The following is a 64,253-nucleotide window of genomic DNA, read 5'->3' as shown; positions in this document are numbered from 1 at the left end:
AGAGCAGGAGGCAATTTAGCTAGGGAAATTCCAGGAGCAGGCCACTGATGTTCGGATAAGAGCAGATTCCTAGAGAAGCCGACTTGGAGCCTGGAGCTTGGAGAATGGTGGGCTTTTCTCTGACAGGGATGAGTGGCAAGGGGTAGACAGACTGAGCCACAGAGCAAAGGTCGGGTGTGTTGGAAAACAGCTAGGCCATTGGGTTTTCATAGGAACCCGAGGAAGCCAAGACTGTAGAGGTTTTAAAGCCAGACATTAGAGTCTGTGGTGTCACAGCACAGGAGAGCACTGGATGGCTTAGTTGGGGGAAGGGAGCAGCATTTTAGGATGATGAGTCTGTTTCTTTGGTTTGGTTTGGTTTGGTTTGGTTTGGTTTGGTTTGGTTTGGTTTGGTTTGCAAGACAACTTAGGTGGTGAACATAGAGGTGGCAGAAAACCCATAGGAGGGGTTGAGTGCTTGATCAGACTGGGTGTTCTGTCCCCAGCATGGAGAAATGAGAGACAGAGAGACACAGAGAGACAGAATGACAGAGACAGAGAGATCCCACAAGTGAACCCAGACACCCAGTAACTAAGCTTCCTCAGGCAGCAAGTTGGCATTTCCCTAGAATTTCCCCCCAGGATAGTGCTCAGTTCTTCTTAATATATTCATTTAACAAATAATTAAGAGATAGGAAATACCAGGCACGGTTCGCTTTCTTCACCTTTAGTTATCTGAGACTAGGAGAGAGGACAAAGGCTTTCCACCCACACACACCTGGGGGACTTCAGACGTACTCCACTGCCCACCTTCACCCCCCCCCCAGCTAATCTAGTAGTTCCCCCTTTGAGGTAGGCATGTGGAGGAATCTCAGAGACATGCAGGCAGGAGAGAGGTCTGGGGGCTGGAGACAGTCAGCCAGAGAGTGGGAAAGAAGGTCCCCTTGAATGCAGGGTGAACCTGGGATTGCAGGTCATGGGGGCTGGGGAATAAGGAGAGAGCGGAGATGAGTTGGAGATAGGCCTCTGGGGCTGATGATGGGGGAGGGAGGGAGAGAGGGAGGGACAAATTAGAGAGCTGGAGAAGGAAGCAGAGTCTTAGCAGGTGGGGTGGAGGGAGGGGGACAGGAGGCAAGCTCAGGGGAAACGGGCCCAGGCTCTGGAGACAAGAGTCTGGGTGTCTGAGCTGCCTAGGAGCCAGCTGGAAGGTGTAGGCAGCGGAACATCAAACTTGAGATGGAAGGTTGGCTCCAGGAGCTAGCTGGGGCTGGCTTTAGTGCGAGCTGAAACTCCGGGGACCCAAATCTACCATTAACCCTGGTGGTCTTCAGCTTCCTCAGGCTCCTTCTGCAGGTCCTCCCTTAAGATCGAAAGGGGGCTGAGGGTGAGGGCTGACTCTGAGTATTAATAAAGTATTAATAATGCCGTACTGTTTAGCTCTGAGCCCCATCCTACCTCAAGGGTGGTGGGGAAAGCACATTGTTGGGAGAGAAGGGGAAAGGGAGGAGGGTCTCCTGGCCATCAGGGTCCTGGCTGGGTTCGTAACTCTCCTCCCCACTAGGCTCTTCACACCTCTGCTCCTGTTCTGCTGTCCCCGGGGGAAGACATGCTGGCCCTGCAGGTCCAGGTCCAGAGCTGTAATCCTTATGCCTCTCAAATCCCCCCAGCCCCAGGTTCTCCCATCTTCTGGACAGGACCTGCTACCTAAGCATATGGAACCGATTGAAAGAATTTGTATGCTCACCTTATAATTTATGCAAATCAACTCTGTAATTAACTATAATTTGGAGGCATCCTTTGGTATTTCAGACATTTATCCATGAGGAAATGCCCTGGTGATAATACTCCTGTATTAACTTTATTTACTCCACCTGTGTGGTCTCCTGCACGCCTCCCCCCACCCCACTGGGATTTTCTAGGCTGGAAGGTGGGCAGGGACAGGGAAGCCCCTCCTCAGAGCCTGCTTGGGTCGTGCCACACAATCCCCTCTGTGCTGGTCCTGTCCTCTTAATTTTGCAGAGGGCTGAAGGTGCAGCTTTGCCTCCCAAGTTCCCCCATCACTTTATTATTTCCTGCTTGATGGGTGGCTTTCTATCACCTCAGTTTTCTCATCTCTGAAATGGGGAGAGGAAGAACCTGCTGGGGCCTTTACTCAATAATTACTGAAAAGCTAATGAACAGACTGGGAATCCCCAGTCTGGAGATTGCTGGGAGGAGATGGAGGAGGAGTTAGGGTGGGGGTTCCCTGGCTCACTTCTGAGAGGGAAGTAGCAAGCAAGTCTTGAGATTCTGGGTTCGGTTTGTGTGTGTGTGTGTGTGTGTGCGCGCGCGCGCGCACGAAGGGTGGATGGGTGGCATGCGCTGAAGTACCTGTCCTCCGTGATTAGGGTACCTACAGTTGGGAATGGGACATGTCCTATGGTAAGGCCCCAGGCTGTTCTCCTATGTGGGTCAGAGAGCTTCAGAAAGACAGCCTTCTGTTTAATCTCCTTTCTTCTTCCTGGTCTTGTGTCTCTCACTCTCTGCTCCAGGACATACTCCAGAAGGCCAATGGCACACCCTAAATTAGGCTCCTGTAAACGGGGGGGGGGGGCATCTGGACTCACCCCCAGGCCCTGCTCTCTTGCCAGCCTCTGGTCTCTTCCTGTGGATCCAGGTGGCCGCTGTCTGTAAAAGTCCATGGTGGGCTTCAATTCTACTCTTAAGAGACACTTGGTCCATCCCAAGCCACCTAGTCCCTGCTCAGTGAGAAAGAGGGGCTTCTCATTCACTTGAGAATGAGGTACCAGACTCAAAAAGTTTTACTTTGTTGGCTTCTTCTGGGGGGTTCCAAGTTGGGATTTGAACAAAACAGATATAAATCACTTTGGGGGTGGGAGTGGTGAGAACAGATTCCTGGAAATAAACAAGACCTGTTGGAGTAACCAGAACTGTAGTTGGGAGCTTTTGGGGAAAGACTGGCTTGAAGGGGTGTGTGTGTGTATATAAGTATGTGAGTGTGTTCCTTTGTGTGTGAGTGTGAGTTTGGGTGGATGTGTGTGAGAGAGTATGTGTGTGAGTGTATGAGTGTGTGAATGTGAGAGTGTGTGTGCGCATATGTATTCATGTGTGAGTGTATTTGTGTGTGAGTGTGAGTTTGGGTGAATGTGTGTATGAGTGTGTGTGTGTACGAGTATGTGAGTGTGTTCCTTTGTGTGTGTGAGTTTGGGTGGATGTGTTTTTGTGTGAGAGTTTGGGTGGTTGTGTGTGCGTGTGTGCGTGCGTGCGTGCGTGCGTGTGCGTGTGCGTGTGCGTGTGTGTGTGTGTGTGTGTGTGTTTTGGGTCTTAAACATTAGAACTTCTTTTCTTTCCCACCAAGTTCAAGTCAATGGAAGAAAAACCTCAAAAGCCCAGGGAGGCGGAGGTGGGGTGGGGGTGGGGGGGTAGGGGTGGGAAGGCTGGGATTCAGAGAGTTCCAGCCCTACCAGTGCTCCCCCTTAGCAATGTGCTCATTCCCTACATCCCACGAGAACCACTTGGTCCGTCTCCCACGTCCACCCTGGACCCCGGAGATGGAAGTCCTGTGCAGCACTCTGCCCCCATCCCCAGCTGCCTCTTCCAGCTGAAAGCCTCCTTTCCTGGCAGCCCGGAGAGAGACTCGGTCTCATCCACTGCCACTCCCCCGTGAGAATCAGGCCACTACTTCCTGGATTATCCTAAAAGCTTCTGAGGCCGTGAGGACTTGGCAGCATCCTGCCTGTTCTCCCACCTCCCTCTCTGCCTCTGACTGTCGCCTCCTTTATAAAGCCCGCCTCTCCTGTCACCCCATGTGCGTGCCCCTCACTGCTGCTGCTAGCCCCGGGCTCCATGGACCGGTAAGCAAGGCTATCCCCTGTCTAGCACAGGGACCTCTGCAAAGAAGACCAGGTCTCCACTCTAAAGAGATCATAGAGAGGGGTCTGGAAAGCTTGCCACTTTCTCAGTTTAAGATGGGGATAAAAGGGAGATGGGGGTTGGGGAAGGACCAAAAGGGATCTCTGGGAGGTCTTTGGAGTGGGTTGGGCTTAGATCTGGGCAAAATGTGGAGCAGGGATTCAAGACTCGGGACTTCAATTTGAGAGAAAGTATGAGTGAATATGAATGAACATACAGGGTGTATACACACACACACGCACACGCGCGTGCGCACACACACACACACACACACACGCATGCGCGCACTCGCACACACAGCCATGAAAAACACCAGCAGAGATTATAAGGGAAGAACACTGGACCTGTCTACACCTGGTACACCTGATACACATAAAGGAGAGAAGAGTCACACAGTTGTACACACACATACAATGCTGGTCTAAGAGGGACTCATCCTGGGGTTGGGGATTTAGCTCAGTGGTAGAGCGCTTGCCTAGCAAGTGCAAGGCCCTGGGTTCGGTCCTCAGCTCTGGAAAAAAAAAAAAGAGGGGCTCATCCTTTAGACTGAAATCAGATCATTGCTAATAGCCTTTGGATTCATCAATGAATCAGCCAAGCGCTTGGGCCTAGTAGATGCTCACTGTCTTTTAAATAAATGAAGGATAAATAAAACTGTCCGACCCCATATCTGGACTCTGCCTGGTTTTCCAGGAATCTGGGAGAATCGGCAGTAACAGAAGAAAGAGTTGGTGTCCAGGCTCACCAGGTTGAAGTTTGGGAAACACGAGTAGTAGGAAATAGTGAGGAACTAGGAACCCGGAAACTAAAAGATAGGGTCTAGCCTTCTCTGACTCTAACTAGCTGGATGACTTCGAGCTGCTTGTCTCCCTGTTGAAGGGTTTGGTTTTCCTATCAGTACTTCGATTAGATAATTTTTATTGTTAGAGCAATTTTGTTGTGGTGGTTGTGGTTTGAGACAGGGTTTCCTGTAACCCAGGCTGGCCTTAAATTTACTCTATAGCTGAGGATGACCTTAAGTTCCTGAGCCTCTGCCTCTACCTCCCCAGTGCTGGGATTCCAGTATTTATCACCTCACCCAGTTTTATTTGATGCTGGGGAATTGAACCCAGGGCTTTATACATGCTGAGCAAGTATCATGCCAACTGAGCTGTCTCTCCAGCCCCTCACAGTGTGCAGGCAACTTGAGGTCTGGAAAGGAACATGTGTGTGGAATGTGGTTTGTTCCAGCAATTCAAGGTAGATCAATTCACTCTGTCAGACAAAAGATGTCAGTGCCTTGAACCAAGGAATCTGTTAAGAATGTTGTGCCTTTCACCTTGGAGACCTGGGGGAGCAACCCCAGGTCCATCACTTTTTGTCAGAGTGAAGCCAGACAGAATAACAGGTAGAATGTGGGCTTTGGAGTTGGACTTCTCTGGACTCAGTTTCCTCTTGTGTCTCTTAACATGTCTGTAATCTTGGGCATTTAGCTTCTTTGATCCCTGGCTTCCTCATCTGTACAGTGGGAATGAGAGCGGTAATTACTTCATTGCATGTCATGAGAATTAGAGGTATTTGTGGAGACTAAGTACCCAGATGGAGTGCACATAGTAGGCACTAAATAAATAAATGCTGCTTCTGATGAACATACCAGCCACAGAGGCTGCTATAGGCGCAGCATGAATTGCTTACAATAAAAGGTATTTGAGATGAGGCTGGCAGGTTAGAGGAGACAGAGACTTGGGAAAATCTAAGACTTTAAGAGAATGAAAGGAAGAAATAGAAGTGAACCATGTCCCGAGCACATCTCTGTTCAATTTTGAGTCAGGATGAGAAGAGGGGTTAGGATGACCTTGGTAGTCAAGTCAATATTAGATCACAATCTGTCATTTGGTAGGAAAACATCCAGCAAATGGGGGAATTGAACCAGTTGGAAGTCAAGGAATAAAGTCTAGGATGTCTGAGAGAAAGAGAGACAGGCAGGACAGGGAGATGGAATGGCTAAGCAGTATAGGAGTGACCTCCCTACAGGAATCTCATACCCATGAGCCATGAGCAGTGGCAGGGTCTTTGCTCCAGGATGAGGCAGTGTTAAGGAGAACCTGGGGTGGGGTTTCTGCCATCCTCTTCCCAGGTGCTTTCCAAGAAAAGATAGGCCGGCCTCATGGGGGGAAATGAGGGAGTTAACGCATGGATGTTAGCTCATGCGTTAGCTCATGCCTGCCCGGCCCTTCGCACCAGCTTTGCCTGTCTGGCCCTAAGAGAAGTAGATCAGTGGCAGTGGTTCAATCCCCCTAACGCTGTGACCCTTTAATACAGTTCCTCATGCTGTGGTGATCCCCAACCATAAAACTATTTCCCTGTTGCTTTACAGCTGTAATTTTGCTACTGCTATGAACCGTAATGTAAATATCTGATATGTGGGGTTGGGGATTTAGCTCAGTGGTAGAGCACTTGCCTAGCAAGCTCAAGGCCCTGGGTTCGGTCCTCAGCTCTGATAAAAAAAAAAAAAATCTGATACGCAAGATATCTGATAGGTGACCCCCCCCCAAAGGGGTTGAGACCCACACACACTGGTTACAGTAGATGCAACAGACTACAGACAACTGGGAAGGGAGACTGGGATATAGAGGGGTCTGATTAGTGTTACTCCAGGAGCCAGAGTCATTCAAGTACGGCTCTGCTTCTGACATGATGAACCTCTAACTGGGTGCTGGAGGTAACTATGATCTGAGAACGCAAACCCTACTAGTCAGAATTTGGAGGCTGGGTGGACCAACCCTGTCGATAAAAAGTGTGAAGTTGGAGACAATCAGCCAAAGGGATTCTTAAAAATCTGTTATGTATTCCCAAAGGCAGGGAAGAGAGAACTCCTTGCTGTTTATCAACCTCTCCCTAATATGTCTTCGATTTCCAAATGTCTATCCTTTACTCCCAGGTCAAGTGAGGAAGCTGAGGCACAGAATAATCTAATCCTCGAGGGCCACTGTAATAGATGCAGCACTGGGTTTAGAACTTAGGTTCTTGAATTTCTAGTCCAAAGGGTTTTATGAATGTCCTTTACTCTGTCCTTTACTTTGTACAGGTAACAAATTTATTTTTAAAATGATTAAGGGGTTTATTATGTTTTTAGCAGGGATCTCACAGAATTTGCTCTTTTAGGTACAATTTATTTAAGCCCCAGGAAAATCTCACAGCGTGTGCCCAGGTTATCCAGGCAAAGGGCTCCAGTTTTAGGAAACACAAAGGTGTTCAAATGGCTACAACTCTGACCGCTAGGAACAGCCGCATACTCGGGAAAATCCATACACACACACTGTTCAGAAGCCTCATTGACTCAGTTAAGCTGTTTCAAAGTCGTACTTTGTTTCAAAGTGCAGCTCAAACGCGAACAGAGGGCAGGTAAACTATTCTGAGTAAAATGAGAATCTGTGATCCTAGAATTTGGGAAGTTGAGGCTGGAGGATCTCTGGTTCGAGAGGCCAGCCAGCATGAGCAACTGAGTCATGGGGTGGGAGGGTGGGGGGGAGAAAGAAGAAGGGAGGGAGAGAGATAATGAGATTAAATCAGCCTAAATTCAGAACTCTCGAAAATTGACCGTAAAACGTGCATAGGGAAAGCTAACAGCGATAACAAAACAAACAACGAAAATCGCGTTAAAATCCCGTGTAAAAAAGGGTCAAGTCGGGCTGGAGAGATGGCTCAGCCGTTAAAGGCTAGGCTCATAGCCAAAAATATAAGGGTCAAGTCACCTCTAAGGTCAACGGCTGGCTCGGAAGGAGGCGGGAAAGACCCATGAGCTACTTCCAATCTGGCCATCAGGGCAGAGAGTTAGGGGGACTCTGGCACCCACCTGAGCTGGGGGTGGTGCAGTGCCTCAGGATTTCCACCAATTCGGATCTTGAGAGTTTTGTTTCGGTGAGTGGCTTTGTGGATGTGCTGAAAATGTACCAGAATGTGGCTTTGCATGCGAGCGTTTATTTAAGCCATCCGAGACCTTTCTCTAAACTTATACTCAGCTGAGACTAGGAAAGAGCCAGTGACAAAAAGCCTTGTACAATCCGTTGCTGAAATGTTCCTTCCCAGGGCCATTCAGGTGCCTGCCGAACCCTCCCTCCGATCCCAGTACGCCGATCCCAGTACGCCGCAGCGAGGGTGTTAGGCGCAGCAACCCGGACTGGGAGGAAGGCGGCGGCTTTAGGAGGTGGACTTCTGTGGTACCCGGCTTGCCGGAAACTGAGGAAGACGTTGAGGGCATGGTGATCACTCAGAAAGGCTAGTGACGGGAGAGAGGGAAAGGCTCTCGGGAAACCTTGAGAGAAAGGTTCAACGCATGGTGGTGGTGGAGAGGGACCAACGGTGTAGCCAAGATACCATTCTCATGGCTTAGGCCTGGGGGTGGGCAGGACAGAAACTTAGTCTTCAAACCTGTTTCCTTTTTTTCCACACAATTCTAGCACTGCGGGACGAGGACGGGTGGGTCAAAGGCACTGGTAGCCACGCGTGCCCTAAGAAGGCTCGGTAACTTCCCCAGGATTCTCTGTCCTTCGTCCCATCCAGGATCTGAGTCCCCAGCCTGGACCGGGCTAGCTCCGGGTTAGATTTCCATGGGATCGGACGGGTCCCCGAACTCGGGGGGGGGGGAACCTCCCAGCTCAAGCCCCTAACTCTGGAGTGGTGGGGACCTGGGAGGAGTGAGGGAGAGAGAGGGAGGTGGCCTGACTAGCCATCCCTTTAGTCTGCCCCCTCCTCGCGCGGGGCTGGGCTTCGCCTCCTGCCGAGCCAGCAAGGGTTAAAGGCGGCCGCAGGTGAGGTGGGCGGGGCCGCGGGTTGGGGGGAAAAAGGAGCGCAGGGGAGAGGATGAAGGCAGAGAGCGCGGTGAGTCACGGGCGGAGCTGGCCTCGCTCGCTCGCTCACTCGCTCACCGGCGCCCGCCCGCCCTCCGCCCTCCCGCCGGCTCTCACTGCCTCCACCGTCGCGGATCGCCCAGTCCGGTCGCAGCCCCGGCTTGCCCTCGGCTCCTGTCCCACGCCGCTGAGAGCCGGCCAGCGCGCAGGGCCCATGAGCGCCCGTCTATAGCGCGCCAGCCTGCGGTGCCCCAAGCCCTAGCGCAGCCTCCAGGTAGGAGCCGGGGTCCGCGCGGTCACGGGCGCGCGCTGCGGAAATCTGGGGTCGGGGAGTCGGGGGGGAAGGCGCTCGAAACACACCGCAGCCTGCGCTGGCTTCTTGGGGCTGGGGGCGTCCTAGAGGATCCGAGGGGCTGGGAGCTCCGACGGAGGAAAAACCGGGAGGACGGGAGGGACTGGAGGGACCAAGGGAGTTTGGAAACTGGGGAAACTGGAGCGACTGGGACAACCGGAGGATTGAAACATTGAAAACCTTGTTTGAACGGAAGTCCTCGCCACCTGGGCACCGGGGAAACGGGAGAGGCAGCGGATCCAATGGGACTTAAGGGGGTCTCTACCGTCTTTCTCCAACTGGGGAGCCGATGTGCTCGCTCTTCTTTCTTTTCGTGCAACCTTGATGGCAGGCCATTACGTGCTAGGCCTGGGCTCAGGCTCTCGGTCCAGAGAGGCCCCTTTGCAGCCTGGTCACCTTAGCCTTCCCATCCCCCAGACCCTGGGGCAGTTCCCAGGCGCCAAAAGCTCTTAGGGTCCCAGGCCTCACCGCTCCCGCCCCAACCCATTCTGGGCTGCCCCGCCCCGGCCTGAGGCTCGGTTCCTACTGCTTCACCCTGTCCCTTTCTTGTGGTAAGGCAGCCAGAGCCTGAGTAGGCACCCAAGTCCTCCTCTTCCTTGCCTTTCCCAGACTGCCAATGCTACCTCCCTGGTCCCAGAGTCGGAAGGCAGTAGGGTCAGCTGAGCCCTGCTCGGGGAAGGCCCTAAATCATTGGCCTTCTCCGCTCCAGCCCACACACAGGCAAGGTTTCAAGGCTCTAGGGAGAGATGGAGAAAAGACTGGGACCTTCGGGTCACAGATTTGTAGTAGAGAAAGGGGCAGAGGTTGTAAGGTTTTCCTTTCTTCCCTTTTCTTTCGAAACGGTCTTACTGCGTAGCCCACGCTGCGAAGTCTGGGAATATTTATGACACGGTTCCAGCACGCTTAGCAGCGGCTCCTCTTCGTTTTCTTTTATTCCCCTCTTCCTCCTTCCTCCCTCCTTCCCTCTCTCCCTTCCTTCTTTTGCTTTGTGGCCTAGGCTGGCCTGGAACTCTGCATTCTTCTGCTTCAACTTCCTGATTGGCTGGATTAAAGGCTCGCATCACCACACCCAGGCCAGATCTTTAGGTTTCTGCTGGGCCTTGGGTTTCTAATGTTTTAAGAAAGAGACCTGATTCACAGAGGGACTGCAGAGTGTGTTTGTCGATTGAATGGTTAAATGAACATTTTATTCTAGTCGCCGATCCAAATTCGGCTTTCTTTAAATGAGAGCAGGCTCGGGACAGTAGCTAGCAATACTTGGCTGGACATTATAGGCTTCTATAGGTTTTATTCCGTGCTTGCCCTTGGGTTCTAGGATAAGGGATACCCGGCTCCTTCAAGCTCTGGTGCTGTTTCCTTTAGGGAGCTGCGGTTAGATTTTCTTGAGTGTCTAACAAGCATCTCTGGGTGATCCTTTTCTGTGGTAATCCCACCCCTCCCAGCTTCATATGGAGGGAAAGCAGGTAGGTGAGGGAATGGGTCAACCAAGCTAGTCAGGAAGCAGGGGAGTGTGCGGAGAGATTAGACGCTTTTCCACAGCGTAACAGCGGGACTGGGACTGGCTTTAGCAAAAAAGCTCAGGACTTATTCTGGGCTTTCTGAAGAGCAAGCAAATCACCTCAAACAGTCAGAAGCAGACATATCCTACCCTACCTGATCTGTGTCCTCAGTTAGACTGGGGCTAAGACGTATCTAGCTCGTCCCTATAGGTCGGCAGCAAGTGGGGGTGGGGGGATGCCCAGACGTCTGTGCGGAGATGGCTCCAGTGGCATTGGGACCAGCCCAACTTCGGTAGATTTAAGCAAAGTCTTAAGGGCGGGGTCACTTAGAGGAAAGGCCATCTTGTGCCCTGACCTGGACTTTCACGTTCATTCCTTCCTAGCATTCCCAAGCTCTAACTGATTTGTTGTCTTCATCCAGAGGCACGCCCCTTTTCCTGATAGGGGCTCTGAAGGAGCACTTTGCTGGGAAGGGATCTGGGTCAGAAGGGAAAGTAAGCAGGTTACCTTCCTCACATCTCATCCTCGCCTCTTCCAGGTCCCACCTGAGTTACCCTTGACCGTCCCTGCCCTCATTCCACCCCGGATCCCGGCAATGCTAACCGCTGTCTGTGGCTCTCTGGGCAGCCAGCACACCGACGCGCCTCACGCATCACCACCGCGCCTCGACCTGCAGCCTCTCCAGACATACCAGGGTCACACGAGCCCGGAGGCCGGGGACTACCCCTCCCCGCTGCAGCCTGGGGAGCTGCAGAGCCTCCCGCTGGGCCCGGAGGTAGACTTCTCACAGGGCTATGAGTTACCAGGGGCCTCCTCGCGGGTAACCTGCGAGGACCTGGAAAGTGACAGTCCCTTGGCACCGGGACCCTTTTCCAAGCTCCTGCAGCCGGACATGTCACATCACTATGAATCGTGGTTCCGGCCGACTCACCCAGGCACGGAGGATGGTTCGTGGTGGGACCTTCATCCCGGCACCAGCTGGATGGACCTCCCGCATACTCAGGGAGCGCTGACCTCACCTGGCCACCCGGGGGCGCTTCAGCCGGCTTTGGGAGGATACGTCGGAGACCACCAGCTCTGTGCTCCGCCGCCCCACCCGCACCCGCATCACCTCCTCCCAGCCGCTGGTGGGCAGCACCTCCTGGGGCCACCCGACGGGGCTAAAGCCTTGGAAGCGGCGGCACCAGAGTCCCAAGGGCTGGATTCCAGTCTGGATGCAGCGGCCCGACCCAAAGGCTCCCGGCGATCTGTGCCCCGCAGCTCAGGGCAGACCGTGTGTCGCTGCCCCAACTGCCTGGAGGCGGAGCGACTCGGGGCTCCGTGCGGGCCCGATGGGGGCAAGAAGAAGCATTTGCACAATTGCCACATCCCAGGTTGCGGCAAGGCGTACGCTAAGACGTCGCATCTGAAGGCGCACCTGCGGTGGCACAGCGGCGACCGACCCTTCGTGTGCAACTGGCTTTTCTGCGGCAAGCGCTTCACGCGCTCCGACGAGCTGCAGCGCCACCTTCAGACCCACACGGGGACCAAGAAGTTCCCCTGTGCGGTCTGCAGCCGAGTCTTCATGCGCAGCGACCACCTGGCCAAGCACATGAAAACCCACGAAGGAGCCAAAGAGGAGGCGGCGGCTGCCGCGGCCCAGGGCGAGGGCAAGGCCGGTGGCGTGGTGGAGTCGCCCGGGGGCAAAGGCAAACGTGAGGCCGAAGGCAGCTCGGCGTCCTCCAACTGAGCCCCATGGATGTCGCATCCCTGCCATTCTTTATAGGGGGGCGGCCTGAGTAAGAGGGAAGATGGTTATTTATTGGTGGTGAGGGGACAGGGAAAGGGGCGCTAGGGGTTTTTAGTCTCGGGGTCTGCATGGGAGGCTGCTTGAATATTTAGGCTGCCAGGAGCTGAACACGCCCCTCGCTTCTTCTCTTTCTCACTATTTCACCCTCCCCTGAGTTGCTGAAGAGTTGGGATGGAGCGCCCCTACCATGTGGAAGGGTTCGGACCGTAGAGATGGCATGTCCCAGGAGCTGAGGGAAATCCAGATTGGGTCGGGGCGTTGGGATAACTGTCTAGACACGTCGTTAGCTCCTGGGAACCCGGACATAAAAGCACCTCGGAGCCGCCCTTCAGCCTAGGTCTCTTTTATCCCCCCCTCCCTTCAAGTGCTGCTTCCTCTAAACTTTCCGGAGAGAAAGCGGAGATGAGGTGGCGCAGGGAGCCTGAGGTGGTTCCCCTTAAGGGGCTGTCTACCTAGCTTGGAAGGTTATTACTGTAGGAAGAACTCCTTTCAGTGAACTTCTAAACTCTTCCAGATTCGGTTTGGTAGAGCCGGGAAGGACAACAACTCAGCTCTGCAGCCCGAGCTGTGAGCTGAAGATCAGAGCTGGATGACATAGAGGGATCCAGCAGGGGAATCCTCCTACAAAGTGGAAGAACTAACCCCTTCTTTCAACTCCGATTCCATCCTTAACTCTTACCTTTTAAAAGATCAAACTCAGCAGTTCACATTCCCCCTCCTGTTACCCTAGGTAGTTTTCTGAAGTCAGCCACCAGCATCAGCTCTAGAGTTGACATAAACACCCCCACCCCACTCCCAGGTCCCCATTCCTTGCTTTCCCTTTGGGGATGGAAGGGAGAGGGGTTGTCTTAGCAGAGGGGAAGCATGGAAGACCCTGCTCGGACTCCCCCCCCCTTCTTAGCTTGACCCTTCCTGTGCTCCCTCCATTACTATAGAGTCCTCCCCAGCAGAAAATCTCCTTCCATGTGAAGAAGGGTTGTCCCCACTGGAAGGGATTCTGGGGAGCTGTCTCTCTGTCCCCTTCTTTAGATTCTAGAGATACATTTGGGTTTTGATCATAGGGTGAGAGAGAGTAGACTTCTGCCTGGCAGATGGCAGGACCCTGGGGCTGGGGGCACTCTCAGGTTTGAGGTAGAGGCCTTGAGTCCCTCCGACCTCTCTCTCTTGCTCTCTTCTCTCTACCCAGAACCCTCTGCAGGGAATAGCTGTGTGTTGATTTTTTTAAGTTATAAGCAAAGGGTATTTTATTTAATAATTAGGGTGTGAGTGTGTGTATGCCTGTGTTGTCTGTACCTGTATGTGTGCATGTATGTGTTTCTCTACTGAGCCTGGGGTCTCCTGAGACCCCATCTTGTTCACCCTGTCCAAGGCCTGGGGCCTAGACCCATGGCATTTCTCCCTCCATGGGGGATGCTGGAGCCCAGTCCAAGGACTGGGAACTGTATGGGAGGTAGGGGCTGGGATCTGGGTAGGAATATGTGTTTGTGTAGAAAGGCCTCCTCCTTAAAAGGGACAGGGTGTCTCCCTGTGGGACTTAGGGGCCTGAGGTAGTTTAAGAATAAGGTTCTTTCTGTATTCTCCCTCTTTCCCCACCTCCTGTTAACCTAGCCAGAGGTTCCCTTTCTTACAAAGAGGGCTGAAGGCAAGAGCAAAGTTGGCCATGCCTACAGGTTGCCTGGCTAGGTGTAGAGGGGGAGAAAGAAGGGCACCGTGGGTGTGGGGTGTTTTCTCCTCCACCCATCGAAACCAGCCACCCTCTCCCTGTGCTACCAAGATAGCCTTTTCCAATGACCATGCTTAGGGGAAGTCCTACATGGGGTACTGGGGGGTACGTAGGTCCTCCCTCTTATAGAGGCCTTGAACCCTGAGGTGGGGCTCGGATAGGTTTTTGTCTGGCCTGCTCTTTATCAATCTAGGTTTTTCAGCAGCCTGTCCTTCCAGGCAGCCCATCTAGAGGAAAATGTAGGATTTTTTTTTCTTTAACTGCTGTGAACCCACTTGGGGGTGAGGAGGAGGAGGCAGAAACAGCCTGTGTTTTTTATGCAACAATAAAGTCATCAACCAACCATACTCTTGCTTTATTTGTCTTCCAGCTCAGCCCAGCCTCCTATTTCAACTCCATCCCTCTGCAGTGAGGGCTGGGTAGGGGGATCTGTGGGCAAGCATCAATCACCTCTATTCAATTGGCTGGGTCAGAGCTCAGATCTGATGCTATCCTGGAGGGAATGGCTGCCTCTGGTTGATAGACTATGGTGTTCGTCTGCGGAGATGAGAAGTTTCAAGATGTTTCCTTGCTTTACATATAAGTCTTACCCACCCTAGGATTCCCTCCTTCCCAAGTTATAGCTGGCCTCTGGGTTCCCCCTCCCCCACCCCCCACCCCATGGGAGCATGCATGTCAGCCGTCCCTCTGGCTGTGAGGGAGGTGGGGGTGACTGACAGCGATTTCTTCACCCAGGATGATTCCTATCAGAGACAAGGCGATGAAAGGCAGCCAAGATATCTGATGGGCGGCTGCCCAGCTGGAAAGCGTGAGGGAAAGGTTGCTACTACTACTCAAAGCAAGAAACCTGCCAGGGTTACGCAACCTCGGTGTGCACAGACGCACCCTCACAGAACTCACTATCTTCAGAGACTGGCAATGCCCATCCATTGTTGGTACCTAATGTCAGTGAGAGTCTCATGACTCCAGAGGGCCAGTGTGTGGAAGGTGACAGGGCATTTGTTTTGTTTTCCTGTCTCTGTAGGGTAAGGTTTGTTGCTGTGCTCTTCCGCCAGTCTGTTTTTCTTCGAATATATAGTTTTCTCATCTTGGGATTCCTATCCCTTAATGACCCCTAACCCAATTTCTCCAGCCAAATCTGGCTCTCAGATTGGCCCATCCCGTCACCCGTCTGAGAAATTGTGGGGCCTTAGAGTTTTAAGGGAAACTTGGAAAGCGGCATCAGGATGCTTTAGGGACTGTGGAGAAAACCTAGATTGGTGGGGGTAGCAGTAGGTGGGGGAGCCTGTTTCCATCTGTTACTGGATTTAACAGTTCAGAGTCTTGTTTACCTGTGACCTCCTGCCTGAGGCTTTCCTGCAGGGCACCTCTTTTGTCTTCCTGGTTTTGGGGGGAATTAGACCCCAGAAACCTAGTGAGTCCCCTCCTTTTCCCCATATCTGCCTCCAGGGACAGGAGGGCAGCTGTAGGGCCGGCTGGGCTTGTCTGGGCAGGGCCAGGGCCCTCCCTACTCCCCTTGCAACTCCTCCAGCTGACCTGCATTCTTAGCAGGGGCCTTTGGTGGGGCTCTGATGCATGCTTGATCCTCTGCAATGCTGCCTGGCTGGCCTGGGCCCCTGAAGGAACTCAGGGTCACCTCTGACCCCTCAGAAGTGGAACCCCAGCAGGACCGTATTGTACAGGAGACTCTGGGAAGAAAATCATCATGTTTGGATTGGCCCTCTGGACGACTTCTCTGAGTCCTCTCCTAACCAGAGAAGTAAAGTAGAATGCCTCTAGGGCGAGTGAATGAAGTCAAAAGTGGAAACTTGACGGATAGCAGCCTGGGGTTGCAGCCACCGCCTTCTTCGGCTCCGCCTGCTCTTCCGGCTGCCTCCTTCCTCGGCCTGTCCCGCCCCCCAGCGGACATCTGAGGAAGTGCAGAAGAGGAACCTGCTTTCCCAGCAGGGCGCCTCGAGTGTCCGTGGGTAGCTACAGCTTCAGTTGAGGTTTGAGGTGGGATGACAGCCAATGGGACCTTGCACCCCTCCTTCAAAACGCACCGAAGCAACTCTTACGTGTCCATTAATCCTATACTGCCTTTTGATGATCATACTAGCAATGTAGGTTTTAAAAGAATCTTAAAAACAAAATCCACCAAAGAACCATTAGAACTAATCAAGTAAGTCACAGAACACAGACAACAATAAGACATATTTCTTTAAAAATTTTTAATGTGTTCGAATATTTTGCCTGCATGTATGTATGTACACCACATGTGTGCAGTGTCCTTAGAGACTAGAAGAAGGTATCAATACCCTGGAACTGGAGCTTCAGGTGACTGTGCTGTCTGAAGATTAGGAAGAACGTCAGCTCCATCCTGATTTTAATTCCAAAGATGCAATCCCAGTGAGGTAGAACGGGCAGCCACAAGCCAGGAGCCATATGAATCATTTAGGTTACTTAGCTGTGTTATTTTATTTTTCTAAAGATTTCTTTTTATTTAGTAATATGTGTACAAGGAATATGAACACTTGGCTGCAGGTGCCCACTGAGGCCAGAAGAGGGCACGGATCCCCTGGAGCTGGAGTTACAGGACAATGTGAACTACCTGGTCCAGGAGCTGGGAACCCAACGCTCGGTCTTCTCTGCACATGCACACACACATACACATACTCATGCACATGGATGGACACACGTACACACATGCTTCTGTGTTTATACATCCATGGAATCCCTAGAAGTAATTCCTAGGGGTCATGTAAGTGTGTGAGACGAAGTGTTGACTACAGAGATGATTCATAAAGGAAAAATAAATTGAAAACCAAAAACATATGAAGTCTGAATCCAGTTCCACACCACTGTATGCCCCTCTGAACCCAAATTTTTCCTTTCTGATCTCCTTCTTACTGTACGTAGAAGGTAGAAGTATCACATTTTTTGCAACTAGAATATTCTAAATCTCCTTTCAAAGTTATCTTTCTATACTATTAAGCACCTAGTGGGCAGAACTGAACTTGGAGTTTTGGAGACCGGCGGGTTTTGTGTATGTCTCCTTCTGACATGGGAATACATGGGGGCCAGGGAGATGGCCCAGTCAGTAGGGACCCAAACAATACAAGCATGAAGGCCTGAGTTCTATGTCCAGCACGTGAATTATAACCCTAGCCCTTCGGAGGTGGAGACAGGAGACTCTCTGAGTTTGCCATCCAGCCAGTGAAGCAGAATCAACAAGATCCAGCCTTCACCATGCAATGGTGGCGCATGCCTTTAATCCCAGCACTTGGGAGGCAGAGGCAGGCGGATCTCTGAGTTCAAGAGTTCGAGGCCAGCCTGATCTACAGAGTGAGTTCCAGGACAGCCAGGGCTACACAGAGAAACCCTGTCTCGAAAAAGCCAAAAAAAAACAAAAACAAAAAAAACAAAAAAAGAGTGAATATTGATCTTGCAGAACACCTGAGTTCGGTTCCCACCATCCATACTAGGTGGCTCACAGTCACCTGTGACTCCAGCTTCGGGGGATAGAACACCCTCTTCTGGCTTCCGTGGGTACATGCACCCCCTTACACGTAAACCCCCCCCACATGTTTACAAAATTTAAAAACTTATTTTATGTGTATTGATGTTTTGCCGGCATATGTGCCTGAGCACCACATATGTGCCTGGTGTCCATGGAGGCCAGAGAGAGCATCAGATTCCCTGAATCTGGAATTACAGACAGCTGTGAGCCACTGTCCACGTGCTGGGAATACAACCCATGCTGTCCTTAAGAGCAGTTAGCGCTTTTAATAGCCCAACTATCTCTCTAGCCTCTAAAAATAAATTTAAAAAAATTAGTAAAATAAAGGCAGGTGGTGGCGGCACATGCCTTTAATCCCAGCACTTGTGAGGCAGAGTCAGGCGGATCTCTGTGAGTTCGAGGCTAGCCTGGTCTACAGAGAGAGTTTCAGGTCAGCCAGAGCTACACAGAGAAACCCTGTCTTGAAAACAAAACTAAACAAACAATCAAAACAGTAAAATAAACAATGCCATCCATAACTTAAGGTATCTCTATGCTTCCTTCTTGTGTCTGCCCAGTTTTCCTGGGATTGTGTCTTTGAAATTCAACTCAGGAAGCAGGTAGCGAAAGTTTTTCCTTAATCTCCAGAACCCTCAGAAGTGTTGGCTATTTTATGAATTCTTTCTTTTCACTCCGGTCTTCTTTCCTCCTTCAGCTTCACCTCCTATTAATGACTCTATCTGATAAGCCTGAAGGGAAAACCCAGGCCACTTAAGCAGCATTGGAAAGGCCTCTCCGCTCTATGAAGTGGTGCTAGCTAGCGCGCGCCCTCGTGGAGGACGGTAGTATTGCAGGCGTTCTGTGCCGGCCCCGCCCCCGGGGACAAAGGCCTTCCAGGTCACGCACCAGAGAACCTGGGTGCAGAGGAACAGATCTGACCTGAAGAGGAGGAAGTGGCGCCCGGAACCGAGTCTGAGGGTCTTGGAGGCAGAGAGGGTGAGAGACGGAGGCACTGAGGAAAGGGTCGGACGGAAGAGGAGCGTGAATGTGGGCATGCGCAGGAGCGTGGGCTTCTTGGAGCCTGCGTTTTAGTGCTTGAGACTATCCTACAGCCAGCCTGGAAGGGCTAGGACTCAAAGCGGACGCTCTTGCAGAGTTTGCTCTGTCTCCTGACTCCAAGCCAAGTGCACTGTTAGTGCACACCACGCTTTGAGTGTGCACACAGTGCTGTTGTCCCAGAGCGGCAGGCATTTGACCTTGTCTTCTCAGAGTGTATATGTGAGGAGGGAGTGTTCTAGGTCCCACCGGTGGCCAAGATTGTGGAGACGTGGGAGGGAGGTGAACATCCCTACTTCTTCGCAGATGTCGTCGTCGAGCCCCGATGCCCCTTGTTCCTGTGACTGCTTTGTCTCTGTGCCCCCGGCCTCAGCCATCCCAGCTGTAATCTTTGCAAAAAACTCGGACCGGCCCCGAGATGAGGTTCAGGAGGTGGTGTTTATACCAGCAGGCACTCACACTCCTGGGAGCCCACTTCAGGTGAGTTAGGACTTAGAAGGAACTGGAAGCTTTAGACATTAGTCTAAGACCTTCGTTTTCTTGCCCCTGGGGTGGAAGCAGATGAAGTGGAAAGAGTATGGACTTCGAGTCCACCAGCCTGGACCCTTGAGTCGAGTTAGCTTCTGTTAATTCAGTTTACTCATGTGTGACCTGAGAAGAAGACCTTTCTCAGGGCCATTTAAAATGGCTGACAAAGTGTCCGGGCAATGTAAATTCTGGATCTTTTTCCCCCTAGAGAATTCTTCCTCTCTCTCCTTTGTCTCCAGTGCACCTACATCAAGGTGGAGCAGGTGTGGAAGACACATGCTGTGATTCTGAGCCGCCCTTCTTGGCTGTGGGGGGCTGAGATGGGAGCCAACGAGCTTGGGGTCTGCATTGGCAACGAAGCGGTGTGGACCAAAGAGCCTGTAGGGGAGGGGGAAGCCCTGCTGGGTATGGATCTACTCAGGTACAGTCACATCTGCTCGCTCGCTCTTCAACGCCCCACTCCTTCTCACCTAAGGCTTGCGTCTGTTGGGTTTGTCTCCTTTGGCCTTGCCCTTGTGGCCTTCCTAAGGAGGCTACAGTCTTATATCTTCACAGTCTGATAAAGAGCCTCCCTTGGCCTAGAGTGCTTTTTTTTTTCCAGTACTTTTTGTTTTTTGTTTGTTTTGAGACAAAGTTTCTTAAAGCCTTGGCTGTCCAGGAACTTGCTCTGTAGACCAGGCTGGCCTTGAATTCACAGAGTTCAAGGTGCCTGTGCGCCACCACACACAGCTCAGTACTATTTTTGTTAACTGAAACATTCCATAGTTCTGATTTATAAAAACTGATAAATGCGGGGCAGCTCCGCCTGAGGAGAACTTCAGGCTCTTCTTCCTTGGAGAGAATGTTCCAGACCTTTCCGTGGAATTCTCAGTTCAAAGCTTGGCCACCATATGGCTTATTATTGTTTTTTCATGTTTGCTTTTGTTTTATTTTATGTTTTGAGACAGGGTCTCACTGCATAACCCTGACTGTCTTAGAATTTACTATGTAGACCCGGCTGGCCTCAAACTCACAGAGATCTGCCTCCCTCTGGAGTGCTGGGGTTAAAAGTGTACACCACTACTCCGGCTGATTTTTTCATTTTGCTTTGGTAATTTTGTCTATTTGTTTTAAGATAAGAAATCATGTAGTATGTAACTGGGTGTAGAGATGAACTTCTGACCTTCCTGCCTCCTCCCCTTCGGTGGAATCACAGGCCTGGCCTGCATGACTGTTTAATACCATCATTGCTGCTGGGTTTGCTGTGTTACATGGGCTTCTCATCAAACCTGTGTGGATCACTTCTGTGCTCTGACTTTTTTATTAGGCTGGCTTTGGAACGAAGCAGTACTGCCCAGGAGGCCGTGCATGTGATCGCGGGTTTGCTGGACCGATATGGGCAGGGAGGCAGCTGCCGGGAGGACCCCGAGCCGTTCTGCTATCACAACACCTTTTTACTGGCTGATCGGACAGAGGCGTGGGTGTTGGAGACAGCTGGGAGGCTGTGGGCTGCTCAGCGGATCCAGGGTAGGAGTCTAGCATAGAGCCTGCCTCCAAGAGGGAACCTAGACCTCCCCAGGTACTGCCCTCTGTTTCTGGACGCTACCATTTTTGTTCTCCCTGACAGCCTTGGGCAGTGGGAGAGCTGGTGGGTCATGGAGGGCCAGGGAGGGACACCCTGGGGATTAGAAATGTACGTACTTAGGAACCTTCTCCTTCACCTGGCCAAATGTTCCCGTGCTTCAGCCTGCTCCTTCCTCTGGGAAGCCATCTTGGATCTCCCTGTGTGGTTAGGAGGTCGTATGCAAGGAGCTAACGCTTTGTTGTCACTTCTGTCTCTATGATTTAGTTTTGATTCCTTTGCCAGTCTCCACATTACCACAGGCCCCTTGAGGGCGGGTTGTACCTGTTGAAACTGTCTTCTAAGTACCTCACCCAGGGCCTAGAACATAGTGGGTGCCCCATAATAGATAAACAAGTTCCTCAGCCGGGTGGTGGTGGCGCACACCTCTAATCCCAGCACTTGGGAGGCAGAGGCAGGCGGATTTCTGAGTTCGAGGCCAGCCTGGTGTACAGAGTGAGTTCCAGGACAGCCAGGACTACACAGAGAAACCCTGTCTCGAAAAACAAAAACAAGTTCCTCTTCTTACACAGGAGGTGCCCGAAATATTTCCAACCAGCTGAGCATTGGTACAGACATCTCAGCAGAACATCCGGAGCTCCGCAGCCATGCCCAGGCTCAGGGTTGGTGGACCGGGCAGGGCGTCTTTGACTTCGCGGAGGTCTTCTCCCTGACCCAGCAGCCTGTGCGCATGGAGGCTGCCAAGGCCCGCTTCCGGGCAGGGTGTGAGATGCTGCAGCGGCAACAAGGTCTGTAAGTGGCACCCCAGCTGGAGTCTCTCTCACGCCCATTTGCTGAGCCCTCTTCACTTCCTCCCCGGCAGGGAGCATCACAGCAGAAGTGATGATGGATATCCTCAGGAACAAGGAGAGCGGCATCTGCATGGACTCCGGAGGCTTCCGCACCACAGCCAGTATGGTGTCAGTCCTGCCCCAGGACCCCACAAAGCCCTGTGTCCACTTTCTCACTGCCACACCAGACCCGTCCAGGTGAGGGGTGAAGAGGACATACTGGTCAGGGACTTGACAGCACATGTCCTCTGTTACTTCAGTCCTTAACCTGTGTCTTATTAGGTCGGTATTCAAACCTTTCATCTTTGAAGTGGGGGTGTCCCAGTCCCCCCAGGTGCTGTCTCCCACCTTTGGAGCTCAGGACCCTGTTCGGATCCTCCCGAGATTCCAGACTCAGGTGGACCGTCGACACTCACTCTATCGTGGACACCAGGCAGCCCTGTGGCTGATGGAGGATGAACAGGTAACCCTGGGGACTGTGCTGAGGGCAGGTAGGAAATACCTTTTGGATATTCTGGAACCAGAAAGGGCCTGGGACTGGAGGAGGCTGTAGATCTGGGGAGAGGTGGGACCTTCAGCTGGTTTTGGGTTTCTCCTGCCTGGGGGAGAGGGTCCACATTCTTCACCTCAGACTTTCCCCACAGGAGCAGGCACAACAACTCCGAAAAAAGCAGCAGAGTCTGGAGCAGGAAGGCCTGGAGGCTCTCAGAGGACTGCTTACTGGTGAACAGACCCCACCTCCCCAGGGACTGGGCAGCCTCTTCCAAGCCTTTGTGGAGAGAGAGCAGCAGGCCTACACTTAACCCTGCAGGAGCTCTGAGGCCAGCTCCCCTGAGCTGTGGTGGGTACTGTGGGATCAATCCCAGCCATCCCCTCACCCGCTCAGCCAGGTTCTGAGTAGCTTAATAAATGTTTTATTTCCTTATTCAGTGAACTAGATCTCAAGTCTTTTGAGAAGAGCTGAGCCAGGGCAAAGGGCAGCTCCCAGCAGGCTGGTTGCTAAACCTGTGGTGCCAAGCCATAAACCCCAGTGATGGGTGCGATGGGCCCTAACTGCGTGGTGGGGTGGGGGTGGGTTGTTTGTTTGTTTGTTTGTTTTCATGAAGGCCCCTTATTAGGTAGCTGGCTACTATTTGGGGACAGTCAGGATCACAAGGTTTAGTCCTTAGCTTGGATGTCATGGTGGCATGTCTTTAAAACAATTACTCAGGAGGCAGAGGCAAGTGGATTATCTGTGAGTTTCAGGCTAGCCTGGTCTACATAGTGAGTTCCAGGCCAGCCAGGGCTACACAGTGAGCCACTATCTTTAAAAAAACCACAAAGCTATCTCACCATAAGACAGCAACCTCTGTTAGGTGCTCCTGCTTCTTGCCCACTCGAGGACCAGCAAGCCATCTGGGGGCCCAGAGAGATGTCAGCCCTTTTGGTCATCCCTAAAAGGTTGAGCTTCTTTGATGGACTTTTGCCTTTTGTCTTTTTGCCTTCTGATTTTGACTCCTTGACTTGCCCGTGTAACATGAGAAGCACTCGAAGCCCAGAGACGCTTTATTGGGGGCAGGGTCTGAGAAGGAGGCTCGTGCATAGAGGCGTTACTTTGCACTCTTTTTGTTTGTAGTTTTTGTCGTGCTGGGAGCTGCCGCCAGGGAGGTCTTGGAGGTTGTGGCTGCCAGAGTCCCCTTCCTTGCCTGGACAGAGCTTTTCTGGTTCCTGGGAACCTGCTTCTTGGTAGAAGAGGCAGTCTGGGTTGAGGTGGCTTTAGGGGCTGACTCCTTCCCAGGCTGTTGTTCAGTGACAGTGGGGCTGCAGTCCCCAGCCATGGGCACGGCAGGCAGCTGGGGCAGGTCTGTGAGGACAGGCTGTGTCTCCATCCTTGACAAGTGCTCTGTCAGGGCTGCCTGCTGCCTTCGTTCCTGATGCTGATGCAGTTCCTGCTCCAAGTCCTTGAAGAACCCTGAGGGAGGAGAGGTATGGCCTGGGCTCAGCAGAAGGGCCTGGGCTCAGGGATGTCCCTGGTAAACCTCTTGCCATCCCAGGAACAGGAGCATGGAGCTGGGACTGGGAGGGATGAGCCCTGGCATCCCCTACTTAGATCCTGCCCTGATTCCGTCAGAGGTACATCATTGGCACTCACTCACTTTATTGTGGAGAGCAGGTGGCCCTGAGGCTGATAGAAAGTGAGCGTGTCACCCCAGGGACTATGTGCCATGCTGGGAGGGTGACACACATTCCACCCTCCTTAGTGCCACTCTGGAAACATGAAGGGCCTGGAGTGGAGGCGACTGCAGAGCTGCAGAGAGATCACTCCACAGACCGAGCAGCTGCCTGGGGCAGGGTCAGTGAGCTTCCCCCAGTCTCCTGGGACAGGGTCAGTGAGCTTCCCCCAGTCTCCTGGGACAGGGTCAGTGAGCTTCCCCCAGTCTCCTGGGGCAGGGTGTGCCTGGGGAGACTGCAAGCTGTGGAAATCATCACCTCGCTCTGCGCAGAAGGGGCCATTGAGCTCTGGAAACTCCTCTTCCTCATCTGAGGATTTATCCTCGTCATCTGAAGTCCACCGCTCCAGAATAGGCTGCTTGTCCAGGTCCAAGAGCAGTGGCAAGGCTCCTATCACCATCTTCCTGTAAGGCAGAAGCACCCATGAGGGCATCCCTGGTGTGGGACCTGGGAGGGTACAGTGATGTGTGCTTTAGTGCCCAAACCTCGATGGGAATGACTTTAGGATTTAGGCCTGGGGTCAGCCTCAAAGAGCAATAGGCTGGCTCCTGCAAGGTGCTGGATACCAGACCAGAAGGTGACAGACTCAGTCTAGGGGCAGAAGGCATGATGGCTTGCAGGCTGGAAGTGTCTGCCTAGAGCACAGGTGACACTCACTCAGCTCACCCTTAGTCCCTCCTCACCTGTAGCCATCCTGGTTGGTGCAGGGATTTCCACACAGGTTGAGAATGAGAAGGCTCTGGGGGAGCTCATCTGTACAGCAGAAAGAATGTGGTCTCATGCCTGCTCTGTACCCCACCCCCCAAGAGAGACAAGCATCGAGGACTATAGCAAAAATCACAAGGAGCTTGGAGCCCAGAGGAGGGAGGACCCCACATAGGACACAGTCCATGAGCCAGAGGCAGGTGCCCCTACCTAGCTTCAGTGTTTCTATCAGGTTCTCAGAAAGGTCCAGAAACTGGAGGTACTGGAGGTCAAGGAGGTTTTCCACATGCCTGATTTGGTTTCCTGCCAGCGACAGGAAGCTGTAAGGGAGAAGAGGAGGACAGAGACAAGGCCGAGCTACAGGACTGCTGGGGGGAGGAGGGAAGAGGAGGAGGAGGAGGCTGAGCTACAGGACTGCTGGGGGGAGGAGGGAAGAGGAGAGGGCACCAGGTACTAGGCTTCCTGTGTTGGCAGCTGGTTGACAATGAGGACTTAAAGCTGTGTGGGGTGAGGGAAGCAGAGCCAGGCTTAGAGAGCCCCAAGCCAGTTCTAGGGGGTGTAGCCAGCTTCTCGCCCCCCCCCCACCTCCTCCTGCCTCCTACCCTGCCTTGGTGCCACATACCGCAGGGAGGTGATGCATGCCAGATTCTCAATGCGCCGGATCTTATTCTGCAGGAGGAAACCAGGGTGGGGAAACCAAGTTAAGGCAGCTGGGTGGGACGTCTTTGGAAGGAGATGAAGGGCCAAGACCATGTCTACGCTCAGCTGCAGCCATTACACTTGGAGAATGGCCACTCAACCTGACTGAGTAGCTGGATGTCATTTCCTTGGGGAGAGATGATTTGTTTTCTCTGGTCAATGGTTAATGTGTAAACTTGGGGCTAGTTCAATGAGGTGATCAAAGAGGGACTGGAGACTCTAAGAGGAAACCAAGGGGCCACTAGGGAAATGGAAAAGGCCTCCTTGAGGGTCTGCAAACCTAGAAGGAACGGCTATTGTATACTAATTGATCCACAAGACTTTTATAGGAGAAGTTTAAGGGCTCTGGCTATATTTATCCTAGGAAGGGCTAGAGATCACCTAACCACCACTGCATAGCCTCCAAAGGACCTAAAGGACATAGGGTGTATCAAATGGTAACTGGGTACTTGTTTAAACATTTTTAATGGCTGTGTGTGTGTGTGTGTGTGTTTCAAGAGGACATCTGCGTAGAGGTCAGAAAACAAACAAATGGATAGTTCTCTCCTACTATGTGGGTCCTGGGATTGAACTCAAGTTACCAGTCTTGGCAGCAAGCCCTTTTATGTGCTGAACCATCTTGCCAGCCCTTTGTTTGTTTGTTTGTTTGTTTGTTTGTTTGTTTATAGACACAGTCACTTAATTTGGCCTTGGCTGGCCTCCAACTCAGAGATTTGCCTACCTCTGCTTCCCACGTGATGGGACCAAAAGCATGCACCACCACATTTGGATCTATATTTATTTTAAGAAAGAGTTTTGTGTGGCAGATTGGGACTTCCTGTGTAACCTCGGTAACCCCAATCTTGTGAGTCTTCTGCTTCAGCCTCAGTACTGGGGTTACAGGCATGTGCCACCACCCCCAAACGAAAACAAGCTTGAGCCTGGGAGGACCTTCTCCAGTCTAGAAGGTCTGGAATCTAGACCAAGAGAAGTACCTGAACGATAGCAATTCTAGAGCATGTTCAGGAGCTCTTGATAAGGTGGAGTAGGAAATCAGTCTTTTTGCTTGTTTGTTTTGCTTTGTGTTTTTGAGGCAAGGTTTTTCTATGTAGTCATGTCTGCCCTGGAACTCACTCTGTAGACAAGGCTGGCCTCAAACTCACAGGGATCCACCTAACTCTGCCTCCCAAGTGCTGGAATTAAAAATGTGTGCCACCACTACACAACCAGAAAACAGAGTTTCAAATCAGGAGAATTCCTGATTCATTGGGGAATGTTCTCCTGGCCAAAACACCAGAAATACAAACGAAGATAAGCTGGTCAGCTGTTTTCAGATTAGACAGACTAGGTTCACAGCAGGGAGAGGTCAGGAAGCAGGAGGAAGGGGGCATTACCGATTGCAGATAGAGGCTGTGAATATTCCGGAGGCGCTCTAAATTTCCAATACAAGTGATTCCTTCCCCATCCAGGCGGACAGTCTCCAGTTCATCCAGAGTGTGAAACCTGGAGGAGAGAGAGCAGGGGTTCACACCTGTGGCCTTCAGTAGATATGGGTGGGAGGGAAGAGGGAAGGAAAGGAAGAGGGCTGAGTAGTTTTGAGATGTCAAGGAAGCTTTGTGACACTAGTCTAAGTCATCAGACTGGCTGGTCTCAGACGCATGGCTCTCCAGTGGTGGCACTGAGAAAGCAAAGCACAAGCTGACAGGGGCCCTCTGGATAACTGGTAGATGGCCGTTCATGCTTCCTGGAGATTCAGAACAAGAGATGCTTTCCTTGGATGGCAGAGGCAAGGCTGGAGTCAGAATAGATGCAGAAATACTCTATCTCCTGGCAGAACCTTTCTCCCTTTTGAATGATCCTAGAAGGAAAATCTCTTGTTCTATCCTTATACTTATTATTTCCAAATTTACTGAGTGTCCTACAGACAAATGACCTAGGTCCTTGCCCATCATTATTAGGGAAACCCGAGAGATAGCTATGAAAGTAGACGCCAGAGGCAGGAACGAGAAATGAAAGTGGGTACATGAGTTATGTACCAACTCCAGACTGGGGGCTGCAGGAGCTTCCTAGAGGAGGTGACCAATGCAGGGGGCAATGAGAGAGGAAGGGGGAAGGGGACAAGCCATGTCAAGCAGAATAAACAGTGCATGCATGTGCTAATCCAGCCTATCTTGAACTTGCATGTGCCTGTGAATCCCTTGGGTACTGGAAGACGTGGATTCCAATTCAGTAGGTTTGAGACGGGTATCCTTTTTTCTTTCTCGTAAAGACAAAGAGCTTCCTGTAGCCCTGGGTGGCCTCAGACTTTCTATGTAGCTGAGAAGGACGATCTTGAACTTCAGTTCTTCCTGCCACAACCTCTTGAGTGCCAGGATTACACCACAGCCAGTTTTATGTGGTTCTTAGCAATGTGTCAAGTGAGCTATATCCCCAGTGGAAATTCTTCATTTCTAACAAGCCAAGCTCTCAAGTGATGTCAAGCTGCTCTGACTAACAAGGGCTGGAGATGATGGCTCAGCAGCTAAGAGCACTGACTGCTCTTTCAAAGTTCCTGAGTTCAATTCCCAGCAACCACATAGTGGCTCATAACAACTATCTTTAATGGGATCTGGTGCCCTTTTCTGGCATGGAGGATGTAATGCATTGTATACATAATAAATTAAAAAAAAACATGGGGGCGGGGCTGGAGAGATGGCTCAGTGGTTAAGAGCACTGGCTGCTCTTCCAGAAGTCCTGCATTCAATTCCCAGCAACCACATGGTAGCTCACAGAATATATGTAATGGAAATCCGACGCCTTCTGGTGTGTCTGAAGACAGCTAAAGTGTACTTGTATGCATAAAATAAATAAATCTTTAAAGAAAAAAACATAATTGCACATTTGTAGAATGTGGTTGTAAATAAGGTTGGTTTATGCTATTTGGATTTTATTCTAGCTGTAATAGGTTGTTGAGGAACTTTCTACCAGGGAGTAATTGGATTTATCATTGGTAACAATCAATGGGGCAACAACAGTGTGGGGAGGCCAGACTGGGAACTGGACGGAGAATTTTGGGGTTTGCTAAGAGGCAGTGACCTCCAAGGCAGCTGAGGATGTATGAAAAAAATCTTCCGGAAGTCAAAACCAACTGGAAAGTAATACTGATTGGTGCGTGGCGTAACTAAGGAGACAAACATGAGTTATACAGTCACTATAGCTCATCAACCTGAACTTCATTGTTTCTGTTTTCTATTACCCTTTTCCTTCCCGTCCACTCACATCTTTTCTGACAGGTTTTCATCTTCAGGGAAGGTCAAGTTCCGCTTGGTGATAAGGGCTTCAGTGATGTGGACACCGTCGGTTCTCTGGGCAGCATTCTTAGCTGGGGAAAGATGAGCCTTTTGTCACCTGTGTTCATTGTTTGGAGACCCGACCTTACTGTTGTTCAACTGTTCTGTCAACTCACCTTCTTGCTCGTCTCCTGGCATGATCTAAGATAAACAGCTTGGGGCAGATAGGTGGACGAAGACAAGCAGAGAAGCTTAGCCGGTTGCGATGGTTGAACCCAGGTTGGAGGGAAAACTGAGGAGACAAGGACAGGGGGTTCTGGGAATTGTTGGGGGTGCGGTGGAAGATAAGAGTAAAATGGGAACGAAGGGTCTGGAGATACAGGTGTGTGGCGTGGCTTTACTGGCCTTAAACTGAAAGAACCAGGAGGAGGGGAAAGAACCGTTCTTTAAGTCTCGCGTCGTTGCTAGGAGACTGGACGCCAGAGCGGGCACCACAGGCCCCGCTCTACGCATGCGGGTAGCGGCCTCATCCGGCGGCACGCCCACTGTTTCCGGCCCTGTGTTTTCACTGCTGCCCCACAATCCTTAGCTACTTCCGTCTCTGCGCAACCCTCATGGGAACTTCCTGTGGCGATGGCTGCGGCGGTGGCCGGGATACTTCGAGGAGGTCTCCCGCCCCGGGCGGGTAAGGAGTGGCCCAGAGCCTCACTGCACACAGGCTGGCGCTCTCTAGCCCTCGCCTCCCTCCTTTCCTTCTGACCTTTCCCGTAATCTCTGACCCTCGATAGCTCTCGGAGACTCTGCCACTAGCAGGATCTCTGATTTGACTGGGTCCAGTTATCTGCCTGTGACATCTTCCACAATAATCCCCGCCTCCCTCCCTCCCCCCCCCCCAAAAAAATACTAGGAATCACAGCAACGCTGTCACAAAAACAGTGTTTATTCCTACACCCCAGGACCCCGATTTGGATATTTCTAACCCTTTGCTCAGTTCTTGCCCCTGACCCCGGAGAGTCCTTGCCAGAAATTTTGTGTATTCTTTCTTAAACTCTTAGCCCAAACACAGACTCGAGTCTTCTCTCTAAAGCAGGTGCCTCCGTAATATCTTTTGCCTGTATCCATTCAGTTAGTTTTGCCTATGCATTCGTCTCATCTGTTAAACTTCACAGAGAACAGCACTGTATCCATCTCAGCTAGTAAGTGACATGGTGTCTGACGTTAGTAGGCATGCATTAGGCATTTAATGAGCACTTTTTTTTAAGATTTATTTTATATATAGGAGTACATGGTAGTACAGATACACCAGAAGAGGGCATCGAATCCCATTACAGATGGTTGTGAGCCACCATGTGATTACTGGGAATTGAACTCGGGACCTCTGGAAGAGCAGTCAGTGCTCTTAGCTGCTGAACCATCTCTCCAGCCCCAGGAGGAAGGCATTATTAACCCCTGTTTACAGATAAGTGCACTGAAGTTTGGGCCAGTTAAGTGACTGGGCATGAATAACACTAATAAGTTACAAAGTAGGGCCTAAAATCCAGTTCTATCTCATTCCAAAGGCACTCATAACAAGCTTTGTGGCCCTTAACCATAAAACCTCTCACCCTGGCAATTCTCCATATTCCCTGGAGCCTTCTAGCCGATCCTTTCCCTGTGAAACTACACTGTTGGTCTTTATGTTAGGGATGAGAGAGTCACTGTGGCTCAGAGCTTTGGGTTATTTCCTTGGTTGCTGAGGGGGCCTTCCAAGCTTTTCCTGTCACCAAGATTGTGCCATTGGGCACAGAAAGGTCAGAGAGCAGCTTGCATGCCTCTTCTCCACCATAGGAGGGTTTCAAGGGTTGTGTTCAGACCGTTAGTCTTGGTGGTAAGTGCATTTGTTGTACTGGATGAGTCACCGCCCAGACCCTTAATTTTGCATTTTGAGTTGGGGTCTCACATGACTGAGGTTGATCTTGAACTCAGATTACAAGTGTTGGGAGAGTTGCGAGGATGTTGTAATGTGTTTTTAACCCCCTTCTTGCTTCAAGTCATAGGAGCCTCAGAGCCATGGGATGGATTCATCATTATCATGGGAAGGGTTTATTAAAATATGACTTGCTGGACCCCACTACTGAGTTTCAGATTTCACAGGTCTAGGGCAGGCAGGAAAGTGTGTACGTTCCCAGGCGAAGCTGATGTTGGTGGCTTGATGGAGGTGCTTGTGCTTCCAACAACTGCTGCTTAGAGCGAGGATTGACATTTAAAGTATGGCTGGCCATGGTGGTATTTTCTTCTTTCTTTCCTTTGCTCCTTTTTTCTTGTTTACCCTAGAGATGGAACCTTGGGCTGGGCAGGTAGACCAGTTCTGTACTTCTTAGTTGCAGTCCCAACCCAGATGACTGTTTTATGACTGAAGTTTTACTGGAGCACGGTCCCATTGCTTTACATATTGTTTGTGGCTGCACTGGTTCCTGGTTGGTTGGGTGATTTCTGTACATCTTATTTGTCTCGAGACCTGGTCTCACTGTGTGTCCCCAGCCAGCCTGGAACTCAGAGAGACATACCTGCCTCTGTTCCAAGCCTAAGAGTGAAGACATGCATCACCATGCCCAGCTTGTGTCTTCATTTTAAAGAGCACTATCCCACAGTGTATGTAGCATTGGCTGGCGTGGAACTCAGTGTGTAGACTAGTCTGGCCTTACTCTTGGGGCCACCCTCCTGCCTCTGTTTCTGAGTGGTAAGTTATGTGTATGTTCCACCATACCTAGGCTATTATTATTATTAATTTATTTTGTGTATTTTGATTGCATATGTAATGCATACTACATTTCTGCCTAGTGCCTGCAGGTGTCAGAAGAGGGCTTAGCTCCTCTGGACCTGGAATGACAAGTAGTTTTGCATCATCATATGGGCGCCGAGAAGTGAACCCAGGTTCTCTGTCAGAGCAAACAGTACTCTAACCACAGAGCCATCTCTCCAGCCCCAACCACGCCTAGGCTTTTATGGCTACTTTTTTGGTTTTTTGAGACAGGGTTTCTCTGTGTAGCCCTGGCTGTCCTGGAACTCAGTCTGTAGACCAGGCTGGCCTCAAACTCAGAAATCCACCTGCCTCTGCCTCCCAAGTGCTGGGATTAAAGGCGTACACCACCACCGCCTGGCTTTATGGCTACTTTTAGCAGAGTTGAGTGTTAGACTGTATGAACCCCCAAACTTAAAATATTTATTATTTGGCCATTTAAGGGAAGGTTTTTCTCCAATCCTTTCCTCATATGTTTTATTTGTTTATTAATTTAGGCCTTTTTTTTTTTTTTTGCTTTTTGAGGTGGTTTTGTACCCTGAACAATGGCAATTCTGCTTCGCCTCCTAAGTGAATTACAGTGTGCACACTATTCCTGGTTCTCCATTTCCTTTGTACTTTTAAAATATTTTATCTTGTAAAATAAAAATGTCTTTTAAAATTCTAGGGCTGTACATAGGAGGACCCGTAGAGAGCTAGATCTGTAGTCAGTGTACACGGAGCCCTGTATTTACCCCAACACACTTAAAGCAGGCATAGTGACGTACACCCGCATCGCTAAAGGCAGCACACAGGTGGAGTGGGCACTGAGTTCAAGGCAGCCTGGGCTGTATGAGACCCTGTCTAAAAATAAGCAAAAAGCAGCAATAAATAAAAACCTGGAGAAAAGAGTGTCTTAAGGTATTGAGCCTCTTCACCCACTAAAAGGAGAAGAGAAATTTTTTGTGCCATGTCTAGCTCTGGGAACCATGCCTTTCTCTGGAGGTGGGGGTGTTGTTGTCGGGTTTTTTTTTTTTTTTGTCAGTTGAGGACAAGCGAGGTCCTCCAAGGGGCTGTATCTTATGTTGCCGTCTCCCCTTGTAGCTTGGCTGCCTGTCCTCCAGAATGTGCGCCATGGCTCCAAGGCTGTTACTCGCCACTGGCGAGTCATGCACTTTCAGCGTCAGAAGCTAATGGCTATAACTAAGTATATTCCTCCCAAACCTGCCGTCGACCCGCGATGCCTACCACCTCCTCCCAGCCCCCCCAAAGAGGTAAGGCGGCTCAGTGCACGTTACTTGGTGGTGGGCTGGTGAAGCTGGACTCCAAGCCCTGCGGCTACTCAAATCAACAATTCACTTTCCCATTTCGAACCCAAGGTTCGGGGAGAGGGAGAGAGTGTGGTGTGTGTATGTGTGTGTTTGTGTGTGTGTATGAATGTTTGTGTACACTTGTCACTGCTCATGGTGGAGGACAGAGGACAACTTTCAGGACACAGTTCTCTCTTAACACCCCGTAAAGTCTCTGCATGACCCACACTGGCCCCACAGGCTCCGGTCAGCTCTCTCCTCTCACTGCAGAGCTGGGACTGCAGATGTGGGAAGACATCAGGCTTTTTGCTGTGAGTCCTGGGGGTGGAAGTCAGATTGTCAGGCTCACACAGCAGGCACGTTTACTATGAGCCTCTCACTCGTCCCAGATCCTTTATAGTAAAATACACACTTGGTTCTGCATTGGCATCGCACTCTGCATTTTCTGTAGTTTTTACTTGTCTCCTCAAAAAGAATCTGGAAGCTTTACAAGTCTGTGGGCGGAATTTCATGCCTGCCTCTTTTTTTTTTTTTTTAAGACAGGGAGTTAGGACCCTGCTCTTCTCAGTTCTTGAGTTCAAGTGATTGATCACACCTTAGCCTTCCAGATGCTGAGATTACAGGTGTGAGCTACCACACCCTGCCCTTTTCTGTTTTAAAGGAGCCAACGCTTCCATTTTTCCCCTGAAGGATGGATGATAGACGCTTCTGTCTTTTGAAAGGAACAAGGAAGAAGCTAGGTGTGATGTCACAAGCCTGTAATGTTAGCATACAGGGGATGGAAGCTGGAGGATCAGTCGTTTAGGGCCATCCTTGGCTACATAGGGAGTTCAGGGCCAGTTTGCACTGTATGACAAGCAAAACAACAAACAAACAACTGGGTGGAACAGCACATACCTACGATTCTAGCACCCAGAAGGCTGAAGAAAGAAGATTGCTTATGAGTTGCAGGCTAGCCTTGTCTACATATCATCTAGAACTATAAGGGGACCCTGTCTCAAAAAAAAAAAAAAAAAAAAAAAAAAGCAAGGGCCTGGAGAAATAGCTCAGCAGTTACTTGTTCTTCCAGAAGACCCAGGTTGGATCCTAAACACCCACATACCAGCTCATAGCTGTCCATAATGCCCTCTTCTGGCCTTCTAGGGCACTGCATTCATAGGGTACACACAGGCATGCCGGCAAATACTCAGACACATGATACATTTTTAAAAAAAGAAAAAAGAAAATGGAGTCCTCGGCTGGAGAGGTAAAGGCAGTTACTGTAAGCCTGGGTTCTAGGGACCTAACTCATTTCCACCAGGCTTGATGACAGGTGCCGTTGCCCATGAGCCATCTTCCAATCCCCGTCATCTATGTTAAATTGGTAAAATCATTCCCCATGGCACAGTGTGAGAGTGACAGTTGACGTAGCTTTGTGTGTGTGGTACTGGGCATTGAACCACACGCTGGACAAGTGGCCTGCCGCCAAGTATAGCTGAGCTTTTATTTTAACTTTTATCTTGAGAGAGAGCCTTTTGTTCTGTTTCAAAATTCAGCCTTTTTTTTTAAAAACTCTGTAGCTCAAGCAAGCCTTGAACTTTTGATTTTCCTGCCTCAGCCTCCTGAGTAGCTAGAATTAATTTTACAGGCCTGTATTACTACAGCCTATAATGAAATAACTTTTGTTAAATCTGGTAACACAGGCTGCCTGATGAGGTGTCTGGAGAATGGCAGGTGCTCTCAGGTTTGCAGTCTCTGCTCTGAAACCTGCAGTTCTGTAGAGGAGATGGAACAGTGATGGTGGGGTATTCCACGCTGTAGGAATCAGGTCCAGCTCCCTGACCTGATCTCCAGTTCGTTACACATTCTGGGCATCACTGACCACCCCAGTGCCTGTGCGGGGAAAGGGAGGATACCAGACCACCTTCATAACTCCTCAGCCATTCCCTTCTTGCTGCAGGAGTCAGGCCTCATCCGCCTCCTACGTCAAGATATAGTAGCAGCTTTTCGGGACAACCGAATGATAGCTGTTTGCCAGAATGTGGCCTTGAGTGCAGAGGACAAGCTTCTCCTGAGGCACCGGCTACGGAAACACAAGATCTTCATAAAAGTCTTCCCCAGCCAGGTAGGGTGGCCCTGGCTCGGGCCTGTCTTCCCTCAGGCCTGCTGAATGGGCCTCCCACAGAGTACTTCCAGCATCTGTCTGAGGCAGCCTAGACAAGCTGCCCTAGAGCCTAAACTGTGGGTGGGGGCTGAGCAGATCCTTGAGTTGCACTCCACTTGGTACAGCCTGTGACTAAGGCATGTGGCTTTCCCCTCCTCAAGTCCGCCATTAATTATTCTTTCCTGTGATCCCAGGTCCTAAAGCCTTTTCTAGAAGATTCCAAATACCAAAACCTGCTACCCCTTTTTGTTGGACACAATCTGCTGCTGGTCAGTGAAGAGCCCAAGGTCAAGGAAATGGTGCGGATCTTAAAGAGCGTTCCTTTCCTGCCGCTGCTGGGTGAGTGGGCTGCCCTGCCAGGTAGAGCTGGGCTGAGGTAGGTGGGTGGTGCAGAGCCTGGTACTTAGGCCTGAGTTAGCATGTTTGTTGGGGACCGACTGTGCCACTCAATACCTGTGCTGTGGTGCTGGAAGTGGATGTGCATGCCCTCTAATAGGTAAATAAAAATGATAAGAAAAAAAGTATCTCAGATAATAGGACTGCGGTACAGTGCTGTGACTAGTGTGTGTTGGGGTTCACTCTGTAGAGAAGACTACCTGTGACCCCAGAAAATTGAGACTTCCTAGGAACCTGTATTTAATGCCCCCAGCACACACTTGATTTTCTTTCCCCACTATTTCATTGCTAACCACACAGAGTGTGCAGTGTCCCATCATCCTGGTTTGTAAATGTACAGTGAGCCGTGTCAGCAGACACGTCCACAGTGTTGTGTAGGCCGCACCTCCATCCATCGCTGGCGTTGTACGGCTGTGTTCTTTAGATGGCAGCTCCATTTCTTCCCTCCAGGATCTTGTCTTCAGAGACGTTTGTGAGCCGCTGATGTTAGGGAGTGTGAGACTCTGGTGGATGTTTGTGCATGTGTTCAAGGAGAGAGGAGAGGGGTGCCTTCCCAACAGTGGGCTGGGGCACAAATGTGACCCTGAATTTAAGACAAAGTAGTAGGGAGAAGGCACTGGGAATCAGATTCTTGGGTTTGGATGATGCTTCTTAAGAAGGCCATTTGCAGGGAGCTCACTGACCCTATGCTCTTTCAGGTGGCTGCGTTGATGACACCATCCTCAGCAGACAGGGATTCATAGATTATGCCAAGCTGCCCAATCTGGACCAGCTACAGGGGGAGCTGGTAGGAGGGCTTACTCACCTCACGGCCCAGACCAGCTATCTGCTTCAGCACCAGCCTGTCCAGCTGACTTCCCTGTTGGATCAGTATGTCAAACAGCAACACGAGGGAGATTGTGCCACCTCAGCCAATGGGAAGCCACATCCTCCTGACCCTGCTCCAGATTCCTAGCCGGCCTGTTTTACCCAGCTCTGCCCATAAACACACTCTGTCCCTGTTGTCTGTCTTGTTGTCTGGCAGAGAGCTAAAAGAATTTGGAGTGGGGAGTGGCCTTGTGTGACTTGGCTCTCACTCACAATGACCTCCTTGGGGACAGGCCTCTTGATGAGACAGAGAAATTCCATTCCAGAGTGAGGCTGCCCATTGTCCTCGGTTTCACTGATCGCTGTCTTTAGTTGTTCCAACTAGGGACCTGATAGGCACAGTCTCCTTCGGTTCTCCCGGCAAAAGGCAGAGGATGGAGACTGTCTTGCCCACCTCCTCACCCACTCTCCTCGCTCTGTTTTCCCAGCCCACCGTCTCAGTTGCTCATGTCATGTGGACCCGTTAGAAAGTCTTGTGAATGGCACCTGCTGAGTCTAGTGCCAAGCACTGTACCAAACACGGATGCCAGCACCTTTAGTCCTCACCATTCAGGAAATGGCAGAGAAGTTTGAGTTCTGGATAAGGCTTCTAATTCTCAAAGTAGAACTTCTTCATAAAGTTACCCATGAGTGGGTCCTGGTGGTCTCAGACGTTGGTGTTCCACCTTTCGGGTGTGCTGGGCCAAGCAAAGAATAGGGAAACTGATGATAAAAATAAAATACATTTTATCAACTCTGTTTTTAAGATTTATTTTATGTGTAAAACTGTGCCTACAGGGCTGGAGAGGTGACTCAGTGGTTAAGATCATTGACTGCTCTTTCAAAGGTCCTGAGTTCAGTTCCCAGCAACCACATGGTGGCTCACAACCATCTGTAATGATCTGGTGTCCTCTTCTGGTGTGTCTGAGGACAGCTATAGTGTACTCATATACATAAAATAAATTTTATAAAAAAAAACAAAAACCTGTGCCTACATTTATATCTGTGCACCATGTATGTGCCCAGTGTCCACAAAGGTCAGAAGAGGACATTGGTCTGGAACTAGAGTTCCTGGTGGTGGTGAGCCACCATGTGGATGGGAGATTGAACCTGAGTCCTCTGGGAGAGCAATGCTTACAGCCGAGTCTCCAGCCTTGAACACTTGATCTTACAAAGTTATTCTCTGAGTTATTACAAGTCCTCTCTAAATTCTCACTTTCCTTCCTTAAAAACCATCTTCCCTAGTCACCTGTCCTTACAGATACTTTGCCTTACATGCTTTTCCTTATGAAGACTAGGGGAACTAGAGTTCTCATTCAATATGGGCTCTGGGGGGTTGTGGCAGGAGGCCCTCCCTGAGTTTTGGGGAGCAGCACTTCTAGCCTGTGGCCTGCCTTTGTCCTTGATCCTGAGTGGGTCAGGGGTGAATGTGGAGTGACTCCTTAGCATTCCTTCCTGGATTTGGAGCAGTGCCACAGTGTCTTTAGTCCTGGACAGTTTAGTCCTGCAGCAGCCATCCTCTGGCCTGGGCCACAACCAACTTCCCGCAGTCCCCACCTCTGCAGATGCCCAGAGATACTCAATCATTTAAAAGGCCCTTGAGGCTCTGGATGTCAGAGTAGCTCCTGGTGCCACTTTGTGGCTCTGCCTCCAGAGGCCTGCCTAGTGCTCCCCACAGTTCCCCTCCCTCCTGGGAGGCTAGATCCATGCTGAGGTTTTGAAGGGAACCCAGACAGCAGATATCGACGTGGTGTGTAAGACTTTGAAGTCTGAAAAGATGGAGCAGACAATTGGCCCACATCATCTCTGAGGCCACAGAAGAGCCTTCCATCATATCCAGATCTTGCCAGTGCTACTATTTCTCAGGCACCAAATCTGTGGCTCATCCATTTGGATGAATCGTGGGTCTTTCTCAAGAGGCAATTCTTAATTACTTCAGCAACTGAACATAGTGGGGTAAAGGTGTTCCAGGATCAGGGGAGGGGCCCCCAAATTTGCTTTCTTTTATAACTGCCAGCTCGTGACTGTATAGCTGTTCCCACCTATCTGCTTCTCTGTTCCTAGAGACTTACCACACCCATACTTCCTGATTGCCATGGACTGATCTGGTAGGGCATTGCTCTCGATGAGCCTCTGTGGGGCTTCAGCTGTCCGTCTTGCCTGCTGACTGTGCTCCTGGCACAGATTGTCATGTCCCAGAGTATGTGGGGGTGGGGTGGGAGGGTGTTTCTGTTCCTTCCCAGTCAACCTGATATCTTTGCTGGTCCAAAATGTGCCATCTATTTCAGGTGTAATTGAGAGGGAGGGTGAATAAGGAAACGGCCTTGAGTGTTCACTGAGGTCAAGGCCGTGTTAGTCTGGATAAATCCTTTGCCTCCAATGGCTTGAAGCCAGCAGTTGTCTAGTCCTCTGAAGCATGTGGAACTATGCCCAGTGGGGACTGTGCCCCTCATTTCCAAGTCATTTGGTACCACTCCGTCCTTAGTCCTCCCGAGAGCAGGGGGGCAGAGCTGAGCGGCAACCCGGAGCTTGGCGGGAGGAGGCAACGGGGGAGGGGCAGGTGGGGAGATCCGGCTGGAGGGGAGGCTCCGACGTCTCCTTCCTTCCTGGTTCCTGCAGCAGCTGCTGCCGCTGCTCAGCTCTGTGAAGAGGTAGCCGGTGACTCGGAGACAGCGTCTCAGAGGCACATCGGCGTACGGACCAAGAAGCACTGGCGTCCATGGACCCTGGGGTAAGGGAGCCTTGCTGACATCATCTGACATTCCTGGGAGGGCTTCCTCTCCTCTGGAGCTGGTGGGTCTACTCCTCTGGTAAAGGCGCTGAGAATGGAGGTGGTTGGGGTGGTGGAGGGGCACTCACCTGGCTCACTAGACCTCTCCTTCCTACTGGTAGACACCTCCCACCTCTCCCGGGAGCCAGCAGCAAATGGCCAGGGTCCTAGCAGGCAGGACAAGGGCATAGAAATACCCCAGCACCCGAAGAGTTTTGAAACTTTAAATGGCTAAACGCATGAGTTTCCCCTTGGGCCGGTCTCTTATGCTGTGACCTCCTGGCCACATTTACACTGTCACTTCCTTGCCCCTCTGGGCCTCAACTCCTCAGGTGCTTGCTAGCTGCATGAAGCTCTGAGTTGCTTCCCCAGACACAGGGCAACATCACCTCTCCGGTCCCCTCCCCCTTCACACACACACACACACACACAAACACACACAACCTCATGCATTATTGATCTCCTGGCGGAGCCAGAATGGCCAGAGCCGGTGCCAAAGGCGCCTGTGGGCACTGCTGCGGGACCTGGGTGGACCGAGACATGTTCTTGGCCACCTCTTCTCCCACCCACAGTGTCTCAGCCGGCCAGTGTCCTGCTCCTTCTGGGTGGGAGGTGCTTCTCAGGAACACAGAGGACTAACGTGGTAGCAAGGGGCTGGTGAGGCTGTGCAGGGAAGAGAGTCCAAGGTGGGTATCCTCAGGCACGTCTGGTGAGAGGAGGCATGGGAAAATAGGACTGTCTCAGGCCTCAGTTTCCCCATGCAAAAAATGGGAGTGTGAGAACTGGCAGCAATAGGGGGCCAATTAGGAGAAGTTTGAGGTGCAGTTTGCAGAGCAGCTGTGGCAGAGAGGTGGCGAAGCCACAGATATAGGCAAAGAGATCCTGGAGGAAGAGGCAGCTGAGCTGAGGAGCTCTTGGCCACCTCGTCTCTGAGGCCCTCCATCTTTTCTTGGACCCTCTTCTTTCTTCACTCCCCAGCCTCACAAACACTGGGTTCCTGGAGTGTATGTCCAAGGCGGAGGCACACATTGGGTGCAGTGGCCACAGTGGGGGTTGGATTGGGTGTTGCTGCCCAGGCCCAGGGGTGGTCAGGGCATACTGGGGTGTGGGGCTGGCATGTGAGTGGAGAATGTGTATCTCGGTGTGGGAGGGACCAGCAGTGGGACACATGGCAGTATGGTGGTACTCATGGGTCTCTCTCTTGCTTCAAGGGTTCCCCCAAGACAAGGTGACATTCTCCCCACCCCACCCTCCTCTGCTGTCCTCATCAGGAGTAACTTCTTCCTCATGGACTTCCAGGAAAGGGACACTCCCTCCCTGGCTGAGAGCACTCAGTCTTCAAAGCCCAGCAGTACCCAGCAGGTCTGAGTAGAAGAGCAGCGGAGGGTGGGCTGAGCTTGGGTCTTTGGGGGGTGGACTGAGGTAGTGGGCTCACCAACTGCTGCTCTCCCTCTACCCTGGACTTCAGGCCTCAGAGCTGTGGGAGGTGGTGGAGGAGCCCCGGGGCAGGCTGGGAGCGGACGACATCATGCCTGAGAGACAGGAAGGACACCTGCTCAAGAAGAGGAAGTGGCCTCTTAAGGGCTGGCACAAGGTAGGGTGGCAGGGGGTGGGAGGAGCTACATGCGGGAGGCTGCTGGACAGCCCTGGTATTCCTGTGTGGAAAAGAGAAGAAAAATGTGTGTTTGTTCTCTCCCCACCCTCCACCCCTCCTTCTCCGGGATGCCTGGTCCTGTCCCTCCGGGACAGAGGTACTTTGTGCTCGAGGATGGGATCCTCCACTATGCCACGACTCGGCAAGATGTGAGTCAGGTTCCGGGCTTGGGGTGTGGGGGGAGCCTGCCCCGGGATGTTCTGAGCAGGTAGGGGGAGTCTTGAGTTAGCCAAAGCAGGGTATGACTCTCACTCGTTTCCACCTTTCAGCATCCGCAGTCAAGTTACAGTTGGCTTTCTGTATCCTTAGGTTCCACATCTGCAGATTCAACAATTTAAACACACGTGCACGCGCACACACACACACACACACACATGCACACACACGCGCACACACACACCACACAAACACCACACAAACACCACACAAACACACACTCTTGTGCACAGACACACACACACACATATATGCACGCACACATGCACATGCATACACACACATATACCACACAAAGACACACACATGCACCAGACACACACACATACATGTATACACACGCACATGTGCACACATACATGCTCCTTTTACTATAAGAGATGAGCAGGTTTGCATTTTGGTTTCCTCTGTGGCTCCTAAAACCCAAAACACCACGAGAAAACTGCTTCCCTGAGACTCAGCCTCCTTCCTGCTGACTCGGGGTGGGGGGCACACTCAGCCACCTGTAGAGCTATCTGAATGATGCCCATTGCAAACTAAGTGCCCAAGAAATGGGAGCTTTGTCACCTTAGGCCTTGTCCTCCTCTTGTGCTGGGAACAAGAAACAAAGCTGGACTCTCAGGTTCCTTTGGGAGGGCGGGGGGCAGTCCTTCCTCCACCATGTAGATTCCCGGGGTGGTGGTATTTTTGTGACCTCTCAGACCTGGATGAAGTTGGACATAGCGTAATGTTCTGTACATATGAGATTACAAACAAGCCCCTTTATATATGACTTGAGGTGCTTGACCCTTGAGTCTGGAGTAGCCTCAAGGAGATGGTAACTCTGTGCTCGAGAGATCCTCAAGTCATTCCCCTGTCCCCCCCACCAACCCTCCACTCCAGATCACCAAGGGGAAGGTCCACGGCTCCATCGATGTCCGGCTATCCGTCATGTCCATCAACAAAAAGGCTCAGCGCATTGACCTCGACACAGAAGACAACATTTACCACCTAAAGGTGACATTCCCAAGAACAATGTTGTGAACACTAGCCTGGCAGAGGTGGCCAAGGCAGAAGCATAGGAGCTGAGGGGTCTTCTTAGAGTTTGACAAGAAGAAAATTTCTATTGTGTGAAACAGCCAGGAGCAGGCCCACTCTGATGGTTGGCTGTTAACAGATACAGAACTAAGAGCTCCGATGCTTGGAATGCCATACTCTCTGTCTGCAATAGGGTTTTGTGCAAACTGGGCGCTCTAGGGAAATTCCCTGCTTGCCTGGAGATCAGAGATTTGATATTTTGCTCCTGGGAATCAATCCCTCTCTTCTTATCTCCCTCCATCACTTCCTCAGATCAAATCTCAGGACCTGTTCCATAGCTGGGTGGCTCAGCTACGAGCCCACCGCTTGGCCCAGAGATTGGACATGCCCAGTGCCACTCATCGGAAGGTAAGATGGGTCCTGGAGTGAGAGCAGGTGATAGGAAGATCGGGTGGAGGCTTTCAGAAACTGGGATCTAGAGAGCTGGGTATCTTTCTTAACCCTTGACTTACTCCCCACAGGCTCCTGGTACCCAGATGCTAACGGCAGGTAGTGCCTCAGCCTTACCTGGGGTTGGACCTCGAGAGAAAGTGTCATCCTGGCTGAGGGACAGTGATGGCTTAGACAGATGTTCTCATGGTGAGAGCGCCTGGCCCAGGGCCTCTGTGGGTAGGACCCATGTTCTCAGATCTATGCAGAATCAACAAGAAGGGAGAATGTTACCTTCACCACTTCCTCAGAGGGGCCCTTCTGCCAGGGGAGCCCCTACTCTGCCTTCAAGATGATCAAACCCTCTTGGTCAAATCTTCTTGGCCCTGAGGAGCTTCAACTTAGAGAATAGCAGGCTTGTGCCCTAGGCACGCAGCAGACAACACAGTAAAATTTCTAAATAGCAACAGGAAAAGATTGTGCCCTAGAAATATATTTCTGCAGTAAGAGACCGAGATAGTGACCCAGAGAGGGTAGTGTGTATAAATAAGGAGATAGAATAAGCCACGCATCCTGTACACAGGCAGAAGACGTGAGGGGCGGAATGCAGACAGAGTGGGGATAGACCACTGGCCTCCCAGAAAATCAGAAGCAGCTACACCAGAGAACTGGAAGTGCTGGGGTCCTGAGACAGACAAGCACAGTAACAGTGTTGAAGTCTCCCTGGCTGCCAGTGATGTCTCTGGATGGAAAGAAACTGAAGGGCATGGGGGGACTGGGAACTCTGGTACATCCAGGAGATCAGTGTCCTCTCCTTCCTTCTCCCCCAGCACTCTCAGAATGTCAGGGTAAGCTGCAGGAACTACACAGACTCCTTCAGAGCCTGGAGTCCCTACACCGAATCCCCTCTGCCCCTGTGATCCCCACACACCAGGTAAGGGTCAGGGGAGGGGGCAGGGACTGCTCAGGGCCCCTCACGCCCATCACTTTGTGGGGCAGGCCTGCCTGCCTCATACTTGCCCAGCAGTCTCTGGACCGTTGGTCTGCTCCATTTGCCCGGGATACTGCCAACATGCTGCACCCTATGCCTGGGTGATCTGTGCTCTCCCAGCTCTGTGACTGAAATTATTCTTCAACTTGCCAGGCCTCAGTGACGACTGAGAGACCCAAGAAAGGAAAACGGACCAGCCGCATGTGGTGCACACAGGGCTTTGCCAAGGATGACACCATTGGACGGGTGAGGAGGGGTGTGAGCCCCAAGTTTCAGGGACACAATGCCCTGGAGGAGGCCACCCCTTCACTCTTCGTGTTCACTGTCAGGTTGGCCGTCTCCATGGCTCTGTTCCAAACCTGTCTCGTTACCTGGAATCTCGGGACACTTCTGGGCCCCGTGGCTTGCCACCTCCAGACTATGCCCATCTGCAGCGCAGTTTCTGGGCTCTGGCCCAGAAGGGTGAGTACAGGCTAGGTGGTGGCTAGGAATGGGTTCAAGAGGTCGGGAGGGGAAATGGAGTCTGACTGTCTGGCCTGCCCCCGGCAGTGCACAACTCCCTCAGCAGTGTCCTGGCTGCCCTCACCACAGAACGGGACCGACTGAGAGACCTGCACCAGGGCTCAGAGCTGTCAAGGATGGCGGTGAGACTCAGGGACATGATAGCTGATCAAAGGGAGGGCCTGAGACTGAGGACTGCAGGCCCCATTGGCAAAATCTGTGCCAGGGCTCAAGGGGTGACAGAGGTTGTCCCTGAGTTGGTGCGGGTGGTAGGTGGGAAGGATTTCCCCTTCCCACACCCAGTCCCTCGCCCTCTGCCTCAGGTTTCTGAGGCCCCAGAAGGTCAGAGGCGCCTCCACTCACTCTCCATCTCCTCAGACACTACAGCAGACTCCTTCAGTTCTCTGAACCCGGAGGAGGTGAGGATCTAGGGTGGACAATGGAGTCCTCCCTGTGCTTTTCGTCCCGAGTGTGAGTGCCAGGGTCAGGGGACAGGGTTGGTTTGTTTTTTTTTAAGTCTAGAAATAGGTGAAAGGATGGTGGGCTGGGGGATCCAGCTTTCCTTTCTCTCGCATAATACCACAGTTCCCTTGACTGACCCTGTAGATGGCTTGTGCATCATATTTTGGTTTGGCTTGGTTTGGTTTGGTTGTAGTAGCGAGGCGTGAACCCAGGGCTTTGCCCATGCTAGGCAAGAAGTCTACCTCTGAGCCACACGTCTGCTTCTGAGGACTTTTGCTTTTACTTCCGAGCCCACGAGACATTGGTTCTTACCCTTTAGCAGACCTGTCCAGCCTTTGACATTACAATTCACACCCAAGACCAGCATGATCCACCCCTGTAGTCTCAGCACTTGGGAGGTAGAGGCAGGTGGATCTCTGTGAATCTGAGGCCAGCCTGGGCTACAGAGTGAGTTCTAGGACAGCCAGGGCTACACAGAGAAACCCTGTCTTAAAACAAACAAACAAACAAACAAACAAAATGTATAATCAAGTTAATAACAACAAAGAAAGTTGCAAACAATTTTTCATAATGTTTTAAGGAAGTTTATGATTTTGCATTAGCTTGCCTTCATTTGTCTACAGCTCATGGGCCACAGGCTGGACATGTCTGCATCACAAAACTAAAACCCAAAGAATCTAATGGATGGCCTCAGGGTCCCTCAGCCAGGCTTGATTAGAGTCTGACTGTGACGATCGCATGCCAGCATTGTATTCTGAGCCTCGGTCTTCTAATCTGCAAGGTGGACACAGCTGCACCTGTCCATGGTGTGCGGGTCCAGACTGAGTGGGCCAGCAAGGGGGAAGGGTGGAGCCAGGCTCTGTTGGCTCAGCACTTCTTCTAAGTCCAAGTTTTTTCCTCTCCCTTACGCTCTCTTCTCTCTTCTGCTACTTGGTGGTGGTGGTGTGTGTGCGTGTGTGTGGCAGTTCCCTCTCCAGGAACTGTCACTCCAGTGGCCTCTGAGGTCTCATATCCATCTGGCTCCCACAGCAAGAAGCTCTGTATATGAAAGGCCGAGAGCTGACCCCCCAGCTGTCCCAGAGCAGTGTGCTGTCCCTCGCCGACTCCCACACCGAGTTCTTTGATGCCTGTGAGGTGCTCCTCTCTGCCAGTTCTTCCGAGAATGAGGTGAGGGAGGGAGCTGGCAGCAGGAGAGAAGGGACTTGGGCAGGATGGGGTGGGGCCTGAAGATTCCTGGGTCCTATCTCAACACCTTAGCAGCCATCTCTGAGAGCTTACCCTGCTCTGTTAGATCTGTGTGACTCCAAAAACCTCACCTCCTTGTTGGAGATGCCCTACCTGTCTGCTGTCTGGAGTTATCTTCCCATGACCTCCTTTCAGCTTTCATGGTCCTTTGATCCAGACTATCTCAGCACCATCAACTTCTCTTTCCTCAGTGTCTTACCATTTTCCCAAGCTCTTTTCTACAAGTCGGTACCAGCCACGACAGGACATTACCTTAGGGCTAAAATTCCTCCTGCCCTATCATCCCTCTTCCCACCAAAGGACTAGCACATAGCATTCTTACCAGGCCCTGGGCATTGCCAGTCTATGTACCCCTGCCTACCAGTTCTTCCTGTGCAGGGTTCTGAGGAGGAAGAGTCGTGTGCTAGCGAGATCACCACCAGCCTGTCTGAGGAGGTGCTGGACATCAGGGGAGCTGACCGCTATCAAAAAGGTACCAATTGGAAGAGGGCCACGAGATGGGGGAAACCTGGGTATGCCATGTGGAGAAGCTGTTTGTTCATGGCCTAGGTCATGAAGACTCTGTCTGCTGTGTCTGGTGGGCTATTGGCTTTGAGTACTGAGTCTAGACTTAACCTTGGAACCATGAGTTGGGAAATACTGGAAGGGGGCATTTCCTGGGGTGGGGTGGACCAGGCTTGGGAATGGTGCTGGCCTTCATTCTGTTAGGCTTAGCAGGGTGTGGCAGGGAGACCCATGGTTCCACTTGAGCACGTTAGCAGAGTAGCTTTGGGCTTGACATTTCACTAAAAATGGCCGAGGACAGGGAGTGTGGTTTTGTAGGGCGTTGCCTCCTAGGCACAAAGCCCTGGGTTCAGACCCCAGCACTGCCTTAACTGAGAGTGGTGCAGACGCCTAGGATTCCAGCACTCGGGAGGTGGAGGCAGAAGGATCAGATCAAGGTTATTCTCAGTTCCACAGTAAGCTGGAACTCAAGGGAACCCTGTCCCTCCAGAATACTGGGAGGATAGTGGATGATCTGGATCCTAGCATCTGTTCTGTTCATCAGGGGACAGAGGCAAGGATGGGACTCAGGCCCAGCTTCTGTGCACTTGTGTATAGCAGTGGAACTGTCCTGTCTAGGTGATTCTTAGCCCTGCTGCCCATGCAAATCCCCAGGATATCACAAGCAGTCAGATGCCCCAGTCTCCTCCCATAACGGGCAACGCTGGGATGCCTCAGGAGGTTAGGAGGCAGCCCTGTGCAGTGAGTGGGCCTGGCATGTCTGGAACACCAGTGTTCAGAGGGAGACTAAAATGTCTTCATTGGCCCAGGGGCGTGTGTTCCAGGGATTGCTGTGGGGCCCCCTCGCCGCCGCTGCCTACCAGCTGCCAGTGGGCCTGGGACAGATGTGAGCCTGTGGAATATTCTCCGCAACAACATCGGCAAAGACCTGTCCAAGGTGTCGATGCCCGTGCAGCTCAACGAGCCGCTCAACACGCTGCAGAGGCTCTGTGAAGAGCTGGAGTATAGCAGCCTCCTGGACCAGGCCAGCCGCATGACTGACCCCTGCGAGCGCATGGTACCCACTCAGGGCCGCCTGTTCCTTCCCAGGTTCTGTCTGTCATTCTGTCATCCCAGGTCCCCGCTGGGTGGGTCCCCGATGCTGGAGCACTACATCAAAACCCCAGACTTTGCTGCTGCCCGCATCCCCCGGCTTCTTTACACCTGTGGCACTTGGTTTCCCACAGGTGTACATCGCTGCCTTTGCTGTTTCCGCCTACTCCTCCACGTACCACCGGGCGGGATGCAAGCCCTTCAACCCGGTCCTGGGAGAGACCTACGAGTGCGAGAGGCCTGACCGTGGTTTCCGTTTTATCAGTGAGCAGGTGTGGGCCCAGAGGTGGGAGGACTGTTTCCAGGACTGGGCCAGGGGAAGGCCTGGGCTGTGAGGACCAGAAGGTGGGTCAGTGGAGCCAGTGCATGGAGAAGGACAGGAAGCAGTGGCCCCTGGTCAGGGACATGCTAATGGGGGAGAGTTCTGTCCTTCTTAGGGGAGGCAGAGTGAAGCAGAAGTCAGGAGGTCGTAAAAGCCACACCCCAAGGTGCGCTGTGGGCGGCAGCACTGCTAGCTAGGTCTTGAAGGGTGAATTGGAGAAAGCCTGGGTACGGAGCTGAAGCCTGGTTTGTTTCATGTATGTGTCAGCCAAGGTGAATAAAGTTCAGCAGTTAGAGACGGGGTTGAAGGCAGGGCAGGCTAAACCATGTGCTTAATAGGTGAAGGTGAGGTGCATTCTGGGATTTTATTTACTTCTAAATCTGAAGGCAGTGGGAGGCGTGGGTACTCGGGCACGCTCTGAAGAACACTCAGGCACTGGGGTACAACAGTTGGCAGAGGCCATTATCAGCCCATTAAAGTCATCTGCCTGAGAGCTGAGGGCATCCTGCACTCAGCCCCTGGCACTCTGAATTCAGGAGCTCTTGTATGAGTCACAACTGACAGAACTCAGCAGCCAGGTAGATGGAGAGGGGCCTGGGAAGTGACCGACCCTGTGCCGGGGCACCACGGCCCATGGTGTGGTGAAGGGCTCAGCTCCGGGGAGCTGCCAGCCTGTGTGGGCAGCAGACTGACCAAGTGTAGAGGGGCCTCTTGTGGTACTGGCAAATGAGGTTGGTGGGCTGAGGGAGAAAGCCGGGCGGTCCTGTCTTTCTAGTTAAGGAGACTGTGCGTGAGTGCAGGTGCCACCTAGCAAGACAGAAGGCGGAAGGCAAGAAAGGAGCTGTACCATGTTACCCACTGGGCGGGACTTCCTCAAAGAGATGTCCTGTTGGCTTTGATGCCTGCAGACCTGGGCCTGGGAAGAGGTGACAAATCAGTGGGTTCCCAGCTTAGAAGGTGGGAAAATCAGGACCCCCTGGGGACTGTGTCACCCAGGAGGGGCAGTGGTTCATGGGACTAGGGGCTATCTTTTTGAGTGATGGACAGGGCAGAGATGGAGTTATAGAGTGTATAGCAGGTGTGTCCAGCTTGCAGCCCACTGGCTGAGTGCATCCGTGGACAACCGTGACGGCAGCCCAACACATTTGTTGGTGACATAGTGCCACATCAAAAGGCTGGACAAGGCTAGGTGTGGTGGCACATGCCTTTAACCCCATTACTAGGGAGGTAAAGGGAGGAAGATCTCTGTGAGTTTGAGGCCAGTGGTCCACACAGCGAGTTCTAGGATAGCCAGGGCTGTAGAGAGAGACCCTGCTTCAACCCATCCCCCCAAAAAAGGTTGCCCAACCCTGACAAGAGTGAAAGGTTTTTTGTTTTGTTTTACACTTTATTCTTTTCTCATACATTACATCGAGACTTAGTTTCCCCTCCCTCCCTCCTCTCCTTCTAGTCCCTCCCCCCACCTCTCCTTTTCCCAAGAAGAGTGAAAGTTAAAAAATAAGAATAAATCTAGGAAAAGGGCCAGTGTGATGGCTCAGCAGGTAAGGGTGCCTGCCCCTAAGCCTGATGACCTAAGTTCAATCTCCAGGACCTGCATGGAAGAAAGAAAAAAACTAGCTCTTAGAAACTGCCCTCTGACCTCCACACACATGCTCCCATGTACCTACAAACATAAATAGACATATATAGATATGTATGTTCATACATTAAGTTTTGTGTGTGTGTGTTGCCCAAATGTGTCTGTACAGGACTTGCCTACCTGCTTCTGCAGAGGACAAAAGAGGGCATCAGATTCCTTGGAACTGGAGTGATAGATGTTTGTAAGCTGCCATGTGAATACTAGAAATTGAACTTGGATGTGTTTATGTAGAAAGACCTCTGGAGAAGCAGCCAGTGCTTTTAAGTGGTGTGTGATCTCTCCAGCAGCATCCTCATTTAATTTTTTAAAGTGAGTGAGTGAGTAAGTGAGTGTGTGTGTGACAGAGAAAGAGAGAGAGAGAGAGAGAGAGAGAGAGAGAGAGAGAGAGAGAGAGAGAGAGAGAAATCTTATGAGTGCAGTCCCCATGGAGGACAGAAGAAGGTTAGATTTCTTTTTTCTTTTTTCTTTTGGTTTCTCAAGACAGGGTTTCTCTGTGCAGCCCTAGCTGTCCTGGAACTCACTGTATAGACCAGGCTGGCCTCGAACTAAAAAATCCACCGGCAAGGGTTAGATTTCTTTGGAGCTGTAGTTATGAGATGTTCTGAGGAGGTTCCCAGAATATGCTCTTAACTGCTGATCCATCTTTCCACCCCGAATGCATAAATGCATTTATGTGTATTTATCTGTACACACATGCGTGCACACATACATACATATAATTTGAAACTAGGGATTAGAGAGATGGCTCAGGGGTGAAGAATACCCAGAGGACTCAGGTTCGGTGCCTAGTACCACGATGTGGCTCACAACTGAGGTAACTCCAGTTGCAGGAGACCTGATGTCCTCTTCTGGTCTTTGCAGACACATGGCACATGAACATATACATGGGCACTCACTCATTCACATAGATTTTTTTAAAAAAGATTTATTTATTTTATGTATGTGAATACACTGTTGCTGTCTTCAGACACACCAGAAGAGGGCATCAGATCCCATTACAGATGGTTGTGAGCCACCATGTGGTTGCTGGGAATTGACCTCAGGACCTCTGGAAGAGCAGATGGTGCTCTTAACCACTGAGCCATCTCTCCAGCCCCACATAATCTTTTAAGAAAGATAATTACAGAAATTGCAGACTGTTTTCAAGAAATGTTATCACAAGGAAAGAGAAAACAAAGGTGTGGTCGCCAGAGGGGATGTGAAAGGCTGAGACACTTATGTTTAGTTTTTGCTGGAGGTGGTTTGCTTTGTTTTTTGAGGCAGGGTCTTATAATGTAACCCTGGCTGGCCTTGAACCTGCCTCCGCCTCCTGAGAACAGGGATTAAAAGTGTGCCAGCAAGAGAATGAAAATTTTACACAGCAGAATAAAGCGTAACATCAGGAAGAAGCCTCCCATTCTGACCCACGGGTGGACCTCAGCAACTAGTGTCCTCCCAGAAATGATGGCCACGGATGCCAGCAGAGACATACACATCCAGAAAGGGAAGGCTCACAATACAGTCATAGAATCTGTACTCTTGCTGATGGCTCCTGTCACTCAGTATAAAGCCTTATTCATATGGCTGAGTGTGCCAATAGTTCTGTTCCTTTTATTACTGAATATCCCTTTGTGTGGACACATGGCAATTTGCTTATTTTCTTTTTGATTGGCATTTGAATTGTTTCCTGTTTGGGAGATTATGAATAAAAGTGCTATGAGTGTTTATGTGGGAAAATAAAGGGAAGGCTTGCTGCCTAGGATGGGAGAAACAGGAAATCCTTTTGTTGTGAGAGAAGGGGCCACACAGAGGGAAGGACTGCAGGGAAAGGTGTGGGGGAGCTGAGGAGCAGCGGGGAAGAGCTCACAGGGGAGGAGCAGGGAGCATGGATGAGGCGGAGTGGGAGGAGTTACCTTCTCCTGTTCTCTGTTCTTCCTCCGACTGCAGGAGCGAAGGGCATGACAAGTAGCTTGGGTTTAGGGCCTTAGATGATGGCTGAGCGCCCAGGGCCTAGATGGAACTGGGCCTTCCCTTTGTAGGTCTTGTGTCCAAGGTCGAAGCCAGGGATCAATACACAGAGCGGCTGTCTGGCCAAGTGTTTTTCTTTTCTTTTTTTTTTTTTTATGATTTTTTAAAAAGATTTATTTATTTATTTTATTTATGAGTACACTGTAGCTGTCTTCAGACACACCAGAAGAGGGCATCCAATCTCATTACGGATGGTTGTGAGCCACCATGTGGTTGCTGGGATTTGAACTCAGGACCTCTGGAAGAGCAGTCAGTGCTCTTAACCGCTGAGCCATCTCTCCAGCCCCCAAGTGTTTTTCTTAACATTTATTTCTTTTTATTATACTTGTGTCTATGTTTTGCCTACACGTACGCCTATGTACCATGTTTATAGAGGCCAAAGAGGGTGTCGGAGCTCCTGGAACTTGGAGTTACAATTGTGAACCTCCATGTGGGTGCTAGGAACCAAACCTAAGTTCTCCAAAAGGGCAGCCAGTGTTCTCAACTACTGAGACGACTCTCCAGTTCCCACGATTTTATTTATTATTTTTATTTATTTATGATGTATGTGTCTATGAGTGTATGCCACGTGGGTGCAGGTAGCCACAAAGGCCAGAAGAGATTGCTGAATCCCTTGGAACTAGGGTTACAGGCAGTCGTGAACTGGGTTCTGGGAACTGAATTAAGGTCTTCTGCGATGGCAGCCAGTGCTTTTAACCGCTCAACCATCTCTTCAGCCCTTGTTTTTTAAAAAGTTGGCTATTCCATTTATTTATGTGTGTATGGATATATGAACATATGTTCCATATGCAACACACATATGAAAGTCAGAGGACAGCTTGTGGAGTCTGTCCTCTCCTTCTGCCACATAGGTTCTAGAGATCCAACTCAGGTTATCGGGGCTGGTGACAAGCATGCTTTTTTTGGTTGTTTGTTTTTAAGATTTATTTGTTAGTATACTGTTGCTGTCTTCAGACACACCAGAAGAGGGCATCAGATCCCCTTACAGATGGTTGTGAGCCACCATGTGGTTGTTGGGAATTGAACTCAGGACCTCTAAAGGAGAAGTCAGTGCTTTTAACCACTGAGCCATCTCTCCAGCCCCAGCCCCCCACCCTACCCCATGATAAGCCTGTTTACCCACCAAGCCATGCGCTGGCATATCTGGTGAGTGTGGGGAGCGAGTGGCCAAGGACTCTAGGTAGGAGGGTAGGGTGCTGGGTAGAAGGAAGGGAAGCCAAGATGGTGTCTGCAGGCCACAAGAAAGCACAACAGAAAGGAGAAGAAAGTCTTGGCTTCAGCCTGAGTCAGGGAAAGACAGGGAACAGGGAGACAGGGAGGTGAGGCTGTAGGAATGTCCACTGTGGAGGTTGTGCATGTGAAGCCATTTCCAAGTGAGCATGAGGCCAAAAGTTTTCAGAGTGTGGAGTAGAGCCAGCAGTGATCAGACAGGAGGAGGCGGATGGAGAAGGAAGCGGGTCCTCAGGGAGGGCCAGGTTTCAGGGCATAGGCTGGAGGCCCTCTTTGGTACATTGCAGGGAATGCCTGCCCAAAGCAGGGCTGGTTAGGGCTCTATCAACAGGGCTGGCCAAGGTTAGCCAGCCAGGCAGATGAGCAAGGACAACACAGGGCCCCGTGGGGAGGAGCAAATACGGTCTTGGGTGGGACAGGAAGTATCAGGAGCACAAGACTTACAATTAACAGATTCTTGTGACACTAAGTCAGAGTCAGAGAAATTAGGGTGGGAGGGAGGCATGTTCGGAGACCCCAAGCTCCTCAAGACAGTGTTAAGGATTTCTCTGCTCATCAAGGTCTCCCATCATCCCCCGATCTCCGCGTGTCACGCAGAATCTGAGAACTTCATCTTCTGGCAAGGTAAGGGATGTGGGGCCGGACAACCATGAAGGTCAGGGATAGCAGGGTGGGGGTGGCTGAAACATTCTGGATCACTCTGGCCTTATCTCTCTTGCTCCCTGCCCCTCCTACCACGGAACTCCAGATATGAAGTGGAAGAACAAGTTCTGGGGCAAATCCCTGGAGATCGTGCCTGTGGGGACAGTCAACGTCAGCCTGCCCAGGTGAGTACTGTAGATCCCAGTGGCCAGGCCTGCCCATGGGCCCTCTCCTGGCTGCCCATGGGGCAGTGCTGTAGAGGGGTAGAGGCGTCTAGTCTAGCCCTGAGCTTCAGGAGGTTACAGCAGGCAGTCTTTGTACAGGTTATGCCTGCATTTGCAACAGTTACTGTTAAAAAAAAAAAAAAAAGTGAGGTGGCTAAGAACAGGATGGGGGCGGGGCTTAAAGAGGTCATCCGACTAAGTTTCTTTCACAGCTTTTTGATCATGAATCACATTAAGAAATGCACTTGAGACTTCAAACCAGCCTGTGTGCAAGACACACACACACACACACACACACTGAAATCTAAATGAATCTTGGGACTAAATGGATCACAAACCAAGTTCAAAAAACCTCATTTCATCCAGCTGTGGTGGTACACACCTTTAGTCCCAAGCACTTGGGAGGCAGAGGCAGGCAGATCTCTGAGTGCAAGGCCAGCCTGGTCTACAGAGTGAGTTCCAGGACAGCCAAGGCTACACAGAGAAACCCTGTCTTGGAAAAAAGGGGGGATTGGGGATTTTAGCTCAGTGGTAGAGCGCTTGCCTAGCAAGCACGAGGCCCTGGGTTCGGTCCTCAGCTCTGGAAAAAAGAAAAGAAACGAAACAGAAAGCCCTCATCTCAGTCTGTCATACAGATGGGCAGCTGAAGCTGACGAGGAAAGGGGCCTTTTCCTAAGAGTAGCAGGGGCCAGGGGTGGTGGCACACACTGTCTTTAATCCCAGCATTTGGAAGGCTGAAGCAAGTGGATATCTGTGTGTTCAAGGTAGCCTAGGCTATGCAGCAAATTCCAAGGCCAGCCAGGGCTACCCAGTGAGAGTCTGGTGAACCAGACCAGAACCAGAGAGTAGTAGTGACTCTCGTATCTTATCTCCGTGACTCGGGCACTTAGGGACTTTCTCATGGATCCAGACATGTTCACTGATGTTCCGTGATGGCGACTCTACTTTATGAACAAGGGTCGTGCCTCACAGAGCGGGCACTAGAACCCTGGGACTCCTTTCAGGCCCACGTGACTTGATACGATACGCAAGTTGGGAACACTTCCTTCAAAGCTCACTTGTTTCCCTGGGCTGGTTGACTGCTGCCCTGTGTGTCTGTCTCTCTCAGGTTTGGGGACCACTTTGAGTGGAACAAGGTGACGTCCTGTATTCACAACATCCTGAGTGGCCAGCGCTGGATCGAGCATTATGGAGAAGTGCTTATCCGAAACACACAAGATAGCTCTTGCCACTGCAAAATCACCTTCTGCAAGGTAGGCAGGCTGCCCTGACCCCGCCCCTCCACGTGACCCCGCCCCTCTACCCAACCCCACCCCTCCACCGTGAGAGAGGCCTCTGATCCAGACACCCTGGGGAAGTGGGGAGAGCCCCTCACTCGAGCCCTGCCTTCTCCACCCTAGGCCAAGTACTGGAGTTCCAACATCCATGAGGTACAAGGTGCGGTGCTTAGCAGGAGTGGCCGCGTACTCCACCGCCTCTTCGGGAAATGGCATGAGGGACTGTACCGAGGCCCCCCACCAGGTGGCCAGTGCATTTGGAAACCCAGTAAGTGGGGTGTCCAGGGAGAGCTGGGAAGGGTGAGGATGGCTCTAACATAGTTCACCTGTCCCAGCTCCTTGCTTCCCCCAGATTCGATGCCCCCAGACCATGAGCGAAACTTTGGGTTCACTCAGTTTGCCCTGGAGCTGAATGAGCTGACGGCAGAGCTGAAGCGGACACTGCCTTCCACTGACACACGGCTACGGCCAGACCAGAGGTCAGTGCCTGGCTGGCCACCTCAAGGAGCTCCCTAAAATGGGGAAGGGGCGGAGACTTCGTGTTTGGAGATCCCTGAGACTAGCCTGTGCATTGACCGAGGCTTGGATCATCAGGTACCTGGAGGAGGGAAACATCCAGGCTGCTGAGGCTCAGAAGAGAAGGATAGAGCAGCTCCAGCGAGACCGGAGAAGGGTGATGGAAGAAAATAACATAGTCCACCAGGCGCGCTTCTTCAGGTGCTTCCGCCCTACCTGCTCTGGGTCCTGCTGCAGCCCGGCTCCTCACTGCCCCCTTATGCATTGAGTAAGGTGACTGTGGGAGGCAGTACCAGGGACTCACCGCCTAATGGTGCATTTTTTCCCCCAGGCGACAGACAGACAGCAGTGGCAAGGAGTGGTGGGTGACCAACCATACATACTGGAGGCTGCGTGCTGAGCCAGGCTATGGGAACCTGGATGGGGCTGTGCTCTGGTAACCCTGGCCTCGGGGCAGGAGACTCTAGGTCCTCACTCCTGCCCCAACTCCTGCTATGGACACATGGGTGAGGTCAGGCTCCCTCTTGTTGCCCTTGAGTGCAAAGGGACAGCCTAGGCTCCAGCCCTTTCCCCCTCTGCTGGCCAGAGGGGTATCTCAGCACACTCCTTCCTCTTCCACTACTGAGGTGGAAGTGGAATCCGTGCTTTTGCCGTCTTGTTTCCCCAAATCTGGCATGTCAGACCCTTCTCGCTCAGCCATTTTCCTCATCTGGGAGTGTTTGGGAGAGATGCCAGGTTCCCCAGATCTGCTCCCCATTTCAGTGCCTTCCTTGGACAAAGAGGGCCCCTTGATGCTACCCAGACTTCCCATGCCCAGGGCGCTGGCTGTGCTGCGAGGTTGGAGTGAGTGAAGGAGAGGAGATGCCCCTTTTCCCATCCTCTCCTCAGCATCTTCCCTGTGTCCTGTCCCAGCCCTTGTCCTGCATCCCCATCTCCCAAACGCCAAAGCCCCTGCAGCTTCCGGCTCTCCCATCGCTGCTCCACCCGTGGTCCCTTCAGGCTCAGCTTAGCAGAAGTCCCAAGAGGTGGGAAGCAGTCTGGGGTGCCTGGCCTCAGATTCACCCAGGAGGGAGTGAGCCAGTGTGAGTGTAAGTAAGTTTGTGTAGGAGTGTGTGTGTGTGTCCTGCTTGCCGGCAAGCAGGAATCCTAATGTAGCCAGGACACCTCCGCCGCTGCTGGTGTCTGTTACCGTTGCTGCTCATTTTCTCAGTTTGCCTGAGTCAGGTGAATTGCTATTACATTCCAAGCTCCAATAAAGACTGTCCTAGACTTTGGCCTGTGACCACTCATTGAAAAAGACAGGTTCTCAAGCTCTGGGGAAAGCTCATAGCCGCCGCTATGTAGTGACTCATGTTGCTCCAGAAGGTCCATCTCCAAAGGAGTAGGGGTAGCTCGGGGGCAGAGCGACTGCCTAGCATGCAGAAAGTCAGTCCTGGGTTTAGTCCTCAGCACTGACCAAGGGGGGGGGGGGGCGGTGTTTGACAAAAGTTAACTTGTTTGACCCAGGAAGATGGCTCAGGCAAGCTAGGTGTGGTGGCGCACGCCTTTGATCTCGGCACTTGAGAGGCAGAGATAGGCAGATCTCTGTGAGTTCCAGGCCAGCCTGGTCTATAGAGTGAGTTCCAGGATAGCTGTTTCACAGAGAAACCCTGTCTCAAAAACAAACAAAACAAAAGATGTCTCAGGGGGTAAAGACACTTTGTCATGCAAGTATGCTGGCCGGAGTCTGATCCCTGGAACCCATGTTAAACCATGGAACACACAGACAGACAGACACACACACACACACACACACATACACACACACAGAGGATGTTTTTAGTTCCTGGAACTGTGGCCTTATTTGGAAGCAGGGACTTGGCAGATTCAACTGGTTCCTTGTGTGAACAAGAAAGTTGGCCATAGGGAAGAGCACTGTGGGAAATGGGTCAGCCATTCAGGGCCATTGCGCTATGAGTGGTGGGCAAACTGGCAGGAGGTCTCCACAGCCAGGAATGTCCAGTAGGCCGTAAACCGGCAGAAGCAGACAGTATCTCTGAGCCCCTGAGAAGGAGCTAGCCCTGCTGACTGTCATCCCAGCTTTCAGACCCCTGGCCTCCACTGGAGGTTTTCCTTTGCCTGGTTTGTGTATGCGTGTTCATTTATATGGGTGTGTCGGTATGGGCATGGGTGTGCACATGTGTATGTTTTCATGTGGAGATCAGAGGACAACCTCAGGTGTCTTTCCTCTGGAACCTTCTATCTTTTGTTTGAGATAAGGTCTCACTGGCCTGGAACATCTATAGGCTAGCTGGCCAGTGAGGTCCAAGACACTCCCTGTATCTATCTCTGTGGTGGTTTAATATGCTTGGCCCAGGGAGTGGTACTATTAGAAGGTGTGGCCTTGTTCGAGGAAGTGTGTCACTGAGCTTGAGCTTTAAGACCCCTGTCCTAGCTGCCTGGAAGATAGTCTTCTGTTTGCCTTCAGAACAAGATGTAGAAGTCTCAACTCCTCCGGTGCCATGTCTGCCTGGATGCTCCCACCCTTCCTGCCATGATGATAATGGACTGAACCTCTGAACCTGTAAGACAGCCCCAGTTAGATGTTGTTTCTGTAAGAGTTTCCCTATGGTATCTCTTCACAGCCATGAAACCCTGTGTAAGGCAATCTCCCATCTCATCCCCAGTGGGATTATAGCATGAATTGTTCTGGAATACAAATGCAGGTCCTTGACACTTTCAAGGCAAGCACTTTACTTATTGAGCTGTCTGTCTATCTGTCTGCCTGCCTGTCAATCTGTCTCTGTCTTTCTCTGTCTTTCTCTGTGTGTCTCTCTTTGTCTCTCTGTCTCTGTCTCTGTCTCTCTCTCTCTCTCTCTGTGTGTGTGTGTGTGTCTCCAGTTGTTTTTTTTTTTTTTTTTTGAGACAGAGTGTCTATGCTATACCCAGGCTCCCTGAACCCCTTTGTAGTCGAGGCTGGCCTTGAATGTGTAATATTCAGTAGTCCTTTTGTCTCTGCCTCTTGAACACTGACATTACCTGAGCCACCAATCCCAGCTCCTGGGTGATGTTTCAAATTAGCACCTTTCCTGCTTAAAATGTTCCACCACCTCCATCTCCTGGTGCCCGGAAGCACAAGCTAGGCTGAAGCAAAAAACTGACAACTTCTGATTATGGGTCTTTCTTTTCTATCCCCTGTCTCAAGGAAGAGTGGACTCTGCATTTCCAGGGGTTTTTGTTGGTGGCAGAGGATTTTGTTTTGTTCTGTTTTAAGATATGTTCCAGTGTTACCAAGGCTGACCTGAAACTCACTATGTAGCCCAGGCTAGTCTTGAACTCGCAGTAGCCTTCCTACCTCAGCCTCCCAAGTACCAAGGCCACAAGCATGAGCCACTATGGCTGGAAGCATTGTGGTCGCACCAGCAGTTACTAGCTTCATTTCATCTCGTTGTTGTCAAATTGGACAGTCTATGTTTTGTGTGTTTGGTCTGGTTTAGAATATTTTTTTTTAACGTATATGAGTACACTGTCACTCTCTTCAGACACACCAGAAGAGGACATCAGATCCCATTACAGATGGTTGTGAGCCACCATGTGGTTGCTGGGAATTGAACTCAGGACCTCTGGATGAGCAGCCAGTACCCTTAACCACCGAGCCATCTCTCCAGCCCAGACAGTCTTGCTATGTGGCCTGGCCTTGAACTTGTGATCTTCCTGCCTCACATCTCCAGTTTATTTATGGAGACTATTAACATGAACACATTTGACCTAACACCATATGCCAGAAATAACTCCAACCCATCCCCCAGGCCAGCCGAAGCCTACATACATCAGGACCTTTTTATAACACTGAGCACACTGCCCCGCCCCCACCTTCCCCTCAGAGCCGCAGAGCACCAGCGTGACCAGCTTGCGTTCACCCTCCTCCACATAGTAAAAGAGCTAGGGTTTGAAACAGACCCACTTCCAATATTAAAGTCCCTGAGAGGCGGCGACCAAGCCTTCTGTGGCTTCTGCATCTCAACCATCTCTCTCAGCTGAACGCAGGTGCCACCTGGAGAGGTGCAGGTGGGGACAGGGCAGCAAGATGAGGTTATGGTCGTTTTTACTGGTTCCATATGTCTGTTTCCTTCAGAAAGGCCCTTTTCTTTCATTCTCAATCGCCTTTAGAGACAGAGTGCTGCTGTGTACCTTCGGGCTCAATTTTAGCTTGAAATCCTCGGGCCTGTCAAATGCTGACATGCACCGACACCCTGGAGTTTAGCTATAGAGGGGCTTCCCCAGCCCACTTTTTGAGACAGGGTTTTGTTCGATAGCCCAGGTTGGCCTTGTACTGAAGGCTGTCCTACTGTCTCAGCCTCCCAAATTCCAGGGTAATAGGTGTACGGAATTCCACTGCCCCATCCCTGACAGTCTCTGGTGGGTTGTTGCTGACATGATCAGGCCAGCCTGAGGAGAGTTGGTGGTCTGTCTCCGGATGGGGTCTGTGGAGAGTGTTCAGGGCCTATGGCAGCCTTTACTGCTCAATAGAAAGGAATGGTGGTCTCCACTCGCAGGCCTGTCAGTCTGGTCCTGATAGCACTATTGACTGCTGGGCCTCAAGGCAGACCTAAAGATCTGGCTTTAGCTGGCAAGCAGGGCCAGCTGGGGCAAAGGGAGGAATGTGGACTTAATGATCTAAAATCTTGACTCAGCTTGAAGCAAAGCTGTGTGTTAAGCCAGGCCCCTTCCATGGTGGACAAGGGGGAAAAAAAGATAGGGCCTGACCAGGGAGGGCTGACCAGAGAGTGTCTGGGGCAAAGCATGGAGTAGCAGGAGGAAAATAGGCCGGGTGGTGAGGTCACAGACCTCTTATCCCAGATGCCTGAGATCTTCCAAGTACATACAGCTCTACCCGGAGATACATTTGCCATTTTAAATTTTGTTACTGAAAAGATGATGGAGACACCTAAGTTGCATTTAGGAAAATGATGGCCCAAAATTATCCTAAGCAGAAGATTTGTTTCACATAGGCAATTCCAAACAGGAGTCACCAAGCCATCGATCTGGTACATACTAGATCCTTAATATGAAAGGAACTTCAAAATGAAGTGTCTGTCTCCGGGAAGGAAGTAGGTGGGATGAGCTATGGGAAGGGGAAAGGTGGGAGAATGGTCTGGAAGGGTCGGGACACTGCTGGAAGGAGAGAGGACACACACACACACACACACACACACACACACACGACAAAAAAGCAATTCTCCAAGAATCCTCAAGAGGGCGCTTGTCACTTTAGAAATGAACAGTTTGGCCACACACCAAGATTCAAAGCATCCTAAGCATGTTGGCACTGTTAAGTGAGAGCAGACGAAACGACGTACAGCTCGTAACCTCTGAATGCCCGCATAGACCACTTCTGCCCCGTCAGAACTCAGAGCACTCAAGAGTTAGGAAACCTCTTGTTCATGTAGACCCCAACCACACCTAGAAGCTGGAATCAGATTACAGTGGAGGGTAGCTGGGCCTCTCACTACCAGGTAACAGGGCTCTGGGACAACCGGGCTCGGACCCTCCACTCCAGGAGCCGCCAGAAGAGGACTTTTCCTTAAGTTATATGAACAACTCTCCTGAGCCCCACAACCCGCACATCTTGGGATTGGAACCCTAAATTTAACCTTGTGCCTTAATTTTAGACTTCCTTTTGGTAAGGCAGATAAGACAGGACACACAAAGGATGCTCCACGTTAACCAGACCTTTAGATCACAAGCTCTTGCCTCAGCAACCTGAACACGATACGCTTGGCCACTCATCTCAGTACACCAATCAAAGGGCTGAACCACGGGGGAGGGGCATCCCAATACACCCATCAAAGGGATGACAATGGAGGCGGGGCATCCCAATATACCAATCAAAGGGCTGAGCAACGGGGGAGGGGCATCCCAATACACCCATCAAAGGGATGAACAACAGGGGAGGGGCAGATTTTTAATCAGCACACACTGAAGGAACAAAGTAGTCCCGCTATCTCCAAGTTCATCTTCACTCACTGACATAAAGCTTTGAGTTAAAGCAGACAATTGGGAGGCTGGAGAGAGGTTAAGAGCACTGGCTGCACTTCTAGAGGTCCCGAGTTCAATTCCCAGCACCCACATGGTGGCTCACAACCATCTGTAGTGGAATCTGATTCCTTCTTCTGGGTGTGTCTGAAGACAGATCACTCATATACCCAAGAATAATTAAGTCTAAAAAGAAAAGGCAGAAAATTGGGGAATGAGCAAGAGATATGTACAGCCAAGCCTTCCCGGCCAAGGTGGCCAATCGTGTTTTTCAGGTTCTGAGCTATATTGCTGATAGTGGCTGAAAACCTTCAGGTGCCTTCTTGGGTCATAGCACGTGATGTCTCAGCCTTTCTTATCTCTGTGCCTTTAGCCTTAAGGAAGAGCGAGGTTAGGTGTTATCAGATTCTAGGTGACATCCCTGGGAGATAAAGGAGTCCATTGCAGAGGTCATCAGGTGACCCAAAATAAAGCTCACAAGAAGAATCCAGACTTTCCTCCTGCTCCTAATTACCTGGTGGACCCAAATGAAGAGTCAGTATTTTCCCCCCAAGTTCTTGTACACCAAAGTACTTGGTATACAAGAAGACAGAAATCTCTAGGAGGACAGGAAGATCTCAGCTGACAAAGAAGGTAGCCGGGTGTAAACAGAGCCCTGAACTATCATCCTACCATCTTCAGCCGTCGATGTAGCTGGACACCATAGACCCCTCGAGCCAGGCTCTGCAGGCGACTGGGTAGAGAACTCTCTCAGTTACTTACTTGGCTGAACCATGGTGTCAGCTGCCAGAAGGCCTTTCTCAGTTCCCACTCCAAGGCTGGTGACAAAGACTTCTCATTCACCATGTTGTAAAAACACATGTGGCCTTTCCTTCCTTCCTTCTTTCCTTCCTTCCTTCCTTCTTTCCTTCTTTCCTTCCTTTCTTCCTTCTTTCATTTCTTTCTTTCTGTTGGAGACAGGATCTCACTATGTAGTCTTAGCTGACTTTGAGCTCACAGAAGTCCACCTGTCTCTCTCTGCCTCCCAAGAGTTGGGACCGAGGGTGGGTACCACCATGCCCAGCACCCTTTCTTCTTTTGAAACAAGGCTGGCTCTACATTCACTGTGAAGGTAGGCTTGAATGCCCGCCCCTCTTGTCTCACCTCCCAAGGCTAGGATTATAAGCGTGTTCCACTCTGCCCCCTCTTCCCCATCTCTCTGCCTTTTACAGAATTCTCATTTTTCTCTCTTAGTACTGGAACTCAAACCCAGGGCCTAGTGTGTGTTGGTAAAGCAGGCTGCCGCTCAGCTGCACCCCCAGCCCTTTCTCTTTCTTTGCACTGAGAGCTTCCAACTTATGATTATGACTATAAAACACGATACACTTTTTATAATTATTGAGACAGGATCTTGCTATGCAGCCCCCACTAATCTTGAGCTCTCTATCTTCCTTGGCCTCCCATTGTGGGATTACAGGTGTTTTTTTTTTTTTTACAAGATTTGAAATAAAAGCTACCTATTATAATTGTCCCTGGATGGTACTATCGTGATCCAAGAGCGTAAAAATATTTTAGCCCAAACAAGCAAGAGATGTTTGTTAATGCCTCCATTTCCAGAGGGCATTTTGATGTACTATTTACTCTGAAATAGGTAAATGGGGAATTATATTCTGTAGGATTGACAGTAGATTTCTTGCAAAGACATCAAGTTAGGAGCTGGAGCTTAGTGAGTAGCAAGCTTACCTAGGACACACAAAGCCCTGAGTTCAATCCCCAGCACTGAATAAAACAGGAGTGTATAGGCTTGTAATATCAGCATTGGGGCACAAGAGGCAAAGGGATCAGGATTTCAAGGTCATCTCTGGCTACATCCTGAGAACATCCTGGGCTACATGAGACCCTGTCTTGAGCAAACAAGATACCAGCAACAACAACAAAAGCTGCCAAATTAACTGAATGTGTTGGCTCACAGCCTCCTCCAACCCATCAGCTCCTTGGGCTAAGACGACAACAGCGTTTCCCCCATTTAAAATGACATCTATTACAGAATTCCTTTAGACATGTTTTCTCATTCTTGGAGCTGGTAGCTGCCTGGAAGCTAAGAGCAGTTAGAGTTCCATCCCCAGCAGCTGCGTCAGGCAGCTCACAACTACTTGTACCCCCACTTCTGGGGATCCAGCACCCTCTTCTAGCCTCCATGGGTACACACATGCATGTGCATAAACACACACATGCCCATAAATAAAATAATCCACGAAGATGTTTCCTTCACACATGTCTTTCCCCCCTGCTTTTAACAGAGCTGGAAATCAAGCTTGAGGCCTCCTGCGTGTTAGTTAGGCGCACATTCCCTGCTGAGCTGTAGGCCCAGCAAGATGTTCTTTCTTTCTCTTTCTTTTCTTTCTGTCTTTCTTTCTTTTTCTTTTTTTTCCTAAGACAGAGTTTCTCTGTGTAGCCCTGGCTGTCCTGGAACTCACTCTGCAGACCAGGCTGGCCTCAAACCCAAGGATCCACCTGCCTCTGCCTCATGAATGCTGGGATTAAATGGGATTAAAGATCACCACCACCTGCCAGGCGGTGGTGGTATACGCCTTTAGTCCCAGCACTTGAGAGGCAGAGACAGGTGGATTTCTGAGTTTGAGGCCAGCCTGGTCTACAGAGTGAGTTCCAGGACAGCCAGGGCTACATAGAGAAACCCTGTCTCGAAAAACCAAACCAAAACAACAACAAAAAAAGATCACCACCACCCAGGTAACGTATTGTTTCTTAAAATGCAAATTAACACTGAATTGAAAAATATTCTTTGAAGTGAAAATGTCTGGTTTCTTTGAAAAGCCAGTATGTCAAACGATGCTTTCCTGAAGCAGACACAGGGAAAAGGATTTTTTGCTAAAGCAAACACGTGAAATGACGCGTGGTGTTAAGAAGGACCCAACAGACAGTGGACGATGCTGGATGGTATCGGTATGCCTTGCCATTCCTTAACGGTCATCATTTGTTTGTCATGACTTCATAGAAAGAAATGCACCAAAACCTTCTGGTGGTGTTCCAGCAGCTTCTTGCCGACTGGCAGAGTGATGTCAGTTGATACAGACCTATGTGGGGTTTTTCTAAGACAGACTGATGCGGTGAAGGAAAAAGCACGTGCTGAGACAAGACCCGTGGAAAGACACGTGATGTTTGGAGGGGGCATAAGTAGGACTCAACGGACAGTGCTGTGGGGTGGGTTGCATAGCCAGCTTTGCGACACTTGTTGGTCTGGCTCTTCACGTCATTGAGAGATGCACAGCAGAGGACTTCTCCTGGTGTCCCTGCTGGGCCTGGTCACTCCTGCTGACTTGTGCCGATTTAGCAGAGGCCTGGCTGTTTCTGCTGGGTCCTACCACTATGCTGATTTGTGTTTGCTATCCTGATACTACTGAACTAGACTGCTGGTGTATATCCTGACAGAGCAGATTGAGTTTGCTCTAAAGACTATTTCTAAACAGGTCCACTCTCTCCGTATCCTAATAACCTTTTTTTCCCACTGTCTCTAGTGGGTGGTGGACTAGAAGGGAGGTTAAAGCATTTAAGAACCCTTATTAAAAGTGAGATTTGAGCTGGGTGGTGGTGGCGCATGCCTTTAATCCCAGCACTTGGGAGGCAGAGACAGGCGGATTTCTGAGTTCG

The 64,253-nt window shown here is 51.0% G+C and overlaps 5 protein-coding genes across 9 annotated transcripts; 4 read left to right on the top strand and 1 right to left on the bottom strand.

The window, feature by feature from the left end:
- Nucleotides 1-3,751: 3,751 nt before the first annotated feature.
- Sp6 (Sp6 transcription factor) lies at nt 3,752-14,430 on the top strand. Of its 2 annotated transcripts, none has more exons than XM_028755142.1 (2): nt 3,752-3,833; nt 11,110-14,430. In XM_028755142.1, exons 1-2 carry the CDS (start codon nt 3,786-3,788, stop codon nt 12,298-12,300), a joined length of 1,239 nt encoding a protein of 412 aa, XP_028610975.1. In that variant the 5' UTR covers nt 3,752-3,785; the 3' UTR covers nt 12,301-14,430. The 2 variants fall into 2 exon arrangements, with proteins under 2 accessions (XP_028610975.1, XP_028610976.1); XM_028755143.1 differs by lacking the exon at nt 3,752-3,833 and adding an exon at nt 8,722-8,994.
- Nucleotides 14,431-18,444: 4,014 nt separating this feature from the next.
- Scrn2 (secernin 2) lies at nt 18,445-22,470 on the top strand. 2 transcript variants are annotated; one of them, XM_028755083.1, is made up of 8 exons: nt 18,445-18,557; nt 18,924-19,097; nt 19,385-19,566; nt 20,452-20,651; nt 21,279-21,494; nt 21,569-21,734; nt 21,819-21,999; nt 22,181-22,470. In XM_028755083.1, exons 2-8 carry the CDS (start codon nt 18,924-18,926, stop codon nt 22,337-22,339), a joined length of 1,278 nt encoding a protein of 425 aa, XP_028610916.1. In that variant the 5' UTR covers nt 18,445-18,557; the 3' UTR covers nt 22,340-22,470. The 2 variants fall into 2 exon arrangements, with proteins under 2 accessions (XP_028610916.1, XP_028610918.1); XM_028755085.1 differs by lacking the exons at nt 21,569-21,734; nt 21,819-21,999; nt 22,181-22,470 and having other exon boundaries at nt 20,452-20,703; nt 21,279-21,389.
- Nucleotides 22,471-23,063: 593 nt separating this feature from the next.
- Nucleotides 23,064-28,874, bottom strand: Lrrc46 (leucine rich repeat containing 46). Its single transcript, XM_028755172.1, has 8 exons — nt 28,576-28,874; nt 28,389-28,491; nt 26,525-26,633; nt 25,075-25,121; nt 24,663-24,772; nt 24,431-24,500; nt 24,006-24,151; nt 23,064-23,487 (listed from the first exon to the last, which is right to left on the bottom strand). The coding sequence occupies exons 1-8, from the start codon at nt 28,595-28,597 to the stop codon at nt 23,126-23,128; spliced, it is 969 nt and encodes a 322-aa protein (XP_028611005.1). The 5' UTR covers nt 28,598-28,874; the 3' UTR covers nt 23,064-23,125.
- A 119-nt stretch (nt 28,875-28,993) lies between these two features.
- Nucleotides 28,994-36,607, top strand: Mrpl10 (mitochondrial ribosomal protein L10). Its single transcript, XM_028755057.1, has 5 exons — nt 28,994-29,084; nt 32,262-32,431; nt 34,407-34,571; nt 34,805-34,949; nt 35,705-36,607. Exons 1-5 carry the CDS (start codon nt 29,033-29,035, stop codon nt 35,959-35,961), a joined length of 789 nt encoding a protein of 262 aa, XP_028610890.1. The 5' UTR covers nt 28,994-29,032; the 3' UTR covers nt 35,962-36,607.
- A 1,844-nt stretch (nt 36,608-38,451) lies between these two features.
- On the top strand, nt 38,452-55,864 carry Osbpl7 (oxysterol binding protein like 7). 3 transcript variants are annotated; one of them, XM_028755051.1, is made up of 23 exons: nt 38,452-38,583; nt 39,834-39,984; nt 40,091-40,216; nt 40,372-40,425; nt 41,375-41,488; nt 41,822-41,917; nt 42,031-42,148; nt 42,769-42,872; nt 43,083-43,175; nt 43,259-43,391; nt 43,479-43,573; nt 43,754-43,849; nt 44,922-45,059; nt 45,516-45,609; nt 46,451-46,698; nt 46,868-47,005; nt 52,492-52,555; nt 52,680-52,758; nt 53,906-54,050; nt 54,198-54,342; nt 54,427-54,553; nt 54,669-54,791; nt 54,922-55,864. In XM_028755051.1, exons 2-23 carry the CDS (start codon nt 39,910-39,912, stop codon nt 55,028-55,030), a joined length of 2,514 nt encoding a protein of 837 aa, XP_028610884.1. In that variant the 5' UTR covers nt 38,452-38,583; nt 39,834-39,909; the 3' UTR covers nt 55,031-55,864. The 3 variants fall into 3 exon arrangements, 2 of the variants coding, with proteins under 2 accessions (XP_028610884.1, XP_028610886.1); XM_028755053.1 differs by having other exon boundaries at nt 38,464-38,583; nt 46,466-46,698; XR_003709689.1 differs by lacking the exon at nt 54,922-55,864 and having other exon boundaries at nt 38,464-38,583; nt 54,410-54,553; nt 54,669-54,785.
- The last annotated feature ends 8,389 nt before the right edge of the window (nt 55,865-64,253 follow it).

The sequence above is a fragment of the Grammomys surdaster genome, unplaced genomic scaffold (genome assembly GCF_004785775.1).
Source record: "Grammomys surdaster isolate TR1022 unplaced genomic scaffold, NIH_TR_1.0 126048, whole genome shotgun sequence".
NCBI lineage: Eukaryota > Metazoa > Chordata > Mammalia > Rodentia > Muridae > Grammomys > Grammomys surdaster.
This window is presented reverse-complemented; position numbering and strand designations above follow the sequence as displayed.

Excerpts from the sequence above, each read along its gene's own strand:
- Osbpl7 (XM_028755051.1), top strand. The coding sequence starts at position 39,910 with ATGGACTTCCAGGAAAGGGACACTCCCTCCCTGGCTGAGAGCACTCAG. Across the intron at positions 41,489-41,821 it reads ACAACATTTACCACCTAAAG|ATCAAATCTCAGGACCTGTT; the intron begins GTGACATTCCCA and ends TCACTTCCTCAG. Across the intron at positions 43,574-43,753 it reads CAGAGCTGTCAAGGATGGCG|GTTTCTGAGGCCCCAGAAGG; the intron begins GTGAGACTCAGG and ends CCTCTGCCTCAG.
- Mrpl10 (XM_028755057.1), top strand. The coding sequence starts at position 29,033 with ATGGCTGCGGCGGTGGCCGGGATACTTCGAGGAGGTCTCCCGCCCCGG. Across the intron at positions 34,572-34,804 it reads TAAAAGTCTTCCCCAGCCAG|GTCCTAAAGCCTTTTCTAGA; the intron begins GTAGGGTGGCCC and ends CTGTGATCCCAG. Across the intron at positions 34,950-35,704 it reads TCCTTTCCTGCCGCTGCTGG|GTGGCTGCGTTGATGACACC; the intron begins GTGAGTGGGCTG and ends ATGCTCTTTCAG.
- Sp6 (XM_028755142.1), top strand. The coding sequence starts at position 3,786 with ATGTGCGTGCCCCTCACTGCTGCTGCTAGCCCCGGGCTCCATGGACCG. Across the intron at positions 3,834-11,109 it reads GCCCCGGGCTCCATGGACCG|GTCCCACCTGAGTTACCCTT; the intron begins GTAAGCAAGGCT and ends CGCCTCTTCCAG.
- Scrn2 (XM_028755083.1), top strand. The coding sequence starts at position 18,924 with ATGTCGTCGTCGAGCCCCGATGCCCCTTGTTCCTGTGACTGCTTTGTC. Across the intron at positions 21,495-21,568 it reads GATGCTGCAGCGGCAACAAG|GGAGCATCACAGCAGAAGTG; the intron begins GTCTGTAAGTGG and ends CCTCCCCGGCAG. Across the intron at positions 21,735-21,818 it reads GCCACACCAGACCCGTCCAG|GTCGGTATTCAAACCTTTCA; the intron begins GTGAGGGGTGAA and ends GTGTCTTATTAG.
- Lrrc46 (XM_028755172.1), bottom strand. The coding sequence starts at position 28,597 with ATGCCAGGAGACGAGCAAGAAG. Across the intron at positions 28,492-28,575 it reads GCCAGGAGACGAGCAAGAAG|CTAAGAATGCTGCCCAGAGA; the intron begins GTGAGTTGACAG and ends ATCTTTCCCCAG. Across the intron at positions 23,488-24,005 it reads CCCCTTCTGCGCAGAGCGAG|GGTTCTTCAAGGACTTGGAG; the intron begins GTGATGATTTCC and ends CTCCTCCCTCAG.